General features: G+C 36.5%; 4 protein-coding genes across 5 annotated transcripts in view; 1 reads left to right on the top strand and 3 right to left on the bottom strand.

Annotated features, from left to right (window-relative positions):
- Nucleotides 1–5259, bottom strand: part of LOC114141231 (matrix metalloproteinase-19-like) — a 10680-nt gene extending 5421 nt beyond the window's left edge. Inside the window, exons 1-6 of the mRNA XM_028011718.1 lie at nt 4988–5259; nt 2801–2889; nt 2586–2716; nt 2295–2507; nt 1318–1563; nt 496–597 (exon numbers count right to left, since the gene is read on the bottom strand). Coding sequence (XP_027867519.1) covers nt 496–597; nt 1318–1563; nt 2295–2507; nt 2586–2716; nt 2801–2889; nt 4988–5104 — 898 coding nt within the window. The 5' untranslated portion in view covers nt 5105–5259. The remainder of the gene's footprint in view (nt 1–495; nt 598–1317; nt 1564–2294; nt 2508–2585; nt 2717–2800; nt 2890–4987) is intronic.
- A 5002-nt stretch (nt 5260–10261) lies between these two features.
- On the bottom strand, nt 10262–14605 carry pym1 (PYM homolog 1, exon junction complex associated factor). The gene is made up of 3 exons (XM_028011654.1): nt 14340–14605; nt 13090–13183; nt 10262–11858 (listed from the first exon to the last, which is right to left on the bottom strand). Exons 1-3 carry the CDS (start codon nt 14368–14370, stop codon nt 11342–11344), a joined length of 642 nt encoding a protein of 213 aa, XP_027867455.1. The 5' UTR covers nt 14371–14605; the 3' UTR covers nt 10262–11341.
- A 1385-nt stretch (nt 14606–15990) lies between these two features.
- spats2 (spermatogenesis associated serine rich 2) lies at nt 15991–38491 on the top strand. 2 transcript variants are annotated; one of them, XM_028010983.1, is made up of 13 exons: nt 15991–16133; nt 19213–19451; nt 20203–20282; nt 22004–22112; nt 22577–22626; nt 23186–23411; nt 24691–24873; nt 25843–25978; nt 30138–30196; nt 32187–32296; nt 32424–32526; nt 33244–33389; nt 35728–38491. In XM_028010983.1, the coding sequence occupies exons 2-13, from the start codon at nt 19418–19420 to the stop codon at nt 35977–35979; spliced, it is 1488 nt and encodes a 495-aa protein (XP_027866784.1). In that variant the 5' UTR covers nt 15991–16133; nt 19213–19417; the 3' UTR covers nt 35980–38491. The 2 variants fall into 2 exon arrangements, with proteins under 2 accessions (XP_027866784.1, XP_027866785.1); XM_028010984.1 differs by lacking the exon at nt 15991–16133 and adding an exon at nt 17901–18869.
- Nucleotides 38492–39755: 1264 nt separating this feature from the next.
- On the bottom strand, nt 39756–59585 carry pan2 (poly(A) specific ribonuclease subunit PAN2). The gene is made up of 26 exons (XM_028011313.1): nt 59436–59585; nt 58449–58754; nt 58200–58369; nt 56832–56952; nt 56667–56744; nt 55656–55926; nt 54261–54606; nt 52595–52691; nt 50886–51005; nt 50688–50807; nt 50475–50603; nt 49209–49408; nt 48976–49124; nt 47433–47539; nt 47251–47349; nt 47070–47158; nt 45660–45804; nt 45445–45582; nt 44760–44819; nt 44587–44677; nt 44352–44509; nt 43274–43417; nt 41297–41476; nt 41104–41197; nt 40075–40266; nt 39756–39995 (listed from the first exon to the last, which is right to left on the bottom strand). The coding sequence occupies exons 2-26, from the start codon at nt 58734–58736 to the stop codon at nt 39961–39963; spliced, it is 3621 nt and encodes a 1206-aa protein (XP_027867114.1). The 5' UTR covers nt 58737–58754; nt 59436–59585; the 3' UTR covers nt 39756–39960.
- Between the last annotated feature and the right edge of the window lie 11825 nt (nt 59586–71410).

Here is a 71410-nt window from a genome sequence, read left to right as displayed (position 1 = left end):
AATCCGGGAGATCTCCAAGTTTATTTTTCGCAAATTTTTTACTTTACAAACTCAGAAATTTTCTTCCAGAAAGTTACTGAGATTAATCTCAGAATTTCAGTTTTTTTCTTGCAAATTTCAGACTTTTCAAATTCAGAAAATTTCATGTTTCCCAAGAAAATTTCTGAGTTAATCTCGGAATTTCTAAGCTTTTTCTTGCAAACATCACGTTTTCCAAACTGATAAATGATAAATGTCCACGTTTTTTTGTAGAAAATTTCGGAGATTAACTCCAGAATTTCTGAGATTTTAAACTTTTCGAATTCAGAAATTTCCTTGGTTTTCTAGAAAATTTCTGTGATTAATTCCAGATTTATTTATTTTTTTTAGCTTTTTCTTGTAAATCTTCGGCTTTTCAAACTCTCAAAACTATAATTTTTGATGAAATGATAGCAAAGACAGTAATGTTTTACTTAAGCAAAATATAGAGCCAACTGAGCACCAGAGTCTCTGTACCTAACATAACTGCGTCCAGTTTGGCCTTGCACGGATCTGGGGCAGCGCCTCGTGGCACTGGCTGGTGAGGAATCACAGATGGAGGGCTGTTCTCTGGTTTTCCTGAAAAACAGAAACAACTGCATGTTATGTGAACTGCTGTTTAAAGAGGAAAGTCATATTTTAGAGGTAAATAAACTATAAATCTAAATATATTTTTATCACTTTTACTGTTGATGTTTTAAAGCTAAAAAATAATTTTAAAAACAATTATCTTAAAAACAAGAAGTGAGTATCATGTATGATGTCTATGAATTGAGCAGGTTTTAAGATCATACCAACACAAAGGGAACTATTAAAAAGAAAGTATAACTAATAGCGATGGCCTTTTGGGAAGCATTAACTGCAATTTCAGTAAAGAAGTCTATTTGGATATGTAGTCAGATATTTCCGAGTTTGAAAAGTTAAAAATTGGCTAGAACAAAAGTTTCCAAAAGTCTAAAATTTCCATGTTTTTTTAGGATATTTCTGAGATTAATCTCGAAATTTTGAAGTTTCGTGGCATAAACTTAGACTGTCGTGAAAACGTTGGATATAGGTCACATTTGGGCAAAAGAAAAGTGGATTTTGGCCACATTTGCTTGCTGTGTGAACCTGATCTCTGTCTGCATGGTCATATGGCAAATTGACTACTGTATTTAGGGGTACAGAGTGTTTTCTTTTTTTTCTGAGCAGGAGAGAAAAAGGATCACAAGCTAAAAGTCTGAACAGATCACATAAATTTGGTTTATGCGTTCTTTGATAAAGACAGTTAATTTCTCTTTCGTCAGATTCAAGCATTACCGTACAAAGCTTGGATCCCTTTTATATCATCCGGATGCAGCTTAAAGTCAGCGCAGTATCCGACATAAATGGGTCCCATTAGTGCGCTGTAGTACTGCGAGTGGCCCAGGCCGAGAGCGTGACCGATCTCATGAGCCGCCACAATCCTCAGGTTGGAGCCGGAGCTCTTCCCCTCTGTCCACAGTTCATCTTCGTCAAAGTGCACGATGCCTGACTCGGGAGCATCAGCGTGCGCTAAAACATGACCTGTGGACGAAGAAAGAATGTCATCTCACTCTTTTTCAAATGTCACCTTAAAGGGGACCTATTATGCAAAACATTTTGCAGATAATTGTACTTCCATTTGTGTCTCGACTGCCTCTAAAAAACACCCAGCTGTTTTTGGCAAAAAGTTAATGTCTTTTGGTGTCTGGAAAATTAGCCTTTTCAAAAACCTCCCAAATGTTAAGTCATATTTGATGGTTACTGCACTGTTACCTAGCAACCCCAGCAGAGCCCAGCTTGTTATCTAGCAACCCCAGTGGAGCTGAGTGTTTGGTCAACTGGTTTTACCACTGTATGCACACTACAATGGCTGCTGGAAAACACAAGTGTTTCGTTGTTGACTTACCATTTGCAGGAGGCTCTACTAATACTTTTCAAAGATGTACTGTTGTATAATTGCCCATTTGTTAGCAGCCATTTTCAAGTGCAGGCATGAATGTTGAGTTAGGGGGTGTGGCCAGCAGCAACTTATTTTGATTTAAAGTGACAAGACGCCCTAAAACAACTCATTCTGAAAGGAGCTCAAAAATAGACTGAACTGAGCAAAGTAAAACCTCATTATCTAAAAATGATTTTGTGCAAAAGAAAATATGTAAAGAACATGTTTTGTGTAGCCCATAGACCCATCCTAATCTGTCCAAGGAAGCGTAATAGGTCACCTTTAAAACAGCAGAAATCTACAAACTTGTGAGGTGATCTAATTTTTCTCCCACCTCGTCCATCAAAGGGTACGGGGCACGACTTGTCTTTTGTGTGAAAGGAGATTTTTATATCTGCCCTTCCTTGATGCAGCTCCCTGAACTTTAAAGACGAGACGTCGCTCCAGTACTTGAATGCGGTCTGGATGGCCTGCCGGGTCTTTGCTGCGCCGAGGTCAGGGGTGTAGTTGTAAATGCGGTACGTCAGCATCTTCTTCCGCCAGTAACCTGTTCAATAACAACTGTAGTTAATGCTTACGCACTTCACTGGTCTGTGAATGTGTTTCACAAAGGAAAGATACCCACCCATGATTCGATATTTGAGAGAATTGTTTGTGAAAGAGTCTTCCAGACCGCAGCGGGGTTGCCTCATCATTTCCAGTGTGGATGAATCCAGGTTTCCAGATTCTTGAAGGTTGGATACTTTCTGAAAGATTCTGACATGAACATTAAACTTAACTCTCATTGATTCAAATGAATAACTAATAATAAATGAGGATGTGAACCTCATTTAGCGTCACCTGAGGGCCTCCTCTATTTTTTCAGGTGGAGGGTTGAGATGTGTGTTGTCCAGTGGGATGTGCAGATAGCCATACTTCCTTAAATATGCCTAAAAGAAAAAGCAATCAGTTTAACAGCTGGACGCCAAATCAATTTATTGAACCCCCGAGGGAAAGGTTACTGCCACGTTACGATCACAATCTTCACTGTATTTGATTGTGTATGTGATTCCAGTGATGTAAATGATGTAAAGACTGTCAAGTAACAAAACTGAACCACGTTTTTTCTGAAATTACAGCCGTAAATCTGGAATGAGGAAATTCCTGCTTGTTTTTGTTTACAAAATCACAAAAAAGCTTAGTGAAATAGATAAGATTCATGAACAGCAACGTTCAATTTAACTATCATGACTAAACCGGTTTAAACTGGTCCTTTTTAGTGCAGTTTTATTGTTGCATTACTGCCCTCTTATGGCCAAGAGTAGTATCGGTGTGTTAATTCACTCAACTAAATTTGGTTCACACAAAACTAAATTATTTTGTATGTTATCTTTACTAGAATTAATTAATTTAACACAACAAGCACATTTTTATGTGTTAACTCGAACTTAAATACTTATATTTCATTTCAATATTCATTTAATATGAATATTAATTCCCTGCCTCACATCTTTGAGAGCAAATTTGCAATTGGATTTTAGTCCAATTAAACCCAATTGATGAAGTCATGCTAACACTGCGAAAGCACAAAACCCTGTCAAGTATTTTTGGTCTAGTTTCTAGTTCAAATATCTTAGTACACTTGAAACAAACAAAAATAATCCTAAATGTTATGAGCAACATAATCTGACAGTGGAACTAGTATTTTTAAATATTTAAAATAGTATCCTTAAAATCAATGTTAAAGAATTACTCATTTAAAACAAGTTTCTATGTTGCTGAAAAAATATTGTAAGTTAGTTTTGCCATATTTCAAATTGGTAAAATCATCAGAAAACATGGGACAAATGTTCACTGTAATGCTGACGATACTTAAGACATAAAAGTCAAAACAGAAACTGATTAGTCAAGCTCTTGATCTGGATAGTTTTGCATTGGCCAAGAATAAAGTAAAGAACCTCTGTGTTATTTTTGACCAGATTGTGTAATTGAAGTCCCATGTTAAACAAGTTTCCATCATTTCCTATTTTAATCTCTGGGATATTGCCTAAATTAGAAATATCTTGTCCAGGAGTGCCGCTGAAAAACTGGTTCATGCATTTGCTACTTCAAACCTGAAGTTTTCTTTACTATCAGAAAGTCCACAAAATGGAGTTAAAAGCTTCAGCTGACCCAAAATGCTGCAGCAGGAGTTCAAAAAGAGAGTTCTCCTATTTCAGCTTCCCTTCATTGGCTCCTTGTTAAATCCAGAATATAATTTAAGGTTCTCCTTCTCACCTATAAAGCTCTTAATAATCAAACTCCAGCGTACATCAAAGACATGATTGGTGAATACTTTCATAACAGAGAACTTCACTACTTCTAACTCTAGAAGTTGAATGTAAGGCAGATATTTTAGTTATCAATATGAAATTATCAAAATCAAATTACACAGTAGCAAACCTTGGGATATTGCTGAGATAATGACTCAATGGGATCTGCTGCGTTTCCTTAGAGGTTTTTTTAAATAATGAACTTATCTTATGATAGATGTATTGTTTGATAACTATCAATTGGAATGCATGTAAAGTAATTTTAGTTCAAATTGCCTTGAGATTTATTATGAACTGGTGCTATATAAATAAACTGAAGCGCATTGAATTTCCTTTGCCTGCCAGTGAATGGCAGATTGAAAAACCCTCTATGAGATGTTCAAAACTCAGTATATTACTATATAAACTTATTACATTTTAAACTTTTCACAACTTTATTTTTGATCTGTTTCCATTTGGAGCTAAAAACACAAGCATTATGGAAAAAAGTCCAATTCATGTTGAATTTCTGTCATTACAATGACAAAATGGTTACAACTTCAAGGGGTATGAATACTGTGTAATACACAGAATATACTCTACAAACTTTAAAAAAAACTTATTTATCCAATTAATGATGACAATAAAAATCTAATAAACATTTAAATAATTGAGCGTTAAGCTGAGTTTTCATTAATAGCTATTATATTCCCTCTATCTGCAGTAAAACTCCAGCAGCACCCCGTTTTGTTCTTACCACTGCTTCGGTGAGGTCCTTGCTGCTCAGAGCAATAGATGAAGCTGTTGTCAGCAAAACAAGAAGCACCATTAGCTCCAGTCTGCAGAACATTTTCCACTTTGGATCCTTTCCCATCACAGATGAAAAGAAAAACCAGCTAGAATAAAGTATGTTGATTTTTTTTTTTTTAAAAACTTAATGCATGTATTAATGCTCTATCTTCCGAGCTGTAGCCACAGTCATCCTCTGTAAATTAGCTCTTTTACATCTGTGCTGAGGCTGGTTAGTTTGGGCACTCGTTTTTATAGCGAGTATTTGCTCCAGACATGCCTCCTAACCACACAATAAAACCTTGACAAGGAATGTGAAGTGTAGAGTATAGAAAAAAAAGACATGCTAATTTCAGGCACAAACTGCATGATCAAGTCTTTGCACACCATCATTTTGAGCCCCTTGAAGTGTGCAAAAATAACTCAGGCATGTTGTTTGCTTCAAAAGAAGCAAATTTTGGGATTAGAGCTGTTGAGAAAAGGGGGCTAGCTTCCTGTCAGTAATGAAAGGTGCTGACTGTGTACAGATAAACATTTAAGTATAAAACAAGAAACATGTTAGCTTGAATCAATGTGAACGTGTGGGAACGAGGAATTGTTTCATATTTGCATGTCTTGCAGCTTCTCCAGCAGAATCTGAGTCTATTTTTTTGTTGCTTCATTGTTTCCAGTTTGTGAAAAAACAAGTGACCACATATTCCCCAGAGGGACAAAAGGAACCGCTTGTTATTTCGCTTCTTAATGTAGGATCACATTCAGGAGAAACCAGAGACGCCTCCAAGTAACCATTGCAACAAATCAGTGACAGAGAATGTCTCGTTTTCAGTCTCATTGAGAAACAATGGCTCATAAAAACTGAGTGGAGAGAAAAAGTCACATCTGTAATCTCCAACTATGTTTTTAAAAAAATGGCTAATATTAACGATAACGCATAATTTAGTCATTCTGAGAAAGGTAAAAGATTTTTTTCTATTCCCTTAAGCTTGTTTTTCTACTCCATTAGATTAAGCCAAGTTACAGATGACTAATGAAAGTGTTATTTGATGTACACCACAAAAACACAAAGTCTTACAAAGTAATTATGCTTTGTTTCTAGTGCAAATATCTTAGTACACTTGACATGAGACAAAACTAACTTAAACGTAACTTTTCAGTAAGATAAACAAGCTGGTTTTAAGGTAACAATTCTTGAATATAGATTAATAAAGTACTACTTTCACTTTTAGATTATTTCACTAAAAGTGTTATAAAATGTGTTATTATAAGTGACATAACCTGCAACAATATTAATTCATTATTAACTTAAAACAAGTTCCTATATCTTGCTGAAAAGTTACTTGTTAGTTAGTTTTGTAATATTACAGAGTAATATAATATGTGCACTAGAAACTGTTTAAAAAATACTTGGTAAGATTGTGTTTTTCAGTGTACTTAGAAAACTACGAAAACATGTTGTATGATTGATTACCAACAGCATATGTTAATATATTCTTTAATTTTACAAATCTATGAGGTTTAGTTTATGTCTTATTATCGGTTATTAATAATCACACTGTTTCAAATTGATTAAAGAGGTTTAATAAATACTCTTTAAAAGTACGACAGGTTTCGTAATCTGCGAACTTTTTTCTTTTTATCTGTTTATTTCAAGCACAACAGAAATATATCAATCAATCAATCAAATTTTATTTGTATAGCACATTTCAGCAGCAAGACATTTCAAAGTGCTTTACATCATTACAAACACAGAATCACAATGCAATATAGAATCAATCATTAAGTCAAGTTCCATCAATAAATTTGTAATTGATTACATTTCAAATACAATCCTAAACAGGTGGGTTTTCAGTTGAGATTTAAAGGAAGTCAGTGTTTCAGCTGTTTTACAGTTTTCTGGAAGTTTGTTCCAAATTTGTGGTGCATAGATGCTGAAAGCTGCTTCTCCTCGTTTGGTTCTGGTTCTGGGGATGCAGAGCAGAACCAGAACCAGAAGACCTGAGAGGTCTGGAAGGTTGATACAACAACAGCAGATCTTTAATGTATTGTGGTGCTAAGCCGTTCAGTGATTTGTAAACTAACAACAGTATTTTAAAGTCTATTCTTTGAGCTACAGGGAGCCAGTGGAGGGACTTTAAAACTGGTGTTATGTGCTCTATCTTCCTGGTTTTAGTGAGAACGCGAGCAGCAGCATTCTGGATCAGCTGCAGCTGTTTGATTGATTTGTTGGACAGACCTGTGAAGACGCTGTTGCAATAATCAATACGACTGAAGATGAACGCATGAATGAGTTTCTCTAGATTTTGCTGAGACATTAGTCCTTTATAGTCCATATAGTGTGGATCAAAATGAGCAATATGTAACACAGTTATGGAAAATATAACCGAAGCCTCATCTGTAACCAGAAACAAGCAGTTGTCCACTAAAAACGATCACCCTTTAGTTTCTCCTGATGTTCGATTGTCTGCAGCTTATATTCTGGTAATGAACTTAATTTTCAATGTATCAAAGTCAAGATGCTCAGAAGGTTATCTACTGCAGGTAAGATACTGACTGCTCTTATTGGAGCTGTCCCTTAAAGTTAACTACATTCATCAGAGAGAAAGAAATGGCTGCATTCATATGATGCCTTTCTATTCTTGTTGACCACTCGATGCTTTACAACACAAACCACAACAACCCAAATGGCACACATATGAATACATCGCTTTTTACTCAATGCACCGTGTACATTTCTGTTCCAACGCTCAGCGACCGCATAAGAAGCAATATCGTGAAGGATAAGATTGGGCCGTTATTTTAATTTTTAATTTCTAAATTGAATTATAACTGTATGCAATAGGATATAAAAACATTGAGTAACCTTTAGCGTCACAGGGATCTCCCTTTTTTTATCAGGATAAATAAAACATTGGAATAATTTACCAAATACTTCAGGAGGTATAAGCAGACTTTGCATCTGCTACTAGATCTCTCCTGCTGACCTGGAGGATATGAAACAATTTTCTTTTGTTTCACTTTTTTGAGTAAAGTGTTTTGAGTAACACTTTACTCAAAGTGGGCAGAAAGGAAACTAATTACACCATAAAAAATATGTTAAATTTTTTCACTACCAAAATTCTGACAATTTTCTTGGTTTTAATAAAATTATATGTGTTTAATTGTAATTGAGCAGATAAAAATGTTTAAAAAATACACAAGAAATTTTATTTAAATTTATTATTATTATTGTTGTTGGTTATTTTGCTGAGCTGACAGAAAAAAACTATTTGCATTCTCATTTTATATCTTTGCTGTTATTTGCACAATCATTTGCACATTCTTTTGTAAATAGGATTTTGTAAAATCAGGCATATTTTGTAAATTTTTTAAATGATCATGTCAAATAGAAAAAAATAGAAACATTATTCTACTCAGTTGCAAATTTATTTGAAACTTTTTTCAATAACTGCACAGAATTGTTCCTTATGTTGTAACTTTGACCTCACAATACAGTGATTGTTTTTCTTTCTTCATATTTTACCTTTGTGTGAATCAGCATGTGATTCCCCCACTGAAAGATAATAAAGGATATATCTACTCTGTTCTCAAATGTCAAAAGTTAAATTTGAAGAACTCTCCTCCCAGAGGTTTCCTTTGGAGTCTAAATGTAGACAAAGCAAGCTATTTAAGTTTAAGTTGATTAAAATAGACAATCAAAGGCTGAATTAGAATGTTTGTTTAGGTTAAATTTAATGGAGAATGTGAGCTAAAAAAAGTTGCGTTTTATTGAATCTTTTTGAGCAAAATGAGGGCAAGAACTGGCTGACCTGACAAGAGCAAAAAATAAAAAAAGTGTTTGGAGAGCAATTCAACAATGCAATGAAAAGCTCACAGCCTTCTGGGAATAACTTTTATTGTTTGGATAATGACATGTACATATCAAGGGTTAGTCTGAAAAATATGAAACCAAAGCAGAAATTTCATCTTTAGGAAGAAGCTTGTGCTGAAGGGAAATGCTACATTCTAGCATGAAACCCATTCAGTCTGGTGATGAAGAATTAACTGGTTCAACTTAGTTGTTGCAGCATCGGTGCCAGGAAAGAAACCCGGAACAATAATTTATGAAACATAACTGCATTTTATGACAACAAAAACAGAGCTGTGAGCTTAAATTGGTGCAAAAATCATTCAGAAAATCATGTTTTTTGCAATACTTTTCGTAAATGAACTGCAACAACAATATCTGAGAACATTAGGAGGCAAACAATTAATCGACTTAAAATTAATTCCAATCGATTAACTAACAACGTTAGCTCAGACCTTCATTTAGTATTTTAGTTTGGCCGCCATCCAGCAGGTGGCGCTGCTGGTCATCCGTAAACGGAGCCGTTGAAACAGAAACAAATATGGCGGCGGAGCCAAATCAGGACGGAGGAGGAAACGGTCCCAAAAGAGTCCGGCATGGGGCGCAAGATGCGTGCATACACTTCTGTTTTGAAATTTAAACACTCGACAAGCTCCCTAAGTTGTTTAAACAGCTGACTCAAGAAGCTGTTTAAATATTTTTGGCTTACTTATTTTGTTAAATTAGCATATTATGAAAAACCTAGTACTTTATCTTATGGAAAAACGGTCGACAGTCTTGAGAAAATTCGTTTTTTAAGAAAATTGCCCTCATAGATTAAACGTTAGACGATCGGTAAAATTAATCAACTTTAGATTAACTCATGAATTAATAACTTACCTCCCTAGATAATCTATAAAATTGAGATTCGTCAGGCAAGTTAGTTTTGTACTTGACTTGGAGCATTCACCCCTCCCGTACATGGTAGATAATAATTGTTTTATTGACTTCACAGTCAATTCACAAACTAAAATGAGCCATCTTTTAGTCCATATATTGTAATTTTGTGAATAAACGGAATTAGGGATTTAGTCTGTTAATTAAGTTGCTAATTAATTAGCTTTTATTGCAATTAAAGCTAATTAAAGTTAACAAAATTAAACACTTGAAAATATAAAAATTAGTGTCTCAGTTTTTGAACGGCTTCACTGAAATTAATTAAATCTTTGATAACAGAGTAAATGTTTCCAGGCTTTGGTGGTAAAGAATGTCATCTGAAAATATTTGTTTTGTAAAATAAAAAACATTACTTTTCTCATTTAAAAAAAATTATAATTTGCACAAAATATTTGGAGATTGCTTGTTGGTTCATTGATCTGCAGTGCCCATGTTAAGAAAGAAAAGAGAACCAAAACTTTATTCTGTTGAATGTTTTTAATAAGTTTTGACCAACAATTGAGCTCCAAGACAGAAAAATAAAATCTATAAGTCTTTAGCTACACGTGTAATACTCCTCAGTAGGATAGGTTCACTTTTATTCACTTAATTATGGGATTTATTAGCAAAAAGAAAAAGACAGCCACACCTTCTTCTCAACATATCCATACAGTTTACCAGGGTCTCTGTCCTGCTGGCCACAGTAACATCCAGGTTGCTTAGAGTCAAACTTACTGAAACAAGAAGACAAATACATAATTTATTTACTGTACTGGCTGTGGAGATGTGGCGTAAATGAGACAATGATAAATCATTTCAACATCAAACACTGCAAAAACAGAAACTCCTACCAAGTACTTTTGTCTAGTTTCTAATGCAAATATCTGAAATAAGAAAACTAACTTAGAAGTAACTTTTCAGCAAAATATAAGAGCTTGTTTTAAGTCAATATTTCATTAATATTGTTAAAAAGTACTATTTCCACCGGCAGACTATTTTACTTATTACATGGAAAGAATAAGTGAAATAATCTGTTAGTGGAACAAGTGCTTTTTGAAATCAATATTAAAGAATTATTGACCTAAAACAAACTCCTATAACTTGCTGAAAATTTACTTTCAAATTTGTTCTGTTTTATTTCAAGTGTTTTAAGAAACTAAACCAAAAAAATTCAGTAAGAGTTTTCATTTTTGCAGTGTGGCTATTGTTTAAAGCAGAAAGGGGGACGCAAACTAAACCCTCTTTCACAAAGTTTTGTGTTTTTATTTTCTGTGGTTCCAAATGGGATTAAAAATACAAAACTGGAAACAACATAGAAGCACAAAACAAGTCACAATGATCTGTTTAAAAGATAGTTAAAAAGTATATTTTCAGATGGGTCACAAACTAAAACTAAAGAAAACAGGTGTGATGTCTCCCACACAGAAATGCTGTCCTTAGAGCTGCGCTTCGTGCCATCATTTATGATGGATGTCAAATAGGGAAACTGTTTCTGGAAGTTGCAAAGGTCCTTCCCGGTTTGCGATTTGCATGATTAGTCTGACTCTCCCGTTTTTTTCCGGTTCAGGAGTCGCGTTCCAGCTGCTCCAGCTCTTCTCGTAAGGTCTCAGAGCGGCCCAGCTTTTCCAGCTGATCCTTCGTCAGCTGCTTTATTTCCCCCGAGTCCACCTTCTGCTGCAACTCCTCCACCTGCCGCAGCTTCTTTTTCAGGTTTTTGATCTTCTTGGCCTTTTCAGCTCCCGCTGCTGCAGCTGCTGAAGACTCATCTGGTGTTGAAACCGACGTGGTTCCCTGGGTCTTGGTGGCAGATTCGCCTCTCTCTGAGATGGACACGTTCTCCACGGCGCTGCTCACTGCATCCACCTCCGCCTCGCCGTCCTGATCCTGGAGCTGCTGCTGTTTTCGTTTTTCCTTGCGTTTCATGTTGCGTTTCGCCGACTTTGACAGACCGGCCGTCTCGCTGTCCGCACAGCCGGGTATCTTTTGCTGCTGCTGTTTTGGTGGAGCTGCTTCTGATGGGCTCATGCCAGGAGGCAGGTCGGGTTTGCTCTTGAAAAACTTGACGTATTTGTTTTCATACCTGAGAAAAAAAAACAAAAAACAATTTATGTAAAGACGGTTGTTTTGACCATCTCTCAGTATGAGCAACTAAGTTAATCCAAACTAGGGTTGACATGACTAATCGGACTGATTATAATGAATCGATTATAAGCCTGGCGGGCCACCAGGCTTTACTTACATCCCCACCAGGCTAAGTGTTGTTTGTTTATTTCTGATTTTTTTTAAATGTTTGTCTTTTTTAACTTCTTCCAATAACATTGGTGTTTTCAAATTTCTTGTTAAACATTTTTTAACTCAAAAACTATAGTGCACCTACCACAAGGCTTAGCAAGTTTTATGAGGGAAACTGTAATGTCAACTAATTTAGTCATCGATTAATTATTAACTTAAGTATACAGACTTAAACAAGGCCATTTTTTTTAAATAGCCAGCCAAAAAATACACACTTGGCATTTAAAATGAAAATAACCTGTCTGCAAATATGTTTTACCCAGAACTCCTCAAGTAGCATAGCTTTAGCCTCATGTGGTTCAAATGTTGTAAGCACCTTTTGCTGACCAATTGCTAATAGGTTAATCCAATAAATAATCACCAGATTAATCATATGTTATATTTATATCAAGTCAAGCAGAAAGGGCTGAGATTTTCACATGTTTATGTTAGCTTTAGCTGCAGATTCATCCTTTGCTACAAATGATCAAGAGTGCACTAACAGGAAGCTGTTATTGAATTTTAAGCAATAAAAATTTATTTTTCCTATTTAAAAGATGAATTGAATAAATGTTTATTTGCATCTTTTAATGCATTTCTAATATTGTACTTAAAAAAGGACAAAGTGGTTAAATGAAAAATCTGTAGAATGTGTCATTTTTTTGTCTTTTAGTTGCCGCCCTAATCCAAACTACTTTGAAAATCATAAACGAGAACAGATCAATCATCAGATTTGATGTCTAGTAACTCTGCAAAAAAAACATCTCCTCTAAAAGGTTGGATAAAAGAGGCACAGGGCTAAATGGCATTGTGAAAATATAAAACAGTCAATTCCTTTCATGAGGCCAAACTTACACAAAATTTCAAGGAAAAGCCTGTTGTTTATAGCAGGTCTCTGAGCCGCATCCTGCCTCATTCCTCATTCATAAACTGAGTAATTCTGGAGCTGAGACACTGTCTGGCATCGGCTCACGTGTAAGAAAACCAGCTTATAATTACTGTGTGCGTGTAAAGCAGAGAGAGGGAGGACTTCCACTTACACGGGGACCTCCTCCTGGGGGACATAACCATCCTTCACCCGTCTCGGCTTCCTCCATGTCCCATCGGGTCGCTGAGTTGCAGCTATGTATTTCCCTGAGGGAATAAAAGGATTTAAAGTAGGCTTTGGTTGGCCCTCTAGTGGTGCTGTAAAAATATTATCTCATTATTTTTATTGGTCTGTGAAAAAGTATTTGTTCAGATCAAACTCTACTTAATATCCCAAGTAAATGTAAAATATATACTTAGAACATTTTGTCTTGTTTGAAAGCTTTTGAACCTTTTCCATCATTTTATCCAAAATTTAAAAAAAACAAACTTTGATCTTTTATTAACTTACCCTATGAATTATTATTGTATTTATTAAGGGAAAAGCCTATCCAAACCACTTCTACTTATGAAATCATGTATTAAGTGAGTAAAGGCACTTTTTTGGAAAGACCTGTTCTGATTCCTTTCAGACTAGTGCTTAAACCGGATTAAGCGTGATAAATCAATTCTTGAAATAATCCTCTACTAATTTAAAAATCAAGTTATCGCTGAGTATACAGACTCATTTTCAACAACATTTTCAGAGCAGCGATTGCTTAATCGGTTTCCATGAACCACTTGTAGTTCACAGTCTGACCACCAGGCGGTACCAAAGTAATTCTAATAGTATCCTTAGAGCCACAATATTAACCAACAAGCTATTCATACACCCACTTGGCTGTATTCACAATGAAACAGGTATAAAGCTAACAAGCTTCATTAGTCTGTCGTGTTATTAAAAAGAATAAGGGGTTAATAGAATTGAACTTAAATAAAATCTAATAAAGTAAGAAAATATCGTTTCAATTGAAATATAATCCTTCGCGATAGCGGGGGGGGGGGTTTGTACACCGGATGCTAACTTAGGCTAGCAGGCTGCAAAATCGGCTTCCATGTACGTTATAAGCTCATCATTACATAAAGTTTCACTGTGAGTGGGTATATGTATTCCTGGTAAGAGGAGGTTTACTATTCACTGTAATGTTTACATGTGTAAATTACACAGAGCGATAGCAAAAAGCTAACTAGCTCTGCAGATAGCGTGTTAGCTAGCAGGCTAAGCTAACATTAAAACCCAATATGCGAGTTAAATGCATTGATTGAAATCGAAATCGAAAACTCTGAGCAGTGCAGATAGAAAACACATGTCCACGAGAGACTGTGGGTATGCTCAATGAAACTGATTTCAGTTGAACAAATGCCTACCACATGCCAGCCTTACCAGATTCATCTGTCACATAGGGGGTTGCCATTTTGATGTAATACGCTTCTCCGCTTTCCTCAGTCGGGCTTTCAGAACCTTTTATTTTATCCTCCAGAACTTCTCTTCACTCGGCTCGATCCCGTGCTGCAGCAGCTCGGCTACCGCTGTTTTAACATTTCCCTGAAAGTTGTTATTTCAGTCGATGTGAGAGCGGTCATGGCAACTGCAACAAACATGTACTAAAAGCTCAGGCGGGCGGTGCAAGGTCACGAACCAAGCGAACCCTATTCTTCGGCTTCGGAAATGACGACGTGGACGGTGTGGTTGCCAGATTTGGACTCTCAAACCCGTTGTTAAAGAAAAAACAACAACAGTGTTAAAACATATGACAACTTACAAGAGAACTTGCATTTATTAAAGTTAATTATTTACACATCAGTATAATTATTGGGCTTTTGTGTTGTTGCAAAATTTAGCAACCGAAAATGTTATCGATGAACGTTTTCATAGTAAGTAGCATTATTAAAATCATTCTTACTAGCTTTTGAATAATTTAGATTTTTTTTTTTTAGATTGCTGTCATGATGCGTAACCGTGGCAACAACATGTTGTTTTTACAGGCTGGGAGCAGCTAATTAGCATATTAAAAGCTCAAATAATACCTGAACGTCAACACCAAATTAGAGAGCAGTTGAAAAGGAAGCTCCATTGATGCAGAGCAGGACCAAAGAACAGAGGAAGAAGGAAATAAAAACAACTTATTCTTTACACAGAGATCCAGGACATGTTATTGTAAAATATCTCCACACCAGAATTTGAGCTGTTGGTTTGTAATGACTGTGATGAAACTGTCATACAACAGTCTTCAGTCAGAGGCCTCTTCATATTCATTGCAACTCTGACTGCTACCCACAGTATCACCATCAAAAAGTCTTTGAAGACATTTAGATGATTTGTTGTAATATTTAATTCCCCCGTTGGGATAATTTGGATTTTATATAATTGGATCAATTGTATTTTATATTTCCGTATATGAATTGGACCCGCTTGCTTTGTAAATTTGCAATTTTAAAATTACATTTTTTCTTTTTTTCTTTGAAAGGCTCATTATAGACAAACCTAATTACTTAGTAGAATTGACTTGTTACATTTGCTCAGTTCAAATACCTTAGTAATTTCATTATGAAGTATAGGTACTCTTACTTGAGTAAAATTTCCAGATTCTCTACCCACTGTGAATAACTTCACTGAATACAGAACAAACTTGTTTTAACCAAAAATTCACCAGAAACAGACACACCTGCAGTTTTTGTGAGTCTCACAAGCTTTATATTGAAAGAAATTGCTTGGGAATAACGTTTCTTTTATCTGATTTTGTTATTTATATTAACTCTTTTCATTCTGGTCTTTAAAATACCAAAATTTCCACATAGCTTGATATTTTTGGTCCAATATAATTTTTAAATATTCAATTATTGATGTTTTGACCATTTACTCAGTACTTTTACCAAATACTTTTTTTTACTCTTAGTCCAGTCATTTCTTGTACGGCTACTTTTTTTTTTTTAAACTTTTACTTGAGTAAAAATATGTTCAGGTAGTGCTACTTTTACTTAGTACAATGCATACCTCCGCCACTCCTCAGAGTATTAAAAGGGGCTTGTCCGCCTCCAACCTGGCAACCGCGAAGCTTCGCTGAAGGAAAATATTGGCCACAGCAGCAGACTGCTTGGCTTTACAGACGGCTGACTGCTGTGGGAACTGCAGTAAGTTCTTTCCAGAAGGTACCGTCCACTTCGCTGCCAACACCAGGTACGTGTTTAGTATCTTTGAGGACTTAACATAGTTTGCTTTTTTATTTAACTAAAGCAGACAAATACTTAGCTTAGCAGCTGCGGCTCTCTCTCTGTCTCCTTTTTTTTTTTTTTGTAACGGCAGAATTGATTATCTCACTGGTCGTTAGCCTTTCAGCACAGACTGCTAGCTGCGAGCTAATATTAGCTAATGCTCTGTGGAAAGGTGAAATAAATCATTTCTATCGAGTGCTGCGAGTTGCAGTCAGTGGTTGTTTGTCCTGGAAAGCTAACAGTGGGATAAATTACCAGTCGATGATATTGAGTTTCACCGAGCTAGTCATAAAACGTTAGGTAATATTAGCAGGCTAACGGTAACCTACGGACTTTAGTGATGAGGGGGCGCTGGGATAAAGGCACCCTGTAGTTGTCCAAGTTAAATCCGTCAAATTCAGGTAAAAATCAAACAAAAACTTCAGTGTTGGGGGGGGGAAATTATAGAGGCTGCGGGGCGCATAGTTGGTGAAAACTGGGTGATTTCACACCTCCCAGCAGACGGGCTGTGTGGTTGGGAGATAGTCCGTCTTTGTCGCGAAGCTGCTTCCACAAAAGATGATTTCTGTTAGAAAAGCGACGCCGTCTGGATACGTTTCACGGCAGATAGGCTAGAAAAACATATGGACGTTTGAATACGGAGGAAGAGTTTTAATAAAAACATTGCTTTGAATGTTTGGAGCTACAGAATAAGATGAATTGTTCTTTACAAGCTTTACAATTCCTATTTTTTTATCGACTTGATTGATAACCTACCTGGACTGGACCCATCAGATAAATTAATTTGAATAGTTAATAACTCTCTGCAATGTAGAGTAGTTCTGGTTTATGTTGTGTAATCTCTCAGACTTGACTGAAGAAGTGATTTCCTTTTATTTTCAGATGCACTGATCAGGCGTTACAACCTCTTTTTGATTTTTCTAAGATCTGAACAGCTGATTCTAATATTAACCAGATTTTTCTTTCTAAAAACTGTAACAAATTAGAAGGAAAACGTGCAGTAGTTCTGAATACTATAGAAAATGTAGGAAATTTAAATAACTACCCCCATTTATGCACAAAAATGCAAACCCTTAACAGTTATCTGGTCATTAATTAAAATGTACATTTTGGGTTTTTTGTTTAGGCGTTTATAGATTTAATGCAACTGATAAATTAGGAAAAAACAATCTGAATTTTTCCAAATCATATAAAGGGAAAATATTCCAGTTCTTATTTCCAGCTCAGTGTATTTCTTGCAGTTTTTGGTGTTGCTTGAGTTTATTCAATCAAAAATATTCATATTTTTTAAATGTATATTTTTAACCAATTTTGAAAGCTTATGAGTGTCCATTTAAATTGGATTTAAAAGATTTAAATATATAATTTTCTATTGCCAAAGTCCTAGAAAATTACCAATTGCAGTTGCCAATAAAGACAAAATTCCTCCTATCATAAAGGTGACAGGTGCTCGTTTAAAATGGGGGCGAAAACAGTCAGCCAATATAGGTTTATTTTATTTTTTTAAATAAAAATGGAAAAAAAATTTATAGCAAACAATATATGATTTTAAATGTCAATTTTTCTTTTTGAGAATTTCATCTAAATTCGCAATGTTGATATATATATATATATATATATATATATATATATATATATATATATATGAAAATTAATAGCATCAGGAATGTAAGGATTTATGCATCATTGGGTTGGTTCAAACTCGCATTATCATAATTTATAGATTTGTTGGTGGAGAAATGTAATTGTTATTTTATTGTCGAATAAATCAGCCAACAAACTCTGAAGTCTGATTTATGTGAGGGTGTAGTTAAGTTTCATTTATATAGTTTTACAGTTTCCTCCATGCAGACGATACCTGCCAGTTACTCATAAAAAACATATAAAAAAATGTCAACATTATATCCAGAACTGGCTCAAACTGCAACAGATTGCTTTGTGTTGCTGCAACATATAAACAACGTTTTCATGCAAATGATCTCATTGGTTTTTAAACAGTTTTTATTTCCTCAAATCTGCATATCACTCACTCTTAAAGCCTTTTGTTTAATTTGTTTTTGTTTAATTTGAATGCTTCCTTTTTTCTTTTTTTTAAACACACGAGTGAACCCGGTTTGCTTGAATATTCGAACACCATCCCTCTTGATAAACAGGATGCATCCTAGTGCTGGCATGAGCGGCGGCTGCTGCGTCGTTTGTTGTTTGTGCTTACGTGGGTCTGACGTCTGAAGGTGTGGTGGAACTGGGGCCGTGACATGCCAGGTCCTCGTGAAGAAGGTGTTGGTTTGTTCCGACCAGTTTCCCTTTCAAGAGAAAAAGAAACCTAAAGAGGGGAAACGGCTGGCCTGCAAACTGGTTCCAGATTTCCAGATGTCTGGTGAGAGCGTCGGAAAGGCCAGGATGGACATTAAGTTAAAAAGTGGAAAATAATCTACTTCCTTTTCTGTCTTTTTATCCCATCAAAATTAAATAACACTTTATGAGTTTCTGGTCTCTCCTAATCTAACCAGCTGTTTCACTTATTGTGAAACAGAGTTGTAAAAAGGTCCAAAGGTCAAAAAGCATTTTTCTTTTTTTTCGTTTAGGTAGCAGTCCTGTTGATTAGACATTTCTGAACTCCTGGAGCTGGTTTATTACATTTTTTGATAATCTGTTAATTTCTCAGATGCGTTAAACGGATCAAACATCTGGGACTTTAAGGGTGAGGGTTCTGACCTGATGGGTCGTCTTTGTTATCATGAATCCTGCAGTGAACAAGGGGGGGAAAAATCCTTCAAGGATTTGATTCTACTGACTCTTCTCTTGAAATGAAATGCAGCGGTTCTGCCAAGGACGTTATTAAGGACAGACTTTCTCAAGACAGACAATAATTCATTGAAATCTGGTTTTCATTTATGCAGCATTGCCAGAGGAAAGGGATTTCTATTTATTTTTTTAAGTCGCATTTAGTTTGCAGATCCTACAGAAGTGGTTATTTCTGCTGCATTTATATTTATGTGTTTATCAGATAACCTTCTTTTCTTGAATCTTTTTCTTTCCAACAGGTCGGATCAAGTCGACTGCTGGAAGGGAAAATCTGTCTTTGCCCAAGTGGAGACGGTCTGGATGTGAACCTTGTTCTTCCACTTCACCTGCCAGTTAGAAACCTTATTTGGGATCTCCTTTTATCAAGAGCTGCCCTCAGTCTGAACACTAGGATAAATATTATACTGAAAGGATAAAATTTCGGTTTTACTCTGATTCTTCTGCATGACGACGATGGCGAAGAAAAACAGTCTGAAGGGTACGTACCGGCGTTTGTCTTGTAAATGTCTTTCTGGTGAAACTTTAACTTTCGAGCTCAGCAGTTCGGTTGTGTTTGTGAATTTCCTTGGAGTCAAATGATGCCGCCGCGCTCCTTTCGGAGAATCTCAGCTTTGAGTGTTTACACCGACATCAACGTGTTTTCATCGCATGAGAAAGACGGCTTGACTGCGACTCAGCAGTTTCCATCTTTTAATGGTCGTAGATTAACTTTGGACTTTGCTTGTCAGTCTTAATTCTCTGCTCGCATCTTCATAGGATTTCTTTTCTTCCACTAACCGTTTTGTGGGTTTTTTAAACTGATACTGCAGACCTTGAAGTTGGTCTTCTCTAGCTCCATTTATGTATTTCTTTGAGTAATTTGAATCAGACTCTGATTCCAAACCAATCATGCACAAAAGCGCTGAAGTGTTTGCTGCTTGTGCTGCTAGCTCAAGTGTTTGTGCTTAAATGCCTCAACAAAAAGTTCTTCAACCTCCGCAGTTCAAAGAGGTTTGCATCCTTATTTTACGGAAAATGTATGCACATATTGAGCACATAAAAACAAGCAGATTTTCCAAATAATCTGCAGCTGTGATGTGATTAGGATTCATGTGTAATATATTTTTTTCAGGATATCTCTGCAAAGATAGCTGGGGCTTCTTTTGTTTTGCAAATGATGTTCTTCTGTGGTTTGCAAATGTGGGTCAAGGCCTGGACTGACTGCGTTGTTTTTCTTTTCTTCTTTATAGATACATCTGGTGTGGTGTTTGATACTCGCTCAAAAATGGTCATGTCCCAGGGAGGAATGACGGAGAAGATGAAGGACAAGGTAAGAAGCAAATCTCAATAAGTTAATTTAGTAAATCTATTCAATATGTGAAACCTTAAGTGTTCATAAAACTAGGGCTTACGGATGATTTATGAGACAATTTAAATTATAATCATTTTATTTATTTATGTCTGCACACTCAGACACTCTACAGGAATCAAGAAAATTACAAACAGAACACCAAGTACATCAAGAAAATATGTCAACCCAAAGCACATTTAACAAAAAACAAAGTAAAACAGTATTGCATAAGTTTGACCAAAAGGGTTTTTAAATACACAAATTATGTTCTCCACAATTATAGAAGTCTGTGTACTAGGAGAGTAAACCATAAAAGAATTATGGTGCATCGTAGTATATGAATAGAAAGTTGAGTGGAAGGAAAACGTATGGTCGCCTCATGCTGCCTTGAGAGTTAGGATTGTGAAGCGAAGTCTGTCCCACCATCATTTTCTGGTAAATAAACCAACAAAACTGACTAAATCAGTCAGAATACACATAGAAACTAAAGCGTTGTACTCTATAAAAAATATTAGTAACTTATTTATAAATGTTCTTAACTGATCAGCAAACTTGTCTGACCTCAACATTTTAGTGAATCTGTAAAGTTTTGTCTAAGGCTGCATGACATTTTATCAAAATCTGTCATTGCATTTGTGTAATTGGACTGATTTGGTGAACTATTTAGCAGGATGTTATGTTTTAGTCATCATGCAACTTGACATGAATTCTGCATGTCAAGTTTTATTTTTTCAGATATGTAAACCTTTTTATCAACTACTTTAAATCCTTGAAGATAATTACACCAGAATAAATATAAGAGTAATGTGTGTGTGTGGTTTTTTTTATGTTTTAATTACTTGTGATATTTTTGTTTGGAATAGGGATTTCTTGAATTGGGCTATTTTTTTAATACCACTTGTATCTGAGCCTGTGTCAAAATTTATAGATATAAAAAAAGATGAATCAATTAAGTATTGACTTTTTTAACTTCTATTTTTTATTTGGGGTTTATATACGATTCATATTTGAAGGAACTGGATTTTTGTTTTTCAGCTGTTGCTCATAATAATTAAACTTGGAAGCTTTCTCTTTAAAATATCTCTGAGCGAAACGAGTCTTTTTAAATAAGTTTCTCTTCTTAAATTAAGTTACTCATATAAATTGACTTCTAATGTGTCGAGATGCACCTGTATTTGTGGTTAAATACACTTGAAAGTTCTCAGACCTGCACATGCCGAGTCATGTTTGCATTTAGTTTCGCTCTGTACTTTTTTCCTGCTACAGTTGGCTATAAATGTTGCAAAAAAAAAGCAACATGATCTTTTTTTAAATAAGAGCTGCCGCACCCGTCATCTGGGAATATTTTTGAGTTATTCAACATCCAGATATTCAGCTTGAGATATAAAGGTTTGCCGGTTGGAGCTACAGCTAATGGATTCAGTGATGTTGGGCTTCTTTTATGGACAGGAAGAAAACTTTTAGTTTGCTCTGCTAGTAAGTGTTTTTATTTCCTCAATGTGTAGCGTTTCAGGAAGTTGGACAAATATAGTTGATGCAAATGACGTACACAAATACGTCCAGTATTTTAAATTTGCCCTTCGCTGTAAACATGTAGTGCAAGTTGATAAACGGGTGAACTGTGAGGGAAGGAAATATTTATTCATTTTGCTGTAAAACCTGAGCAGCGGGACTCAAGGTGTGTTTTTCTTTCATCACAGATCAGTGCTGTGAGGGCAGTTGTCCCCAACAAAAGCAACAATGAGATCGTGCTGGTGCTGCAGCACTTTGAGAACTGCGTCGACAAGGCTGTGCAGGCGTTCCTGGAAGGTATGAGGATGTTGCTGCTGATCTCAGAGTTCACATTACTAAAGGATCGTCACATAAGTGGCTTTACTTTGTTTTCAAACATCAAGCAAACCTGCCTGCATGTTTTCTCCTCCTTTTTTTCCCCCCTCTCTCTTACGAACAGACTTCTATTGCCAGCTTGTGCTGACACGTTGCCCTAATGCCTGTGAGCTGAAGCAGCCCATTTCTCTGCTTTCATCAGGCGTACCATGCTTTGAATTCAGCTGTTGAACGTCATTTGCATGCCTTCAGTTTCACAGGGTTAAATTTAGAAACAGGGTTGTCCTGAACGTCACGCTGCTTTGTTCCTCCCTGGCATCCATTAAAATTCTCAGGGCGTTTGTATTTTAAGGCGGTATTACAAGACTTTGAAGCTCTGATGTGCAACTGAATCAACTAGTTGTGACCTTGGTGTTCTGCTTTTTTTTTTTTTTTTTTCTCCGTAGGGAGTGCAGCCGAAATCCTGAAAGAGTGGAATGTGACCAGCAAAAAGAAGGTGAGATTAATAAAGCATGCAATTAAAATTCCTCTGAGTCAGCATGTTCATCTATCTCACAGATGCTAGTTTACATTTCTAAAGTTACATTTCAACTTACTTGTAAAATGCACTTGATTACAGATTTATTTTTATTTTTAAATTGTGTTTCTTATTTAATAATTGTGAAATAGTTTTTACGACATTAGAAGAATATTGACAAAGTTTTGCGCACATTTGTAATGGAAACACAGCTGACGTCTGAAGTTAAAACAGACTAAACGTCTCTTGGTCTGGATGAGTTGGAATTACCAAACATATATTATGTGAGAGATAAAACTTTGTTGAATTTGTTTTATCCCTGCTGTAGAATACTATCACAATATTAACATGTATCGTATAATGGTGAATCAAAACTGTTTTCTTGAGCTCATTTGTATTGTTTTTATCTCCAATGAAGTGCTGGAAAAGTTTGAAAATTTACCTTGAAAGTGCTTGAATGTTACTGTGGGGAAAAGTGCACAAACCCAACATTTAGAGTTGGATTAAAGGTGTGTGACGTGACTATTTTCATTTCCAGCCCAAGAAGAAAAAGAAGCCCAAGCCTCAGCCTGAGGTTTCCTCAGAGGCGCCTCAGCCGGAGGCGGCGTCGCCCGACGAGAGCAAGGATGATGAGATGAACGGCTTCCACGCCAACGGGTCGGTAATGGACGCAGAGTCTCTAGATTCGCTGAGCGAGCAGCTGGACTCTGCCTCCCTGGATGCAGCTGAGCTGGACTCTGAACCCGCTACACCTGAAACGCCGGGTAAGAACGGCTTGTTGTTTTCCTCTAAGATCTGATGGGGGGGGAATAAAAAATCAAAGAATTGGTTGATATAAAGGGAAAATTTTAACTTTATCGAACGAAAACCACTTGATGTAAAGGTTGAGGCTGCTGATCTTTGAGCTAAAAACCATGACTAAAGCTAAGTGATGCGATTTGTTTATATATTTATTACATTTTCTGTTTTTGAAGATTTAATATTTGGAAAATGTGGGATTTTATTTCCCCTCAGTAATCCACTCCTTGGGTTTCCATAGCTCAGAGAATCACTATGTCTTTTTGTTTTACAGCTTCTATTTATTTCAACTGACAGAAGGAATGACTGTAATAAAACCTTTTTTTTTTTTTTTTTTTTTTTTTTTTTTTACATATTTTCTGTCATTTGTATATTTTTTGTATTAAGGAAAAAAGTAAGAGTGGAAAAATCAATAAAAATTTGAATTTTGGATAAATTCACAGATTTTATTTTTAAACTATATTGCCCAGTCCTAACAATGAACCGAAACTTATTTCTCAATAATAAAACAAAAACCTTTAATTGAATTAACCTATCATGTTGTAGTTGAAAATGTGTTTTTATTATATTTAGGAAAACTTTTTCTAGCTGCATTTTTTTCTTTTTTATTTTGAGTGTTTATTTTCTTAAATTAAAAATGTACAATAATTAAAGTTACCACACAGTATTTTTCTTTTACCAGCCATTTTTTAAATTCAAAAACACCCAGTAATTAAACTGGACTAAAAACAGAAGTTGTTTTAAATTCTCAGTTTTTTGCTTCATTCAAATATTGCATGTTTCTATTTAATTCTGAGCAGGTAAAAAGATAGTAACTGACAATAAAATGTAGCATTTTATATTGCAACATTATGGCTCCCAAGTACTTTCTACGTACTGTACTTGAAACAAATGGTTTATATGTGTTAATTTTGACAATTGGGTTGTTTTTTTTAAGCATACTTAGCATTAAGATTTTGTTTTAAGGATTCCTAAATTGTGCTTAAATCACAATTTATAATACACTTGCTGTGTGTTAAAAAAAATTTTTATCTGTTAACTAAAAGCTTAGTTTGTATCACGGCATGATTTTCTCACTCTAAAGACATGTTGAACTTCTGTATCTGAAGCTGGCCACTCACCCACACAACGCAGTAACAGACTTCACCCACATTTCAGCAGAAAACTGTTTTGGAAAGACATAAAGCGCAACAGAAACTACAACGAACATCTAAAGGATTTAACGATCAGTGTGTCTTCTCACAGGTGTCGAGGCAGAAAGTAACGTTAGCGCTCCAAGTCCTGCTCCCCAGCAGGGAAGAAGGAATCACCACCAGCTTTCCAGAGGCAACAAGCCTCGGCACAGGACGGGCTCAAACCTTCATCCCTCCTCATCCTCGTTAGCAGCCACCTTTGATGAGCAGGGATCATCAGGAGGGAAAAAGATGGGTAAGTAACTTAAAATAGAGACGCACCGATCCGATATTAATATCGGTCTCAGTATTGAAAAAAATTCTAGATTGGGTATCATGACGATGTGCCCCATCCATAAGGGCAGATCTATTCAGTCTAGCTCTATCAGGGATTCCCCCAGTGCTCATGGCGCTACAGCAGTCATCCAACCACACGCCGTATTTTTGATTTAAAAATATGTTTAAAGTTGACAAGAAATTTTAAAATATCATTTGATAGTTATGCATTTTTGGAAGACTGGAAGATTAACACCTAAACATGAACTATAAAGTCTTAAAACAGGCAATTATTAAAACAGCCTAATAAATTAACACGGCTAAGTCTGGTGGGGGCACAAGTAAAGCCTGGTGGCCCGCCAGGCTTACTGTACCCAGAGGGAAACCCTGGCTGGGCTTTGTGCTCTGAGCTACGTCATGCTTTGAGTTCATAATTGCACTTTCTGAACCATTTCAAAGGTTTCTTGCAGTTTATGTTTACTTTTAACTAAGATAGTCAACTTGTTGTTTTAGTCAGGTTGAATTATTTTATTTTTTATTCAATATTGGCCATATCCTAATTACACTGACTGAACAGATTAAAGCTGTGCTGGTTTGACCAAACTTGTGAATCTATTGGTGTATTTAAGGTGCTGTACAGGTGCCGAGTTATCAAATAAATGTATATTTCCCTTTTGAAGGAAAATAAAGGCTGTTTTTATTCTATTCTAATTCAGTACATTTGTGTCTGCTTACTTAAAAAAGACTTTTTAAGTCAGTTCAGCGTTGTTTTTCTGCATTGGATCGGTTTCAGCCGATACTAAACCTCAGATATCCGTAACAAAAGTGAAAAACATGAATCCGTGCATGCTTAACTTAAATTAATCTACCCTCTAGTTAAAGTTATCTTAAGTCAGAGAACATCAGCGGTTCCTCAGATGTTTAAAAATAATCTGTTTCTCCGCCTCAGCTCCCAACATCGACCGCTCGGTGAAAGACCTGCAGAGATGCACCGTCTCCCTGACGCGCTACAGGATGGTGGTGAAGGAGGAGATGGACTCCTCCATCAAGAGGATGAAACTGACGTTTGCTGAACTCCAGAGCTGGTACGTGGGCTTCCTGTGAAACCTTCACATCTGCTTTCTGATCCCGCTGAAAAAGAAATTCCTCTTACTGAGATGGAAGTGATTCAGAAGAGAGCCCAGCTGGCTCTGAATTACACCCATCTGAAAAATACATCAAGATAGATAGATAGATAGATAGATAGATAGCATTTATTGTCATTGAACAGAATTCAACGAAATTTCCATTGCAGCTCCCGTGCAAAAGGTCAAATATATACAGTATAAATAAGCAAACACACAATAATAATAATAATAACAATATATACAACTAAATTAACTAAAGGAACTAAAGGCACTCAACCACACCAAAGAAGTAGCAGCAGGTCCAATTATGGCAAAGTACAGATAATGTGACAGTGCAAAGTGCAGAACAATATGGCTGTGTGGGGGATATGTATGTGTGACTGCGAGGTTATGATATGTGTGGGAGGGGGGGGCGGCAGGGAGTAATGGCTCTGACGGCTGTGGGGAAGAAACTGTTTCTCAGTCTATTTGTTGTAGTCCGTATATTCCTGAACCGCTTGCCTGATGGCAGCGGCACAAACAGTCTGTGGCCCGGGTGGCTGGAATCCATCGCTATGGATCCAGCTCTCTTCTTGACCCGGTCTGTGTAAATGGAGTCCAGGTCTGGGAGGGGGCATCCCACAATGCCTTGTGCTGTTCTCACCACCCGTGTCAGTTGTTTCCTCTCCAATGCTGTGCAGCTACCATACCACACAGTCATGTTGAGGCAGAGGATGCTCTCGATCATCGCCCTGTAAAAGTTCACGAGCAGCCGTGAGGAAAGTCCAGCCCGTCTCAGTTTCCTGAGGAAGAAGAGCCTTTGTTGTGCTTTCTTCACCAGGTGGGAGGTGTTTGTGTTCCAGGAGAGGTCAGACGTGATGTGGAGGCCCAGGAACTTGATGTTGTCCACACGTTCCACCACTTCTCCATCTATGAGAAGGGGAGTGTGAGCCGACCTCCTGGACCTTCTGTAATCCACAATGACCTCCTTGGTCTTCCCTGTGTTCAGCACCAAGTTGTTGGCTGAACACCACTGAGTGAGCTGCAGAATCTCCTCTCTGTAGTGGGTCTCGTTGTTGTCTGAAATGAGACCCACTACTGTTGTGTCGTCCGCGTACTTCACGACTGTGTTGGTGGGGTGGATGGCCACGCAGTCGTGTGTAAACAGGGTGAAGAGAGCTGGGCTGAGCACACAGCCCTGCGGCATGCCTGTGTTGAGGACCAGTGGGGACGATGTTGAGCCACTTATTCTCACCACCTGAGGCCTGTTGGTGAGGAAGTCTCTGATCCAGTGGCACAGTGAAGCGGGCAGCCCCACCTCGAGTAGCTTCAGCACCAGCTTGTCTGGGATGACGGTATTAAATGCTGAGCTGAAGTCTACAAATAGCATCCTGACGTAGGTGTTGGGATGCTGCAGATGGGTCAGGGCTGTGTGCAGAGTGATGGAGACAGCATCCTCTGTTGACCGGTTCGCTCTGTAGGCGAACTGAAGGCTGTCCAGGTTTGTGGGGATGAAGTCTCTGATGTACCTCAGAAGAATCCTCTCAAAGCACTTCATGATCACCGGGGTCAGAGCGACGGGCCGGTAATCGTTCAGGCTGGTGATGGACCTCTTCTTCGGTACAGGGATGATGGTGGAAGACTTGAGGCACTCAGGAACCATGGCGAGCTGCAGGGACAGATTGAAAATGTCCAGAAACACTCCTGCCAGCTGGTCGGCGCAGGTTTTCAGCGTCTGGCCTGACACCTTGTCCGGTCCTGGAGCTTTGTGGGTGTTGATCCTCCTCAGGGTGGACGTCACCTGATGCTTCTGTAAGACGAGGGGCTGGTGCTGCTCTTCCAGTTGGGGTAGATGTACAGCTTCTCTGCTGCCCGCCGTGTCAAAGCGGGCAAAGAAACTGTTTAAGGTGTCAGGCAAGGTGGGGTCGCGGCTGGTCAGCTGAGTGCTGTGTTTGTAGTCCGTCATGGTTCTAATGCCTCTCCACATGCTTCGGGGGTTGTTGTTGATGAAATGTTCCTCAATCTGCTGTTTGTACTGGAGCTTGGCCTGCTTAATACCTTTTTTCAGTTCCGACCGAATGAGCTCCTGCAAAGTTTAATCATTTGGATTTATTCTGCTGGTGCTCAATGACTGAGTATGTAAAAACAATTTTAGCTGAAAACAAGTTTATTTCCTCAGATCATAGGAGGGTGGATTGATTTGGGATAGTTAAGAGGAGTACAATAAATTTCAGTCTGACTTTGTTTAAAGAGCAATTTTGTTTACAGCGACTTCATAATTTATTTTTATGGTTTTGGTTGTAAGTAGGGCTGCAACTAACGATTATTAATTGATTATTGTATCAATCATTCTGTCACAAAAGGTCACATTCTGTGGATTTTTTTATTTAACCAATTAAGCCTTTTTGTACAATATAAAAACTATTCTTTTTTAAAATAAGTAAATAATGTACATATTTTAGTATAGTTTTGACTTAATTACTGTTATGTTTCTGCAATGGCCTTTTTTGAGTCTGTATAATGCAGTTAATGATTAATTACTAAGTTAGATGACTTATTTCTACAATCGATTAATCTGATTAATCGTTTCAAACCTATTGGTTGCAAGTGGTTTTTACTTCCTTTTACGTTTTTCTGTGGCCTTTTATTTTTGGATATTTAAAATATCTTTCAGTTCCAGTGTTAAGTCTTTACAAAAAATTAAAGTTCATTTGTATTTGAGAGGGTAAATTTGTATCATTATGCCATTATCAATAGATTACTTAAAAATGATCTCAAAACAACAATATTATCGTTTATCGTAATAATTACTGGTGCAATTTATCATCCAACAAAATGTATCTTAATTATAGTTTGTAGTAAATTTGAGTACAGCTTTTTTTTTTTTCATGTTGTTACACCAAGTTTCACTTTTATTACATTAAGTCAACAAAACATCTTCTGTTAAGTAGTTCTGGATAATTGTGACATCTGAGACAGGAAGGTGGCAAAAACACTTGGTTCACAAAAACAATGTCTCCTTTTTGTTTTTTTGTTTGTTCCTGTCTGAGTTGGTACCTGTGATGTCAGCAAACTGATTAGAACAACAAACAGCAGGATGGTCAGATAAAGAGTAAACTGATCACAGATTCCAGACTGAAAAACAATCCTATGAGAGTCTAAACATGACTTCTACCTATTGCTGTGACGCGTCGCCCTTCAGCGTTTTCCAATGTTTCCAATGCAGTAAAATACTTTTAAAATATTCTTTGTTTTCCCACTTTGGTGATTTCTATGACTAGTTTAGACCTTTTTATACAGCGAAAAAAAAGGGATATTGTTGAAAAGTGAATTTATTTCACTTGTTCAGTTAAAAAAATATAAATGAATAATTGTAGATCAGGACTGCAACAAACAATTTTAGCAATCGATTATTCTATCGATTTAATCTAAAGTTAAATCAGGCCAAACTTCTCGTTTTAGGTCAGTTAGAATTATCAAAATAATTTTTATTTGCAACAATAGTGAGATTAATTCATTAATAATTAATAATTCCTAGTGTCACAATAAATCAGTTAATTACATAAATTAAAACTATTTCAATCATTTCAATTTCCATTTCTTGTTTCTCTCTTTCTCCCAAAGACGAGATGAGAAAATTATTCTCTGCATTAATCTCAACTGGCTCCTTTTTTGAAGGAGAGTTTAGTTTAGAGACTTCAGTTTCACTTTTATTTGTAGTTTTGTGTATTTTGTTTTATTTATTTTGGGTATTTAGAATGTCTTCCAGTTAAAGTGCTAAATATTCATTAGAAATAAAAGTTTAGAAATCTTTGCGTTATTATGCCATTACTGCTATATTACTTGAAACTGCTCTCAAAACATTATAATTTATTGCAGTAACTTCTGGGACAATTTATCATCCAGAAAAATATTATTGTGACAGGCCCAGCCTTAATGGATGCATAAATGTTTTCTAAAACAAACCTAAATGATCTAAAATTTTAAAGGTGCAATGATTTATTTCCTCCCTTAATTAGATTTAGACAGTTTTTGAAATAGTGGCAGCATTCCTGCTCCAAACTGTTTTGCTATTATAATTGAGAAAAGTTGTGTGTTTTCCAGTGAGTTACTCGTTGTCGTCTTGTTTTCTTTCCAGCTTAATGGACAGAGAAGTGACTCTTTTGGGAGAGATGGACAAAGTGAAAGCTGAGGCCAGTAAGTGCTGCGTTTTTAAGTGTTTTTACGCTGCGCTCGGCTCGTCACTGATGACTAGAGCTGCTGGTATTCTTCCATCATATGATCACCTGACTGAAAGCCCTGAAGAATCTGACCCAAATCATTCCCAGAAGGAGTAACGGAGATTGTTGTGGAACAGCAAGTCCCAGTTTCCTGAAAAGTGCAGCGGCGCCCTGAGGGTGCTGATCTACCTGCAGCGTCCTCCTGTGTGTTTGTGTGTGTGTGTGTAACATGACAGAGCAGGACTTCATATTTGTATAAGTAGGCCATTCTCTCTTCCGCTGTCCTCTCAGTGTGGAGTTTTGTCTGTTTGAGGCCTGGAAACGCTGAATAGTGTCAGGTGTCGAGGGAGACTCAATGCTGCCTTTGTGCAAGGTGTGCAGTGAATTGAGTGGAAACTTGAGTTCCTCCTCAACAGAGCCAAAGTGGTTTCTTGAAAATTTACCCCTTAATGTTGCGCTGTGTTTGTGTTATATAAATGTTTATTCTGATGGGAAATTATTACTTTTTTTTTTTTTTTAATCAATGCCTCACTACCTGGTTACAGACAGCAGCAGAAAAATGAAGTTCATTCTTTGAAATCATCTATAATCTGTATTTTGCTAAAATGAATAATATCCTACAAGCTCTCTGGAAAAACAAATATTTTTCCCAAATCAGGACAAAATAAATGCTTTATTCCATTTATGCTGCTGCCTTTTTATGCACATATTTATTCCTGCATACATCTTTCTGTTCAGTCATTCCTCTGTCTTTTTCTCTCCTGGCCCTACATTCAGCTTGCATGTAATAAGCTATGGCTATCTGCTGTCTGTTTTAATATATAAACCCTTCTGTCAAGAGTGATTAAAACATGTCCTGTTTCTTCACTAACACCAAATGGTGGCTGTAACATTAAAATACAAGAGGAAATGTGTTTTAAGTTAAGATTTAAGCAACTTTTAACCAATCGCGATCCATAACTGCTGCTGCTTTTGTAGGTTGTTGCTGTTCTGCAGCAGTCAGAACCTGCCACTAGGGGGCCACAGAGGGAAAACCGGTGAATGCCAGCCAGGGTTAATTTAATTCACATGGGTGTGAAGACTGTAGAAAACCTTCTGCAGCTCCCATTTCTGAGAAAATTCCTGCAGGATCTGAAAATGCATCAGTTTGAAGTGCAGAGCTGAAGACCGGTCGGGTCGCTGGCTGCCCTTTGTCCATTTACAAGACGGGGATGTAAGCAGCAGGATAAGGCACCAGAGTTAATAAAATATTTTTTTATATGGATACCTGGCTCCTTCTCTCACCAAGAGAAGAAATCACTGCAAAAACACAAAATCTTACCAAGTATTTCTGTCTAGTTTTAATGCAAATATCTTAGTCCACGTGGAATAAGACAAAACTATTTTACAAGCAACTCTCCAGCAAAATATAAGAGCTTGAAATAAGTTAATAATTCCTTTATATTAATAAAAGAAGGTACTAGTTCCACTGGAAGATTATTCCACCTTTAACAAGACATGTTTCCCATGTTAAGTGAAAGAATTTTCCAGTGAAGCTATTTATCAAAATGAAGGTATTATTGACTTAAAACAAGCTTGTATTTTCTGCTGAAAAGTTACTTGTAATTTAGTAGCTTTAAGACAAAAACTAAGATACTTCTAGTAGAAACGGGACCAAAAATACTTGGTAAGGTTTTGTGTTTTTGCAGTGAAGGGAGCATTTCTTCCTTATTGCTTTGTGTTAGAAACCTCACAGGACTCACAGGTTCATTTGAATTTATACTTTGATATTTTTTTGTTTTCTGCAGGAAAGAGACCTTACTCCAACATTTTTAATACTGGGCACCTCTTTGAAATTTGCTATGATGCAAATATTTGCAGCCTGTAGTTGTTTCTGTAAGACAAGTTGCCGGTGTAATCTGTGAAACCATTTGCCTGATATCTAAACTGATCCAATCCTATAATTAAACCTGTTTTTTGTGTTGCAGTGATGATTCTGGACACTCGGCAGAAGAGAGCGGAGGAGCTGAGGCGGCTGACGGACCGGTCCGGTTCCATGTCTGAGGAGCAGCTGACTGAGCTACGCGCTGACATCAAGGTGCTGCTAGACTTTCACTCTGCTTTATTTAAATTAACTTTTGTTTTATGGGATAACGCAAGATAAACAAAAGTCTTTAACATTCTGGCTTGAAATAAGCAGAGAATTTTATTTTATTTTTTTTCAGCATTTTGTGAGTGAACGTAAATACGACGAGGACCTTGGGAAAGCTTTAAGATTTACATTTGACCTTGAGCCACTGAAGACGAGCATCTCTAGTTTTGGATCAGGTACAGCACTTTAGTTCCTTTATTATTCTCTTTATTCATATTAAAATATGGACGAAAGTCCAGTTTTATCTTTCTTATCCACATGTAGACAGTTTTAACTTTGCTCTGCTTAATAGTTGACACAGCAGGCGTTTTGGAAACGATCAGATATTTATCGGAATTAGAACGACATATGGACGGGGCATAAATCGGATTTATTTTATTTATTTGTTTTTGGGTGAAAACATTGTAATCACGCCATTCTCTACATGTTTTCCCCTCTTTCTTCACCCAGTTTCCTGTCTGTTTACTGTTCAGTTAAGGCAACTAATGCCAAAATCAGTCGCAGTAGACGCTCACACCTGTCTGATCATGATGCTAAACTTCAATGAGTTGGACTTATTGACAGAGAGCGACAGAGAAAATGTGTTTATAGCAACTGATGATGAGGAAATTTTAAAGTACAATCTTAAAAATCAAATGATTTCTTATCGTCTTGCTGCTTCTTCACACATACGCCGGATAAAATCCTCTGAGATTTGGTCGGCTGACGAACACTCAGCTTTATCTTGAGCAAAACGTTCATTTATTTTTAACCTACAAAGACTTTGCTGGTTCTTGAAACCCTTAATTCTCAAAGAATAACTATTTGTGGTTAAATTAAGCTTTTTAAATCTCCAAAAGTCAGTTTTGTTAATGAGGCAGGAATCTGTTTCTGACTCGATGTGTTTCTTCTAGTGTACCATCCACGTACGGGCTACTCGGACCGGTCCCGCTGCAGCTCCACATCCTCCTCTGTCGCCAGCCCAGTCCAAACGGAGACCCCTCCTCCCACCCAGACCCAAACCGCCCCTGCTGAAAACCGCCCGCCTCCAGTCAAACAGGTGAGAAAGAAATAAACTCATTTATCATCTTTACCACATTTGTACTTCTAAAACGGCTCATTTCCAGAGCAAAAAAGTGGTATATAATTATTAAATGGACAGAAAGTACTTCTTAAACCTGTGTCCTAGTCAAAGTCCAGATCTAAATGAAAAAAATCTAATTTTTTTGTATAGCACCTTTCAGCAACAAGGCATTTCAAAGTGCTTTACATCATAAAAACACTAAATTACAAAGTCATAGAAGACAGTCAACAACATTTTGCACATCAGTTTATTGATTCATAATTAGGTTTCAAAATCAACTCTAAACAGGTGGGTTTTTAGTCGAGATTTAAAGGAAGTCAGTGTTTCAGCTGTTTTACAGTTTTCTGGAAGTTTGTTCCAAATTTGTGGTGCATAGATGCTGAAAGCTGCTTCTCCTCGTTTCGTTCTGGTTCTGGGGATGCAGAGCAGACCAGAACCAGAAGACCTGAGAGGTTCTGGAAGGTTGATACAACAACAGCAGATCTTTAATGTATTGTGGTGCTAAGCCGTTCAGTGATCTATAAACTAACATCAGTATTTTAAAGTCTATTCTTTGAGCTACAGGGAGCCAGTGGAGGGACTTTAAAACTGGTGTTATGTGCTCTACCTTCCTGGTTTTAGTGAGAACGCGAGCAGCAGCATTCTGGATCAGCTGCAGCTGTTTGATTGATTTGTTGGACAGACTTGTGAAGACGCTGTTGCAATAATCAATACGACTGAAGATGAACGCATGGATGAGTTTCTCTAGATCTGGCTGAGACATTAGTCCTTTAATCCTGGAAATGTTCTTCAGGTGATAGAAGGCCGACTTTGTAACTGTCGGCCTTCTATCCAATTAGAAAAGTGTAAAGATTTGAAAATTTGACTGTAGCTGCAGCGAAAGAGTCAGTTAATTTGAGTGTTGAATGCAAATAAATGCAACAATTTTCAGATGTTTATTTGTAACAATTAAATAGTGCAGTCAATCGACTAAAATGTAATCAGATTATTCACTCTCTGGCGTTGGGGTTATTCACTCTACTTTTGTAAATTTGAAATGTAAATATGCACATTTTCAAAATGTTTTAAATATTTTATTGTCTTAAACCAAACATCTCAGTTTTCATATTCAGGATATATTTAAAAGTTATTTTGTTTAATGTTAATTATAAACACGTTGTGCCTCAGGAGAAGGATAAGTTATCATTGCAATATCTCCTGCCTTGATTTAGTGAAAACTTTTGTTTTGGTAAAACTAAACTTTTATCCAAACTCAGGTTGTCTTGTATAGTGAAATTTGCTGCTTGGCACACCACTTCGACTCTCCTCGCTCATCTTTTCACTCACATTTGTGACTCTGCATTGTTGACCACAGTACAAGACTGTGTATCGCGCTGCTCTGAACCAAGTAACCCTCTTCGTGCGAAAGGATTTTTCTTTCCTTTTCTTTTTTTTCGTGTGAAAGGATTAATTGCACTAGGTAATGCAATTAATCTGTTATGTAATATTATCGCATTAAACAATTTAGATTAATTGGTTGTGTCAATGTTGAGAGCCCTACAAATAAATGAAATGATTAATTTATGTCTATTTTTAGTGAATTCCCACTTTGTTATTCCATCACAAAAATTCCCCCCAAAAAAACAGTAAACATTTTGGATGTTTTTTAATGCTTGGGTCTCAACTGCTACTAAAAACAACTTAAGCACTTGAGATAGAAAAACAAAACAAACACTCAGCTGTTTTTTAACAATCGCTTCATGTTTTTTGGTGTCTGGAAAACTAGTTGCTTTACAAACATCCTGGTTAGTCACATTCAATGGCCACTGTGTTACTTAGCAAACCAAACAGAGCTCCAGCATGTTTGGTCAGCTGGTTTTACCACTGTATGTGCTGTACAATGGCTGCTGAAAAAGAAAAGTGTTTTGTTGTTGACTTAACATTCAGAAACCACTTGCTGCATTCTGGTTGGTTGTGCAGGAGCCTCTACTAATGCTTTTCAGAGATGTATGGTTGTATAATTGCGCATCTGTTTGCAGCCATTTTTTTCCATGTGAGTGTAAACGTTGAGTAGGGGGCGTGACCACCAGCAGCGAATTTAAAGTGACAGGAGGCCCTAAAAACAACTCAAAAAATGATTCTGTTTAAAAAAAAAAAAAAAAAAAAGAGAAAAGTAATTAAATTGCTTTTTATTGACTACAAGACCGATCCTAACCTGTTCAAGGAAGCATAATAGTTCACCTTTAACTTTCACATCTTGTCATGTTACAGGCACAAACTTTAAGAGTTTTAAAAACTCAATTTATTCACTTTTCTGTGTTAATTTTGTCCTCAGATTTTCCAGGGAAACAGGCGAACCTTCCAGGGACCCGGCTACCACTCGGACGGCCAGCGGTACAACGGCAGCTCCCACCACGACAGGAACGCCGGGCGTGGGAGCCACCGTTACCAGGGCGACGCCGGGTCCTCCGGCCCGTCCTCGCAGCAGCCCCACAGCTCCAGGGGCCCCTCCCATCCCCCCCACAACCCGGACCGGCCCGCCCACAACGGGCTGCCCCAGCGGCTCCCTCGAACGCACTGCCCTTGACACAGGAAACCGTCTCACTCAATCAGACCCATCCACTACCGCCCTTCCACCCCCAAAGCGCCCCATTACCCCTCCACCCCGATGCCCTTCAATGAAGAATAGTATACAAGTTTACATATTTCAGTCAGTTGAGCTGTAGTGCCGCCGCTCTGCAACACTCTGTTCATTCTTTGAACTTGAAAAGCTCTGACTGTCTCCTTTCTCGTTTCTTTTCTCTCGGTTTCCGTGACACTTTCTATCTTTAGCCTCTGCTGCTGTGGCTCTCCGTCGTTTGTCATTACCGAGACTCTCGCGATTTACCTGCAACAATCCGTGCACTATTGAAGTTGAACTCTTAGTACTTTCCTTTTTTTTTTTTTTGCGCCGTCAGCTCTCTGATTTGAATTTTTTTTGGTTTTGTTTTTTCGTCTCCAAGAACCATTTCAATGCCTTCGCTTTTTGGGGGGGTAAAAAAAGTGTGGAAGTGAAAAAGTAGTTGCAGCTTCGACGAGGCTTTCCGACATGCAATCAACACTACAGACGTCTGTCGTCTGTCTTCGCTAGGTGGAAACAAGACATATCAAACTGTAAATCAGAGCTTAATGTTCGGACACAAAAGGAGTAGTTTAACTTTTATAAGACAAAATAATGATGATAAAAAAGAGGCTCTCGCTCCGTTTCTCTCTGCTGGATCGCTTTGTTTGCTCTCCATGTCTGTAGGGAGTCGAGACTATTCCTGTTAATTTCGCCTGAAGCGGGATCCATTATTTTCTGACTGAGAGCTCATTAACTTTCTTTTTTCTTTCTTTTTGTAAACTATTAATGAAGGAGGCTTTAGTGTACACATGCTGTTTCATAATCCAGAGCATTTATTCAGCTGGATGTTCTCCTGCATGCCCAGTTCCTTGCTTTATTCAGTTTTTCTTTTTATCCACATGAGTGGCATAATAATGTCCTGCTTGCCTTTAGTCGCAGACTTCACATTTGCCTTTCTGCAAACACAGATGTCTCTGTCCGAACCTGGGTTTCAGGATTTGTATTTTTGTTTTTTATTTTCTTATTGTCCGGCTGCAGAAGTAAAGTTCTCATAGGATGATCGAACGCTTCGGGCGGGTGTTGATTTCATCTTTCCGCGGCTGCTAAGGAGTTGCTTCAAGCAGCTTTTTGGGGTTAAATTTTCGTCTTTGTGTCCAGTTTGAGAACAAAACACTGGTGAATACCTCATAGCCGATCCTCTGTCGCGACCTGTTTTCTCAAGAGACAGCCGACTCCCTGGTGATTCCTCACCACTTACGTTGATGTAGTTATGTACATAGAGCGAGCTGCAGAGCCGTAGTGGGAAACCAGTGGTGTTACTTTATTGCTTCATCTCGTTATCATGTCGTCTTCCTTCAAGCGGGACAGGAAAAATTCATCTTTAAGCTCCTTTTCTTTCCTAATTTTTCTTTTTACTTTTTAGTTTTTTTGGAGTTTAAGGTAAAAACAAGATTTACTTCACGAGTTAAATTAGTGATTATTGTGGAGAAAATAGTGATGGGGATGAATAAATGGTGATTAGGCTTGACTGAAAGTAGTTTTTTGTTTTTTTGTTGTTTTTTGGGAGAATGATTGTTGGCTTTCTCATGAGATTTTAGAGCATATATGATGGTATTGTGAGCAGCCAGCTAGTTTATGATAATGTAGCCAACTATAGGCTTCTGGATGTGATCCACAGATGCTCAGACGTTGCCGTTTGTGCTGAAATTGTTTCGATTTAGAACTTAAAACTCGCCGTATTTATCCGTCAGAGCGGATGCAGCTTTAATAGTAACTCTGAACAGACTTAAAAATCATGAAAATTACCGCAAAAGTAGGGAGATACTTTTGTTTTGTTTTTGCATGGAGTAAAAAAAACTCATCCAGGTTTCTTTTTTTTTTTAAATCACAAAAGATGCATATTTACTGAAGTTGTATCAAGTGCTACAACCTTCCTCACCCGCTCCTCATCAGCTCTTTGCCTGAGAACGGGCCGCACTGTGTACTGAATCAAACTGCAGGACACATCGAACACAAATCCTCTGATAACCTGTGAGAAACGCTGGATTCTCTCTCTCATCCACATGTTGCGTTTTACATTCCAGGCTCCAGAAACGTTTGGGGCTTTTGCTACAAATATGACAAAAAATAAAAAATCTAAAGCAGATAAATTTAACTCATTTTATTTTTTTTACTTCTTCCTCCTACCCTGCTTTAGTTCTGACTCTTTCCTGTACATACATGTATGTAGCTATATGATTATCTGCTCACACCTGGGCATTTTGTATGTGATATTCATACTAGGCATATTTGAAGTCAAAAACATCAGTTTTGTTCATTCTTTCAACTGTAAACTCAAGTGCCTTTTCTTGTCCCTTCCTCTCCCTCCGACATTTTGTCCTTCACCACAGTACGGACCAAAGACATCGACCGTCCCCGACAGTCCAGCCCCGTCTCTCTCCCTCTCACTGAATGGCACACTTCATTTACTACAAATAAAACTGTTTGCAATACCAAATGTGTATCCTGGAGTTTTGTATTCGACAAAATGGCAAAACAAAACAAGCAAAGGTGACCTTTGTAAGTATAAAAAAAACCCCTCAAATGAGTATTTAATTTATTAAGAGGTAAAAACGTTAGTTGTTTTCTTGGACACATTGAATCAGATATAAAGGGAGAAGGGGAAATAGTACTTTATGTATATATTTTTTTACCATGTGAATAAAGATGCAGAATAAATTCAAAGTTTAAATCAGTCAGTTCTTGTTTTTAAAGGTCATTTTTTGTAACCTTACAATTTGTTTTTTTATTAGATTACGTCAAAAATTCACTATTAGTAAATTTAAATCTCACTAGAGCGATGCTAAAAAAAATGCAAATAAAGTCAAAGTATTATGAGAATATTTATATTACCGGAGGTCGAAATAATACGAAAATAAAGTCATTACATTACCAGAGGAATCATTATTTCAACTTCATTTATTCTCCACTCATTATTAGGCCCGAGCAGCGGCAGCCTATTGTTTTCATACTGTTTATTTCGAGTTTATTCTCGTAATATTACATCTCGTAATTTTCATTTTCTTAGCGTAGCTTAATACTCCGTCGTAAAACTGGGCCATCAGAATATAAAATTTGCTTTTTTTCATTTTGAATACCTAAAAATGTAAATGTTTCCGTCCGAAATAAGTTTGTTTGCGCTAAAGTGGAGAAGCTCAAGTTATGAAAGATGAGCAATACCACACCCAGCCAGCAGATGGCGGTATTATACAGAAGAACTAGATGTGAAGCTGGAGCAGCAAGTCCGCCAACTTCCTGCAAAATCAAGATTTCCCAACCAAAATGTCAGGCGTCTCCACTGAGTAATTGAAGTTTGTTGGGAAAAAATACTTTTTAATTATAGTAACGCCTGAAATCACCTTTATAGGCTTAAACAGATCTTTGTTCAGAGTTTATTTTGACTCTTTTTCTTTGACAATTTTGGCTTTAAAGTTGGAGTATATACATTTTTTTTTTTTACATATTTGTTAAAACTGTAAATGTCATGAAATTATAGTTTTAGAAAATGTTTTTAAAAAATTGAGTTCATGGGAAGTACGTTCACCTTGCTATAGGTGAAATAATCTAGTGCTTTTTAAAATCAATATTAAGGGATTATTGACTTAAGCGCCTATATCTCGCTGAAAAGTTATATAAGTAAGTTTTGTCTTATTTCTAGTGATATTTGCACTAAAATCTAGACAAAAAAAAACATGGTAAAAAATACTACTAGGAATAAAACATTTTTTAACTTAACACTTTTATTTTGAAATAGAAAACATAAAACGAGTGAAACTGTTTGGTCACTGATTCAATAATGAAGCTTCTCCAGTTGAAATGAACTGTACAAACATTCAATACTGCTCAACATAATGCAAAAAGAAATAAGTATAAAACGAGTGGATTGGTGACAGCGGATCCAGTGTGGCTGTAAGGTCAGAGGTCAGATCACAACCCCATCACTGAGGGAAACACAGCAGCGCCTGTTGAAGGTAGCAGACACTCAGTTCAGAGAATTTTCTTTTAAACTGCTCATCTCTCTCTGGTGCCGTTTTGTTCTACCTTGACCGTCTCCAGTATCCGAATCTGGGACTTTCCAGTCCAGCTGGCGGCCTTTTTCGTAGAGTCCCTTCAGGACCTTCCTTATTTCGTCGCTCCCACCTCCGCGGCTGAGCTCCAGGTACTTCCTGTAGAGCTGCAGGGCGGTGCGTGCGTCCTCTATGCTGTCGTGGGTTTCCCCCTGGATGTTGAGATCTAGCGGCACAACAAAGACAACAATCTGGAATGAGCGGTTCTCACAATTCCCACTTCAGCATTCCAGATTTTTCCCATTATTCATTTCCAGTTTGGATATTCCAGAAGTGCAGGAGCGTGAGATAAGACAGTGGCTGAGATGAAGGCGCCGGTGCAATTCACTGGAAAAAATAAAATCTTTTTTTGGTCTATTATATAGTGCACTTATCTACAGAAGAGGATAAAGCCCACTGAAGAAAATAATTCAGTTTTTCTTCTCAGAATTCTGACTTTTTAATCTCGGAATTTTGACTTAATCTCAGTTTCCTTTTTAATCTCACAATTTTGACTTTTTAATCAGAATTTTGACTTTTTAATTCAAAAATTTTGACTTTAATCTTATAATTTTTACTTTAGTCTCAGTTTCCTCTTTTCAGATTTTGACTTTTTAATCTAAGAATTTTGAATTTAATTTGACGTTTCTGATTTTAATCTCAGAATTCAGATTTTTCCTCAGAATTTCCACTTCTTTCTCAGGGTTCCGACTTTAATCTCAGAATTCTGACTTTTTTTTCTCTCAGATTTTGACTTTAAGCTGAATTTTAATTCTGTGTCAACCTATGTGTAAATCGAAATAAATATCCAAACATTTAATAATGTTGTTAGTATATGAAAATAATCACAGCATTAAATATAAAACCATGCAGATATTTATGTTTTCCTCCCACATAAAACCATTTTCTTCAGGCAGTTTTCAACATGGAAGTCGGATAATTTAGTATCAGATTATATATGGATGTTAAGATTTATGTCTGTCACTTCGGCTCTGTGGCGTTTATAAATGCTGGATCATCTCACCTAAATAATACCAAGCGAGGAATCTTAAAGAAATCATTCTCTTCCGGGGCAAATGGAAAAGGTAGACCGTGTCGATGACTTGATCCTTGGGGACCTTAAAGACACCAAATATTCAGAGTTTACATAATAAAAGGTTTTAACATTACATTACTGAATCTGACTCAGGTGGAAGTAACTAAATTCCTCAACCTACCAGGAGATTAATGACCCGAAAGTCTTTCTGCAAACCATGGCCGACGAAGCGAACGCCGGTGTCGATGAGGAAGCGAAGCTTTAGGTATGTGGACTTCAGTGTGGTCAAATGTTTGGAGGAAATTTTAGCATCCAGATCTCCTGGTTTGATGCCGGAGTACTGCGTCAAATAGTCGACCACCTAAAAAACACAACAACTACACCTTAAAACTAGCTTCTCTATGTTTTCTGTTCAACGATTGAAAGTAATAAGCATAGAAAAAACCCCAAAATCTGCTGCAGTTTACTTAATGCAGGAAGTAGTTTTGAACTCAGCAGCTTAATGCAGTTAGTTGATGCATTTACAGACCAAATGATATGGGAATTTTCAGTTTTGATGCATGTGATTGACAAGAAATATTAATATTTTATTTCAGTGATGGACCGGACCAAAGCAACATAGTGCAGCGCATTACTGGAAAAATATTTAAAGTGCAGACATAAGCATAAAAATAAAAATGTTCACTCCTCAGGCCATAAATTTATGATTTTCATATTTCCCATTAGCCACTTGAATTTCAGGATGAAGGTCATTTTTCAAGATGGCCGCCAAAACTGAGGACATTGCTGATAGCAAGTTTTACACCAGTCACCAACTGGAAGTAGATTAAGATGTGTGAGACAGTTGTCTTAATGGTTAGCTTTAGCTTCTGCTAATTTTTTACGTGTTTAGCAGTGTGGCATTAGCTTTTGCTAATATTATGTGTTCAGTGGATTAGCATTAGCTTCTGCTAAGACTTTTGTGTTTAGCTGTTTGGCTTTAGGTTTCACTAATGTTTTTGTGTTTATCAGTTTAGCATTAGTAAAGCTAAGATTCATGATTAGCTGATTAGTGGTTGGTGAACCTAATTCTTTTGGTTAGCTGTGCCCAAAATAGCTGCCGTCGATTTTAGTGCTAACACATATTCTCCATTTTCTCCATTTTGAAAAATGTCCACCAGAAAAAGGAAGCACGAGATAAAGAAAATATATACGATTTCTATGTTTTGAAGTATGCAGGCTATTATTTAACACCAAACACAATCATCTAACAAGGTGTTTTCCATGACAACTGTGGTGGCCATCTTGAAAAATAAAAAGTAGATATAATTTCTATGGGGTCAGTTCTGTATGTTTTGACAACACAGTGATAAATATTGGCACATTTAGAAAATTTTTTTTATTGAAGACAATGGCGGCCATCTTGAATTTGTCATAGGCTAATACTTTCTTTTTCCCCACATAGCAAGGAACTGGGAACATCTGTACCAAGTTAGGTTCTTGTAAAATATTTTGCTGAAATATTCAGTTGTCTGCCGCACTAATAGGAAACATATAAATAAGTAAGTAAGTAAGTAAACTTTATTTCTATAGCGCTTTTCACAGACCAGGGTCACAAAGTGCTGCACAAAGTGTAAAAAATAAAATAAATTAAAAGCAACATACAAAACAATAAAACACAGTATTAAGCTAAAAAGCAAGTTTAAAAAAGTGGGTCTTAAGTTGTTTCCTAAAAGTGTCTATACAATCCAAGGATCGAATGGTACAAGGTAGCTCATTCCAGAGGCGAGGCGCCACAGCTTTAAAAGATCTGTCTCCTTGAGTCTTAAAATGGGTCCGAGGAACCATCAGCAAGTTCAGATTGGATGACCTGAGGCTCCTAGTCGAAACATAAGGCTGGATGAGGTTCTTAATATAGTCTGGCGCCTGTCCATGAAGAGCTCTAAAAGTCAGTACCAGGATTTTGTAGTGCATCCTGTAAGATACAGGCAGCCAGTGCAAGCTTTTGAGGATGGGTGTAATATGTTCCCTCCTGTGAGTGCGAGTGAACAGGCGTGCAGCAGAGTTTTGTACAACCTGCAGACGCGCAAACTCCCTCTTGTTAAGACATGTGAACAGACTGTTACAATAATCCAATCTCGATGAGACAAAAGCATGAGGGAATCAGGGTGTTGTTCACCTGCTCCTGAGTGGAGATGTAATCGTCGATGAAGGGGACCCCCTCATTGGGCCCCTGGCCCCTCACACAGGTGATCCTGGCTACGGACATCTGACTGGGTTTGATGGTGGACTTGGTGCCGTCACTCCGCAGCTCTGCCTCTTCCTGCAGACAAAGTCAGATCATTCAGTTCATTTTATGATGGTATATTCTAGTATTTTTCTCTAAAGAAGAAAATATTAGAGGATAATGTTTACTGTTATGATAAGGATTAGAAAATGCAAAGTTACTGTTGGACAGAATCAGACACGTAACAGTCGCAGGCATTTGAACAGAAAACGTCATGTTTTGTCTTGTTTGTGTAAATATCTATAAATTCCCTGGTCTGTGGCAACTGTTTAAATAAAAAGTTAAACTTGAAGGAAAAGTTGTGTTTTATTAAATAACTAAGGATTTAATCTCTAATATAATTTACAACCACAAAACGCCAGGTTAGAATTAAGGTTTTCTTTCCAAAACTTCCCAGAGTAAAAAAATTAAAATCTGTTTACGGAGGTCCGATTGTGGTAAAAATGATCATAATCATTATGATGTTGTTTAATATAATATGAATAGTGATCAGAATAAAGTGTTTAGCTACTTAATTATTATTAGTGAATAGTAATAATATAAAATACAAACTAAGCCCCGTAAACATACGAATACAATATAATACTTAATATAAGACTACCAGGAAATCCATCTGTCCAACAGTTTGTCCATCCATCCATCCATCCATCCATCCATCCATCCATCCATCCATCCATCCATCCAGCCGTCCGGTTATTTGACCATCCATTCATCCGTTCATCCATCCATCCGTCCGTTTAGTTGACCATTTGTTCATCCATCCATCCATCCATACATCCATCCGTTTATTTGACTATCCATCCATCCATCCATCCATCCATCCATCCGTTTAGTTGACCATTTGTTCATCCATCCATCCATCCATACATCCATCCGTTTATTTGACCATCCATTCATCAATTCATCTCTCCATCCATCCATCCATCCATCCGTTTATTTGACCATCCATCCATCCATCCATCCCTCCCACCTGGTTGAGCGTAACGAACTCGGCGTCCAGCCCCACCAGGTCGCCCGCCTGCGGCATCTCGCTGACCATGAGGGGGATGAAGGTGGCGTGACTCTTCCTCTGTTTCCGAGCCAGCGACGCCTCCGTCAGCAGAACGCTGGCATCGATGGGATTTTTGACTGAAAACCAAACGGTGATCGGATCTGAACCACTTTAAAGTCAAACATAAATCCTCCAGATCAAAGGGTAAACTTACTGCGGAGGTCGTATCTGGAGTGGTAGTTCCTCTTGACGTAGTAGAGGATGGCAGGAACTTTCCAGCTGACGTCAAACTGAGCAGCTTCAGTCTTTAGTCGACAGCAGAGCAGAACATTTATTCTGACAGCAAACAAGATGCATAACAAACTAAACAAGTGGTAAAGATCCTACCTTATCAATGGGTTCGATTAGAAAATCATTAAAGAGGTACCACTGCTGGTGTGTGACTCCCTGAAATACAAACATAATTTAAAACCAAGAAGTTTTCTTTTTTTAGTATTTTTTCTTTTTCTTATTTTCTTTCTTTTTGTTCTTTGGTCTCCATCATTCTGTTTGTTATCTAACATTTTATTTTAGGCAATAAAATTTGCAATATTTAAAAAAGAAATTTAAACATCCTTACAAAGTCTTAAATTTATATATCTAAAATTAAGACCTTAAAATGTCTTAAATTAATTAGAAAATATGTAAGTTGACCTTAAAATGTCTTACATTTTGTTTTGTCGTGTCTAATCTTGTATGTACTTTTTCCCCCTGTGATGCAGGTCTTAAATGTCATTCATAATGGTCTTAAAAAGTCTTAAATTCTTGATTTAATTGTTTATTTGTATATTTAAGTGCATTTCTAATATTGTATAAAATAAGCATACGTGGTTTAATGAAGAATCAGCACACTATGCTAATTTTCTTATTTGATTAATTATCAGTATAACTGGTTACTAAAATAATTGTTAGTTATTACATAACAATCAAATAAAACTCCATATATGTTTTTGGTTATATTCTGATAAAATATGCATGCTTACCTTTGAAAGACACTGTGTAACTTTTTTTTGTTGTTGATGTTTCAGCTTACCTCTTTTCTTTGATGGTACGTCTCGCCCACTTTGATGTGGGCGACCAGGTTTCCGCCGGTGCGAGCGTCCTGGATGTGCGGCACGGTGACCACAAGGTCGTACAGGGAAACCCCGTCCGCCTCATCAGCAGCGCTGATCTACACACAGACATCATAAAGAGTTTGAGCCGCCACAGAAATCTGAACGCCATGATAATAATAGTTTCTACCCTCACTTCGTCGCTTTCGGACCAGCTGACAATCTCCAGCCCTTGGCTTTTGCTGATGGACATCTTAAGGGTGGCGGGGATCCAGACGTGACGCAGATCCTCGGCCCGGGTGTCAAAGGTGAAACCCTCCGTGTTGCATATCTCCTCCCCGCTGTGCAAACACGGGAATCCAGAATGAGTTAAATCACACTCACTGATCCAAACAGAGTCGAGTCTGCCGGCTAGCAGCCAGGCAGTAACTACAGTTTATAAATTACAATCATAAATATGTAAAATTCGTCCAATCTCTTCATCTTTATGATGTAAAATTGCTGAAAATGACCCTTAACCTTTAACGAAAATATGAAATGATCACCCTGGGAGGGTGTTCAGTCAGCTGTTTTACAATTTTGATAAAAATATAAACCGTAATGTTTTAAATAACTTTATAACAAACGCTGGTTTAAGCAGTTTTATTTTTATGTAATGAATGAATTTTTTACGACAAATGGCAATAAAAATAAAGAGATATTGTTGTAAATCTATTTTTTGTTGGAATTACGTTATTTATTCCTTTGAACGGGTAAATATACTTTACAACTGCTCTTCTTTTGCTTGCTTTTCTTTTAAATTTATTTTGTTTGTATGTATCTATGTTTATTTATTTTTTTATTACACTATGTTTAATAAAGTCAAACTAACAAAATTTTCATTTTCCATAAATTTCAGCATCCCACATCCCATCTTCTTTTCTGCAAAAGTTTTATGTTTACCTGTATTTTAAAACCTAAAGGTAAAATAAATTGGGGTTCTGTAAAAATGACAACAAATTTCTAGAAGTAGATATTTATCAAAAATTTAACGTTTTTTAAAGTTAATCTAACATTCCCGGCTCTAAGCAATCTTATTTAGTTGGACTAACGGTAAATTTGCATTACAAACCTCTGGTTTTGGTGTTAATGGTGGTTCTAGTTCTAGTATTTTTGATCTGAATTGCATTTGATTTCTTGCAGTTTGGCTACAAATATCGACTTCTGTTTCAGAATATTTCTTTTGTTCTGTTTCTTAGACTTTTAAAACCAAACTGATAAGGGTTTCCAATCCTGATATGTTTTCATTTTAAACTTTTTTTTCCAACACACTTCATGTACCATTATTTTAACTTACCTTGTTTCAGCTAACAGCTCTCTTATTGAAATTTGATTCAAATTCAAAAATATTTCATTGATCCCAAAGGGAAATTTAATTAAATTGGCATCTTGTTTCCAGGTGCAACAGCTCAACTAGGTTTACAATTAGACTTGCTAAAGAATGACTTCATTTATTTTTTTGTTTTGTTTTTGCTGTTATAAAGTCAAAGAGCTGAACGTTCCCTCCAGTAAGTTATTGCATACTTTTGTAAAAGAAAAACAAAATGAGCAATCAAAGGTGTCATACTCCAAGCACCACTCTGTAGGTATGGGTGGCGGCTCAGTACGCTTTGCAGGCTCCATGGCCTCTTTCTGCATGGCCTTATTGTAAGCACACTGTAAAGATAAACAAAAAAAATCCCCATTATCTAAGTGCAAATAAAACTCCCTGATGAATCACAAAGGAAAACAAACTAAGATTTGTTCACCTCTGCCTGAACTTTCCAGAACTCGGCCTCTTTAGCGCTGTTTACTTCGCAGTTTATGACCAGGACATCCGGCAGACACCTTATGTTGCGTGTTTGAACCTGCAACGGAGAACAAAAACATCGTAACGCCACAGAGTCGACTTTAGGTCTAAGTTCATTTAATGTACTGAGATTTAACTCACTGTGGGCTGGTACTTCTCACAGTTTTCACACCATGCTTGAGTGTTTTGCTCCAAACAGATGCTTCTCTTCAGAATCTCAGCAAAGTCATACTCCTTTATTGTTTTATCTACAAAATCACAATGAAATTAATAGTCTGTGCCCGCTCTTGCTACATAAGAAAAAATGTTGACACTAGGGATGCAAAAAATGTATCAACTTAAGTTTAATTGTCGATCAATAGTTGATTAAATAATTATATCACAAAATTAATAGATTAGTTCCAATATATTAACTAATAACTTCCGCTGCCTTAGACCTTCTTTAAGTGTTGTAGTTCCGCCGCCATCCACCAGAGGGCGCCGCGGGTCATTTTAAGCGGAGGCAGGAACAAAGATGGCGCTATCAGCAGTTAAATAAAACTGTCCAAACGGAGTTTGTTGCGCAAAATGCACTTTATGTTATTCTGTTTTGAAATATAAACACACAAGCTCCTTAAATTATCAACTTCATAGCGCCTATTCAACCGAACTGCATGACGGAGTCATCTCAAACAAAAATGATTGATGTGCTAGGGCTACAAAGGCGAGATAAAAATATAAACGGATGATGCAACGCAGAAAAATTATTACTAGTTTTATAATTTACTTATTGTTGATTTTGAGTGCTTCCCTAAACAGAGGTGGGTAGAGTGGTCAAAAATAGTCAAGTGAGAATAGCCGTCCAAGAAATCACTCAAGTACGAGTAAACAAGTACTAAGTGATCAAAACAGTCATTTAATAATTAAAAATGACATCATCAGAAGGACTAAAATATAAATTTATTTGAGAATTTTGGTATTTTAAAAATCTAAATTAAAAGAATTTATATAACAATTGGAAAATAACACAATCAGGTTAAAAAAAAAAAATCCAAATTAATTTCTTTCAATATAATAAAGCTTCAACAAAAACTGCAGGTGCGTGTCTCGTGAATTGTTGGTTAGAACAAAGTAAAGTTACTCTGTGTAGAGAATCCAGAAATTTTACTCAAGTATTAATAGTGATACTTCATAATGAAAGTAAAAAGTACAATGTTGTAATAGTGATCCTAAACATTGATAAATGTAAATAGTTACCACCCAACTTTAGTCATGAGTAAATGCGCTTCTTGGAGTTATAACATTCCTTAAAGAGCCACAGACTCTGTATTTCTTTATGAATATCTCTCTGTTCATGGGGAATTAAGTGTTTCACATGTTTTGTTCTTTTCATCTTTTATTTTTCTATCCAGCAACTTTAGAGGTTGATGTTTTGTTATGTTTTATAAAAATGTCTAAATTTAATAATGTAAGAAAAACTGAATTTTCTGTTTATTCAGCCCGTATTTAATAGAGCGGACACAAATTAATGCTAAAATTTAATTGTATTTTTGTCTAATTCAGTGTATTATGAGAAATTTAGCCCTTTTCATACAAGAGAAAATGGCCGCTCATCAATTAATCGTTAGATGACCGTTACGGTCAATGAACTCGTTAATCAATAACTTGCATCCCTAGCTGATATTGATGGATGTGGGAAACTCACCCTGGGAGTTCTGCTCTGGGTAATGCATGGTGAAGAGCAAGGTGAGCGAGGATCGCACCGTTTCCTTCCCACAGCGGCACAGGCTGCTGTTCTCCACCTCACAGCCAAACAGCTTCCCGATGGCCGACTCAGCAGAGGAGCCCAGAGAGCTGACACCAGTTAAAAAAAACATTTATTTTTTTCCTGTTTGGACCAGAGCAGAACCACCGTTGAGGTAGAAGTTGACCTCTGACCTGCTGCTGACCCCCCTGTAGGCCTGCGGGCCTTCCTGCTCCTGAGTCTCCTGGTGAAGCTGGGTGAGGATGAAGCGATTCCAGCTCTGGATCAGGCGTCCCAGTTTGGCTTTCCCAGTTTGCTCATCAGAGTCGGCGAGGATGAGACCGAGAGCCGAGGCTTCGGGGATGGTACGAAACGCTCGGAGGAAGTTACTGGCCTAGAAATGAGGAGCTGGACGGTTAGGAAACTTACGGCTGCAGGGTGAGATTATTTTTTAGTAAATGTTGGAAAGATTGACGAGTTTCAACACATTTTACAAGTTTTCCAGACTGAAGTTAAACTTTTTAGTCAATTTAATGTAAAATAGAACAATGAATTTAGAGCAGATGCTCCCACAGTGGTCAAAGATTAAATACTGAACCTTCAGCAAAAACTAGAGGAAAGATCATAAGGAAACAAAAAAGGAATGTAACAAAGGAAGGATGGATGGAAGGGTAAAGGACGAGAGGAAGGAAGTATAATAAGAAAACAAAAAAGGAAGAAGGATGATAAAGAAACAGAGGAAGGAAAGATTAATAAATGGATGATAAGGAAAAGGTAAGATGAAGAGGAAACAAAAAATGTAGGAAACAAAGGAGGGAGGGATTGATGGCAGTGGAAAGAAAGTGAAGAAGGAAGCATGATAAGGAAACAAAAAAGGAATTAAGGATGGATGGATGGAAGGGGAAAGGAAGTTGACAAGGAAACAAAACAAGGAAGGAAACAAAAGAGGATGGAAACAAAACAGGGAAGGATGGATGCATGGGAGGGGAAAGAAAATGAGGGAGGAAGGATAATAAGGAACCAAAAATAAAAGGAAGGAAGAATGAATTGGTGGATGGACGGAGGGGAAATAAGTAATGAAGGATGATGAGGAAGCAAAAAAAGCAATCGAAGGAAAAAAAGATGGATGGACTGGCAATAAGGAAACAAAAAAGGAAGGAAGGGTAGACAGATAGAATGAAAGAAGGATGAGAAGGAAACAAAAAGGAAGGGAAGAAGGAAGGATAATAAGAAGGAATGAAAGAAGGAGAGAAGCAAAACAAGCTGAGCAGATAAAGAAAAAGACAGAAGTGAGAGAAGAAAACAAGGAAGAAAAAGAAAAGAACGATGATGGAAGGAGGAATAAACTGAAGTTTAAACTATAAACAAAAACTAATTTTCTTTTTTCTCACTCATTCAGAACTGTAAATACTTTTCCTGCCTGACATTTCCTAAATGTTGGGTCCTGAATAAAAGCGAACCTGACACGGATCTCCTCGTGACAAATCCAGCATGTGGAAGAGGAAACCCAGCTCACAGGCCAAACAGAACTCCTTCTGACACAAATGGTTCTGCACCAGACATCTGATCGGCTCCAGGAAATACAACACCTGAAACACCAAAACGAACAGCAGCAGCAGCGTTAAAAACACGACTCTACACAAAACCTGGACCGGAACGCTCGCGTCCTTTACCTGGATCATACAGTTACAGTAGGCGTTGGGGATGTGAGGCTCGAGACCCGCAAACAAAGTTCTGTTGTAATGTTTGAAGTCAAAGTCCTCCAGTCCAAGTTTGGAGTATTTAATGGTGACCTGGAACAGAACAAACACGTTTAGAAGAAGTTTTCTCCAAACAAACAGAATAAAAGCTGTTTTATTAGCTTCTCCCACCTTCCTGTACTTCTTGGGCACCATGCAGAGGTGCGGCTCTTCGTCACGTCCGATGGGCGACTCTGGAACCTGGTTGTAATTATCGTAATCGAGCTCCACGTCTTTAATCTTATAAGGAACCTGAAATCAACATGTTACATTACAAAAAAAATTAAACAACAGCCAAATGTTTATGTATAATCTTCAATTATTGAAGTAACTGTCAACTAATTTAGAAATAGATTTTTAACTGGAGCATACAGACAAAAAAAAAGGGCAATTTAATAAAAGAACCACAGTCAGAGTGGTAATTAAATCAAAACTGCTGCATTTAAGATAAAAAACTTTCTCTGTCTATAAATTCATTTGACTCAAATCTCCTCTAGTTGCATTTTAAAAGAAAAATCTCTGTTCAGACCATTTTGCATCCAATTATCAATTTGTTAATCCAAAAATAATCAACAGATGAACCCTACACTGTATTGATTTCAAGTCAAGCAGGAAGAACTGAGCTTTTCACATGTTGATGTTAAATGTATTTTTTAGCTGCAGGTTCATCTTTTGCTACAAATTATCAAGTGTTCACTAAAGGAATTATATTTTATTGCATTTTAGGCAATAAAATTTTAATTTTTTCTTTTAAAAGTAAATTAATTTTGTTCGTTTGTATCTTTTAATGTATTTCTAATATGGTACTAAACAGGATTTAAGGGGTTAAATGTAAAATCTGCAAAATGTGCCAAATTTTTGTTCGATTAGTCAAGTCAAAGTTTATTTATGTAGCACATTAATTTTTAAAAGTGCTATGTAAAAATACCATATAAATATTGATTAATGTTACATAAATGCAACAGCCTCAGCTGACCAATGTACTTCACAATAAATGCAACTTTATAGATAGATAAATAATAAAATAAGAAATAAAATTAAGTTTTATTTTAAAAAACAATACGATAATAAAACTGGCACTAAAACATCATGTGACTATAAATACAGAAACTAATAATACAAACAAAAACCAAAACATACTTAATTTCAGTTGCAGCAATTTCCCCCAAATTAAAATCAATTAAGTACTATTTTTTCTTTATTTTAAATGGTGGTGAAGGGAAAAGAAATACGTTTTCAGTCTGGACTTATCAACTAATTAATTAATTAATAGAATAACCGATTGTTAAAATAATCGTTACCTGATAAGATAAGATAAGATAAATCTTTATTGTCATTGTCACAAGGACAACGAAATTCCTAACTTCTTAACTGCAGTCCTAACTTATTTATTTACACTTGTTGGCATGCTTAATAATCTTTAATCCTGGTAAACAAATTAAAATTCCTTTAAATAAATGATATTGTTTTATGCACTAGCATAGAAAGCCTTGATAAACACTGATGTGTCTCTTACTACTTTAATGATTTAATCAATATCTTCAGGTGGAAAAGATCAATATAGGCTACAGTGCCAAAAAATAGATTGTGCTTTTAGAAAGCATAAATATTTTCATATTTGTTTTTATACTAAATTTAAGTTGTGGATTACTAATTAGAAGTTTCTAAATGCACCGATTAATTTTAAAAAGTACAGAACACATTTTATTATTTAACTTATTTAATAGGGATTTCTTAGAGTTGTTAATATTTGTGGCACTGCTGATTCCATCAAATAAAAACCTAATAAAACAGGGATTATTTTGAACTCAGGAGGAGAATTTAAAGTAGTTTTTTCCTGCCTGGTTTCGAGGGCGTGTTCGAGGATTTGGTGCATAACCGATGAAACCGACGGTTTTCATGGTGCGCAGGATTTCTGGGTCGACCGGAGGAGCTCGCCTGTGGAGATAAACGTGTTTTCAGATGTTTTATCACGCAACACCATGACTAAAACCACCACTCTGACGTCTGCTTTATGCACACTGTTGCTAAATCTCAGCCATTTCTTCCCCATATCTGTGTTGTTTCTCCTTTTTGTTGAGTATGTAAAATAGAAACTGTAAATAATGTCACTTGCAATAGAACAATAAAACACAAGCATCAGTTCCACATTTACATAATATTATGAAGCCAAAATCCAGTTACAGTTTTCGTTTTGGTTCCTTTGTATGACTTCACAAACATGTAAAAATGAGACTGATTATGTTACATTCTCCTTAATAGTCAGCTGACCAATAAACAATAAAAAAGCACAATCTACTTGTGATTTCTGCTAGTTCTTTCCCACTTCCCTTTGGTTTCTGTGGCACAATGCCCCAAGTTCACTGCTTCCTGTTGTACATCTTGAGAAAGAAGTCGAGAATGTTGAGTTTCATTCATACCAAAGTCTGAACTCCTTCCTAAAACATGATGGGAAACGTTACATTTAGCCACACCATATTTATCAGGAAGCATCTTCTGCCTTTGAGCATCATTTTTAACCTTTTAACTGTGTTTTTCCAGGAACCAGGGTCTTTTTTAGGTGCCCTCCTCCATGCCCTTGTTTGCCCAACAAAAGGAATCAGGTAGACAGTTATTTTAATATGAATATCTACCTGAGAAAAAATGTTTTGCAAAGAAGAATGGGTAAAAATGCCAGTCTCCAGCTGTTAAGAGATGTACTGCAAAAAATCTGCAGCTGAGAAATGACTCAGAGGAGATGAATACTATGGAGTGATTTTATTATTTGTAAAAAAAAAAGTTGAAAACTATGTATCATTTTCCACAGTTAGATAATATTTTGTGTTTACACATAAAACCCAAAGTACAATGACTCAGAATATTTCCAACACTATTATGATCAACAGCTGAGAAATGATGCCACAAAATTTATTGGACAATTTAAAAAAGTATGTTGCCACAGCTGTTACAGGCCATGTATGCTGTGCATCTGCAACCATAAACGCTATTCAATAACAGCAGCAATGCCACCAATGCAACGTTATGCAAAAGCTCTGAAGATCCACTCACATCGGGATGATAAATGCTTGAAACTGAAACTAAAACGGGAAGCTTGAAGTAATTTGGTTATTGCTAATCAATTTAATATTTCATTCCAGTAGGGTGAGTTGAATCTTAAATAAATATAAATAAAATGGTGATATCTCAGTCTGATGCAGCAGAATGTTGTGATCCCAATACACATGTACTATTCATACTGGTAAAGACAAGATGACACGTTTCCCATCTCATAGATGAAATAATCTGCCACTGGAATTAGTACCTTTTATCAATATGGCTGAAAAGTTACTTTTAAGTTTTATTTCAAGCGTGCCAAGATATTTGCGGTAGAAACTAGAACAAACATACTTGGTAAGATTTTATATTTTTGAAGTGAGACACACATTTCAGTGGATTTCATCTGCAAACCTTAAATCTCAGATCTTAGCAGAAATGCGACAGCAGCTGTTGCCTGTAATCAGATCTTACCTGGGACTTGGTGTAGACAGAGGAGTGGGCCAGTCTGACAGCAGCGGTTCGGTGCTGGTTAGCGGCATAGGAATTAGAGAAAGGGGCAGGAGGTCGTGATTCCAGTCCAGCTGAGGCAACGTGTCCACCAGACAGGGCAGAGGAAAGTCTGTTTCCCGAGAGTAGTCATTGAAGGAGACCTCTGGGACGTCAGACCACAGGTGCACACACCCACTCGAGTCCCCAAAGGCCAAGGCTTGTTTGCTCGACGAAACGTCGAAGCTCATGAGCAGCTGACCGACAGTGTTGACGTGGAAAATGTCCGCCACGTTGGCAAGACCAGTGGGCTCACAGAACTGGCACTGACCTGGAGAAAGAATCAGGAAGTGGACAGCTTGAACACTCAAAAAGATGACTGAATGTTTAAAAAGAAACTTGCCATTCGTACACTTTTGCCGCAGTAAAATTTTTAAGGTGAGTTTCAAACTTTTCCAGCACCAGACTTTGGAGATTAAAACTATTCAAATGAATGAAAAATCAGAGTTTCAATTCAATATTATATAACATTTAAATTATGTTTTATGGGAATATTTTACATTCTACAAGAGGTGCAAGGTAAACAAAAAAATAACAAAATGTTGTTTTGAAATGTCTCTCACACTCATCCTGAACACCTGACTGCTCCTAGAAAAAATAACTAATTTTACAAATAAAATCAAGCCATTTCAATAATGTATAATATAAGCGAACCTTTATTTAAATTACACACATCATTAAGTCGTTAAGAAATTAGGAATATTGGTAACATTGAAACAATCCAAACAAATTAAATGCATAAAGAAAATCACAAAAGATTTTCTAAAAAATGTCCTTACTGTGTTTTGAAGCATTTAGCAATTTCTATTTAATTGTTATAATTTCTAAATAATATTTAAATTGTAAATCATTTCTATTTAATTATTATACTACTACTACTAATCATCACAATAATAACAAATTATAATTGTATATATTATTATATTAATTATAATTAATAATTATTATGATTCATTCTAATTATAATAATAATAATTATTATTTAATAGAAATAATTTTGGTCATTCTAACTGAATTGAAACAAGAAAACTTTGCTTTAATTTAAATTCAAATATGAAGATAAAAATGTGTCTTTTTATTCTATGTATGAAAATAAATTACATTTTCTAATTTTATTCTTTTAATCAAGCCTAAAATTATAAAACTGTGTAGTTTGAATATCAAGCACTTTTAAGGACTTTCTGCAGAAATCAAGCACATTCCAAACATTGAAAACACCTAATTGGAATTCAACCATTTTCAAGGATTTCAAGGACCTGTACAAACCCTGGAGGGAGGACGACGGAGTTCAACAACAGCTTCAGTTTGTGGGTGAAATACCTGTCTGTGAGATGATGACCAGGCGGGACGTGTAGGTGGGGATGAAGCGCAGGAAGAGGGGATCCACGTGGACCTGAAGCGGAGTAACAGCTCGCATCATGCGGAGGTCGTAGACCATCAAGAAACGGTCGCAGGCCAACCCGTTCAGGCCTCGACTGGAGAAACCGCACGCAGCCAGGAGGTTTCCGTGAACGTCAAAGTCCGACAGGCTGCCGGAAAACGCGTCAAACTCATTCTCCGTCTTAAAGGTGCGAAGATCGCAAAGGGTGACCTGTTGCAAGAGGTTTGCAAATGTGAGAAACAAAAATGGACCAAAGCATCTTTTTTAGGGCTGAAACGATTAATCAAATTATTTTAATAATAGTCAACTAATTCAGTAATCAATTAATCGTTATCTGGCATGTACAGAACAACACACTTGGAACATATATTTAGCCAAAATGTAAAAAAAAAATTTATATACATATATTTTACATTCAAGATAAAAAACTAACTTTTGTTTGTGAATATTTTTTACCCATAATTCCTCAAGTGGCACCATTTTAGTTTCACCTGGTTCAAATTCTGCAAAAAAATCTCCAATTAAGCACCTTTTGATATCTAATTATTTATCAGTTAGTCCAAAGATTAATCAACAGATCAGCCATGCACTGTATTGCTGTTAAGTCAAATACAACACTTGTCCCTTGTTAATGTTGGAAGTGTATTTTCAATTTTGTTGCATTTGATCAAGCGTTGTTCCCAACAGTAATGCTGCTATTGCATTTTAGGTACTGAAATGTTTATTTTCTTACTTAAAAATTTATTGAATTTTTTGTTTATTTGCATATTTTAATGTATTTCTAATATTGAATAAAAAGGTTTAAATGAAAAATTGTCAGAATGTGTCAATTTACTTATCAGATTAATCGTTTAATCATCAGAATAGTCAATAAAATAGTCATTTACTAAAATAAATGTTAGTTGCAGCTCTAATGTTTTTTAAAACCGGCATCCTGGAGGACTCCTCACCTTGCCGGATGTGTGGCCACAGAAGAAGAAACGACTCGTTTGACGCATTATTGCGACTCCAGGTATCTCAACTGTAAACTAATAAACACACAAACAGTAAAAAGACAATGAAATGAGTTCAAACTTCTCTCGTAGTTAATTATGAGTCCCATAAAATGCTTCAACCTTTTGAGTTTCTTGAACTGTGTTCAGATCAACTTCTACAACGTAGTTCTGTAATCCCCCCATGAGCAGAGTGTTGTTATCCGTCATCAGGAGACTATGCATATCAGCTCCTTCCTCCATCCTGAAAAACATGTCAGCTCATTTTAAAACCTTCACTGCAACATGTTGTGTTCAATCACCAAATGGTGGCAAATTCAGCTGCAATCCTAATAACTTGGATGCAATATTTGAATTGAATTTCATACTTTTACTTTGCATCACGTTGTTCAGCTGTTTGGTCTAGAGCAGTTTCTGGTCCTGCATGTTTTTGTTCTCTCTCTGGTTTAATGATGCCTCATTAGAAGGCCTAAGAAGAACATTGACATGCTGAAAAGGTTGTTACTACCAGCAGGGAGAGAACTAGAACATGCAGGATGCCGGCCCTCGAGGACTGACTTTGGACACCACAGGTCTAAAAAACATCTGGATAAACTGCAAAAAAACTTCAAAAAACATCTGGATAAATGGCAGGTAGTTCAAAATAAAGCTGCAATGCTAGAACTGGGATGTCATTTTATAACGAATGTTAATTTCATTCATCAATGCTGATTGTGGATGAAAATCTGTGACAGGCCAGCTTGCAGCTTTTTTCTCTTTTTGCACAAAATCTGGACTTCACATAAACTGCTTTTAAAACTAGACGAGCCTCTACTGCTTTGTAACTATTTAGAGCTGTTGCTTACTACAACATGTTGCCTTCTGTAACTACATTAATTGCTAATTCTGTACATTTTAAAAAGAACCTTAAAAAATCTATAACACATAATGAAATAATATTGAATTGCTGGAATGGATGAATTTTATACTCAAAGTAAATTATTTTTTAACTATCTTAGAAATGTTTTGTTTTAATTTTGTTTGTGTGTTTTAAAGTATTTCATGATCTCCTTTTACACTGGTTGTAAAATGTTAAGGTTATTGAGGCGGTTGATTGATTTGATTTACTTCATTCAACAGACTCATGGTCCACAAAGATGATACACAGACAACACAACATATAAAGAATAAAAGACAAAATAAAATAAAAAAATTTGAATTTTGTGGTTTATTTTGTTTGTGTTTTTAGGCATTTCTTTTTTGTGATGTTTGTAAAAATGTGACTTTATTGTAATGTTTGTGGTATGGACTGCAGGAAGGATAGTCTCTACTTTAATAGAGACTGATGAGTATCCTTAAATAAAGAAATAAACAATAATAAAAAACAATCTATCAAATAAAATCCCAATAAAAAACATTGAAGTGTGTGGTTGGTGCATGGAAAAAACAGGAAAAGCTGTTTGTAGTAAATCTATTACTGTCAGTATAATAAACATTTATTGCATCACTTACGGGTAATCAAACATAACAAGGCCTCCTCTAGTGTAGCATTTGAGGTTGTTCTTAGAGAGGAACAACACCCCCGTCTCCAAGCTCTGAATGTGTCGGATGTCATCTGTGGCGTGGACTTGGAAAGAAGAATGGCGGCCCATTGTCGGCCCAAAATACGACGTGACATGACCCTATGGAGAGGAAATTATGAAAGACGATTAAACATAATAAATGTAATAAAATTAAGCAGTAGGTCCTTCAGGATCTCACTCTGTGGTTTCCCATCCACAGCATCTCCTCTTGGAGATCAAAATGGGTTGCGGTGACCGGGATGCCAACTTCTGAGACCACGCTGTGGAGCTCAGAGAACACGCCCTCCATCAGGTGCACCGGCTCAGGGACCGTCACAGCCAGCCCCTCCGGGTCCAGCTCCACGCCCTGCAGCAAGCTCGGGTTGAGGTGCGGGTCCAGGGCGGGCTCCAGCCGGGCCTCCAGAGTCCCATGAAGACCGGCTGGGTACTCACCCATCCCAGGGTCCAAACCCTCAAAGTTCATCATGGGGGGAGCTACGGCAGCCTGTAAGGAGAATCAAAGCTTGATTTAAACACATAGCACATTTGTCAATATGTACTCACAAATCAATCAACTAGCAATTACTTTAGTCATCGATTAAATTATTATTCTTACGGTTAATTGATTAATCGGATACAAACATTGGCACATTCCGTAGATTTCTTTTCTTCAATATTAAAAGTACACTATCGCAGTGGTTGGTAACTGTTATACAAGTATTTTATTGTTATATTAAGATTTTAGAAGGTTCAAAAAGACAACAGTGCTACCATGTGTCACTGTGCAGCACCACAAACAACAGTTTAACTCACTAAAAGCTGAGATTTAAGGAATTTGTACGTAGTTTTGCACCATCAAGTTAGAGTTTAACTAGTATATACGCCAGTACCTGGAAAAGAAATGATCAGAATCCCCCTAGTTTGAGAAGATTGTGTTTTCAAAGACGGGATTCGACTTCGGCTTTAACCGCCCACAGCAAATAGACATTATGTATCAATCTAAAAGTCGCGTAATTAATAAAACTGCAAAATTAGCGGATGGCTAGTTGGACTAAAATTAGCATCGGTTTGCACTCAGTTGCACATAATGAGATTATTTACACCAAAAACAACTTTACTGATAATATGCTTAGGACGAATCTTTCAAATAAAATCCATAAAATGCAAATACAAATCCTTTACGAACCTTTTATTGAAACTTTTTGACATGTAGCTGCCCATGCTAACTGCTCACAACAACAATAACACGGAAACGTTTCCGGAGCAAACCGCGGTGCGTTCAAGAGCAGCAGAACGTCCAGGTGCATCCTGTTCCAGAACGCCAAGGAGATGTTAACGGGATTACCGCCACCTACTGGACTGGAAGAAGAGACGTTAGGGAGGAAAGGAGGAAATACTACTGTACATTACATGTACTACTACAAATAATAATAATAATAATAATAATAATAATAATAATAATAATAATAATAATAATAATAAAGAAAGAAAGGAAAAAATAAAGAAAAATAGGAAAGGAAAACAAAAGAAACAAACACATTTTAAAATAAATAAATATATTAATACATTTGTTACTATTAAATGAACAAATCAATGTTTTTAACAAAACAATTACTCATTACTCAATCCTATAACATTTCCTTGCAATATAATTGAAAAGAATGTAAAGAAAAATACACCAATCAATAAAATGATAAAAACTAATTCCAGAAAACTGACTAAAATTTCCCCAAAACAAGTAGAAATTACAACATAAATGACTTCAAACTCTGATTAACATTGAGTTAAAATCTATTGTATAAAAACTCCCCTTTTAGTTTGGTTTTAAAGCATTTAATAGAGTTTGAAGAGTGAAGAGTGGTGACAGATTAATCTCTTCTATACTTTTAACACATCGCAGTGCTCATTAAAAGTTACTTTTTTAATTTAACTTTTTTCCCCTTCACAATTGTAGCTCTGAGTAGGCTGTGTGTAAGAGCTAAAATTATCACTGCCACAAAAGAAAACACACATCTGTGTATTTTATTTTATTTTTTTACAAGACGTACACAGGTCATTTCTGAGCAATCGTTATAGCCGTATCAGAAGGGTTTGTTTACTTAGGTCGAATAAAAAACCCAGGTGCCAGGCAGGTGTTGGTAACACAGTGACCTTAAAGCATCTTTGTGGAAAAGTAATATGATGAGGAAATTTAATCTCACACAGTCGGTGACGGTTTATGACGTAATTTATGGTTCTATGTCAGAACAATGTCGTCACAAAGCCGAAAATGTTTTGTCTTAAAGATTCAAACAGCAACTTGTTGGAAATTATGAATTGATGTTCTACTAATTTACAGCTATTTATATTTCTTCTCCATGCGCTATGTTATTCAATTCTGAAATATTAGTCAGATGAATTATGTGAGTTTTTATTATTAGATTTATTTTTATTATTATTGTCCCAGACTTCCATCTCCATGGCAACGCTAAGGCGCAGCGGCTCTACTTTTAACCCTTTGTGGATGTCAGGACTATTATTAATCAAACAGTGCTCCGCTGATTGCTACACATGTTATCTATAGCTAATTTGAGACACCGGAGATCCTTGTTTATTTGCTCATTGGTTTAGTTTTATTACACAAGCAAATAAAAAGAACAAGAGCAAATATTGTGTTAAAAATAATTCAATCTAAAATGAGGCAAAACCTCTGCAGGAAGTAGTACATGAGAGCAGTTAGTTTTTATTAGTAATACTATATTTGATATGCAAAAAAATGTATCAGATCATTTTGATGTATAAATATTTTGTTATTGAACACATTTTTGTTACTTGTGGTTTAAATACAGACTGCAGAATGAATTAAAGGTCTAGATTTTTGTCCCTTTACAAAATGGACAAGAATTTTAAAAATTTTCCCAGGAAAACAGTATATTCCACCTGCTGTAATTTTCTTTTAACTTCATTCAATAATTCTTTGGTAATTGAAATAAATTAGAAGCCACGGAAACCTCTTCATCTGTTACAGGATTTCAAACAAACAAACAGGTGACATACGAGGTCTTCCCCCATTTTAGTCATCGCCAATTGCAACTTGTCCACTTAGTCAGATCAGATCATCACCAGTCATTATCATCACACACACATGGGAAAAATAAAGGAAGTCTTCTGATTCCTTCCCTCATCACCCACTTTCTCAGCAGAAACAATGTGTTTTCTCTGGTAGAGAAGAGGGCAGAGCTGGAAAGTTTCTCATTATGATCTGAAAAGGTAACTAACGGTTATTCTCACTTCCTCTGTACTGCGCATGATGAGATAATTACTTTTATTAATGAAGTTCATTAGTGATACATAGATAGATAGTTACATTTACTTCAGTTTATTTCAGTTTTACTTGAGTAATTTTATTTTGAAGCATCGCTTCTTTGACTTGAGTAAAATTTCTGGATAATCGACCCTCTGAGTAACTTCAGCGTCTTTTAGCCATAAATTCAGCAAACACAGACTTTATGAGTTCATGTTAAAGTTTCATTAATTCTTTTGTCTGATCGTGTTACTTTGTAGTTATTTTATTTACATGAATTATTTTCATTTTGATCTTTAAAATACTGAAATTCCTTACATTTTGGCTCGTCTAATGATAAATTGATGTTTTTATCAGTTACTCAGAACTTGAGGAGCGTTTTTACCAAATACTTTCAGTTACTTTTTACTTTTATTTGAGTAAAAATAGGTTGAAGTAGCATTACTCATAGATAGATATATATATATATAGATAGATAGATAGATAGATAGATAGATAGATAGATAGATAGATAGATAGATAGATAGATAGATAGATAGATAGATAGATAGATAGATAGATAGATAGATAGATAGATAGATAGATAGATAGATAGATAGATAATGCAAGGTAAGTTTGAGGTTTTTGTTTCATGTATTTTAATTTTAATAACATTGATATTCGCTGCTTGTATTTGAAATTGTTAAAAGGTAATCTTCTTCTTCTTTTATTTTAATTCAGGTGAAGGTGAATAGTTTTATTGATTCTGACACATCTTCAGTTTTAAAACGTCGGGGGATTTTTTTTTTTTACCTTTATTTGTAAATGACTCGGTTTTTATTACTAACAGAGCCGCTCAGTGTCCTTGTTTAAATTACGCAGTAGGTATGAAGGTTATGAAGGTATGAGGGTTTGACGAAAATCCAGCTGTGGCCACACCTCCAGAGGTGGTGGCCACAGCCGTCCCATATAAGACGTCCAACTTAAACCTAAAATTCAAACACATTCAGCAGACACCAAAACAAACAATTCACCTGCTACAAGGGGAAAAACTATAACGTCAGCATGTCTTCCTGCCTCGCCTCGCTCGCTGGTTGTTTCCTGTTTCTCATCGCAGCATCAGCAGCTCCTGCTGGGCATCACGACGCCTGCGCTGAGGCCAGGAGAAGCTCCCAGGATCTTAACCAGTATGCCAGAATCGCTTCAGTCAAGGTCAGTACTACTTTAAATAACTGTTATTTAACTTTAAGTTAAGAAAATCAATAATTAACGAATTAAAACGGATTTATTTTTTAACGTTTTTGAACTTTTTCCCTTTGATTTTTGCACTTATTCCTTCTAATTGCACTATTTATTTATTGCGTGTCTCTTCTGCAGGCACGAAACGGCTCAACTGATATTGCACGTTACTCCAACTCCATCGCCTGGCTTGAGTCGAATGACATGTGCGACCCTGCGAGCCTCAAGCAAAAGTCTACGGTAAATTAAATATTAATAATTAAGTATTAAAAAAAACAAACAAAAAAAAACAACCCAGCAGTGATGGGAACTGTTAGAGTATAATAATAGGATGCATTTTTGCGCTGTTCCTCTTCAGGCATGCGTTGAGAAGATCTTCGGAGTCCTGACCAGCTACGCCTCTGCAGTGGAGAGGATTTCTGCATTTGAAAGCTGCTCTGAGTTCACCAGCACCGTGAATCCAGCGCTGAAGAAGCTGCACAGAGACATGGGGAAATGCGTGAGGTCGCTGGGAGGGAAGCATGAGAAGGTAAGTTTCCTCTACAACCTGTGCGGCTCTGAGTGGTGGCGGGGACGCAATACGTATTTATATATTTCTGATTGCTTTGTGTTCCCAAAAGGAGCACCATGGGAGGAAAGCCGAGCATCAGCCTGTTGAGCACTGGAAAGAGGCGTATGTGTGCCAATACACCTTGGAGAGGCTGTTCTCCTTCTCCATCCTGACCGCCCGGGTGTTTGCTGCAGGTGATCCGGCTCAGCACTCAGAGGGATCCGCTCACAGATGCTCCTGAGCTCCAGCATGTCAGTGTTTGCAGCTGCTGATTGTATGATCATACTGATCAGTGCGGGTTTCTGTCCCTGATAATCAGACTAGAACAGTGTTTTCACTTCTGTTCCTGCATAACTGCATGGAAGATTGTATTTCCTATGGAATCTGATGTATTTATTAACATTATATTTATTTTATTTATTTGTTATCTATGAAATCCAATTTGGCTTGTTTTGTTTATTTGATGCGTTTTTATGACTAATAAAAATTTTTATAATGAAAAAAAATCTCTGTGCTTTTTTAGATGATGTGTCCTTTCTGAGGAAAAACATTCACTGACAAAGGAAATGTTTGAATATACCTGGACTGTGGAACTCCCTTTTTTTTTAAAAAAAAACATAAAATAAAAATATTTAATGAATGAGTCTTAACAACATGCCAGAACAAGAAGGAAGCTGTGCTTTCCTAAAACATTCCTCCTACTCTTTGAAGAGCCACAACTTCCTGCATACTTCCTCTGATTCAGGCAGACATGCTCATGTTGGGACTTTATGCAATATTAAAACATTTGTAACTCAAAGCCAGAAAAAGGAAGGTGTCACGTTCAAAGGGGAAGAGGAAGCGTGAGCTCATACTAAACGCTTCAACAAGGAAGTATCTTCCCTGGGAGACTCGTTAATTCATGCCACCCCTCATGTTCCACCCACAGAAATTTAGGATGTTGAGAAAAAAAAAAAATATTCCTACGTTTGCTTCTTCAGACAACAAGCTCGTATTTTCTCCTCTGACTCACTGGAAGAAAATGATTTGATCGAGCCAGAATAACAAGACGAAGGGAGAAATTTCACAACTCCTCAGCTCCTATTTGTGCTATATTCTGTTTTTTTAATTGACTTTCGCTTCAATGATAATGAAAAACAAGATGTTATGGCACAAGGTTGAATTTAATCTGGATTTGTTTTCACATACGCTGCCATTAAATGCTTCTTAACACAGTTTTCTGGTACAGAATCAACGTTTGAGCGTAGTCCACTCATTTTTTATATGATTCAGATCTAACCCAGAGGTCTTCAACATGGGGGGCACGATCCATAAGAGGGCCAAGGAGGTACTGCAGAAGGGTCCTCAGATTTCTGATCATACATTTAATTCAGAATAATCTCTTTAAATGCACACGACAGCAAGATAAAACAATCTAAATGTCTTTCTTCATTTAAAAGAAATGTGAAAAAGTTGAAACAATATAGCATTGTTGTTTATTTTATGTCTGCAATAGTCTTCTGAGCTAAACAGCTACATTTTTATATATAGGTTTATATTTCTCTCTGCTCCTTATTCATGATTTCTTTTCGTTGTTACATAAACTATTCATATTTATCGTAGAGTGAATGAAATAAAAACAAAATGAAGAACAAATTGATAGAAACAGAGGAATAAAATAATGTATTTAAGTCATAAATTCACACATTCAGTGAGCAGAAATCTGTTCATTTTGTTGAAATGAGTTATGATGCATAACAGAGTTAGTAGTGATGTTACATATAAAATAAAGATATAAATAATGAATAAAGAAATAAGTGTATTATTTGTTTATCTATACAGCTCTGGAAAAAAATTAAGAGACAATTTAAAATGATCAGTTTCTCTGATTTGACATTTTACAGGTTTATATTTGAGTAAAATGAACATTGTTCTTTTCTTATATGAACTACTGACAACTTGTTTCCAAAGTTACAAGCAAAACTTTAGTATGAGAAATGGACAAAATAACAAAAAAGATTCAGTGCTTTCAGACCTCAAATAATGCAAAGAAAACAAGTTGATATTCATTTAGAAACAACAAAACTAATGTTTTAACTCGGGAAAAGTTCAGGAATCAATATTTGGTGGAAAAAACAGGAGGTTTTCAATGGGGTTCAGAGCTGTGTGCTTTTAGTTTTTACCAAAGCTGAATATATATTAAATATTGCTAAAATGCATATTTCCTTTAGTAGTGTCTTTTTAATTTATTTCCTGAAAGTTGCATAGTTACATTACACTGTTAGGATTGTCTTAATTTTGTTATTTTCTTATTAATTGTAGTTTATTGTCATCTTGAATGTTTGTGTTTCTAACATGGAGCCCTGTTGACCTTTTTATAATCTTTGGGACAGATTATAAAGTTCATATGTTAAACTTCAGTGGTGTTTCAGTATTTTCCAGGGACTTGAGGCTTTGCAGCTCTGAGGTTTTTCTTCATCATCCTCCAATTTCCTGTTATTTGAAGACGACGGTTTGGGTTTCACTCTGTCAAACACACATAAACACACATCCTGCTTTTTTGGAAAAGTTAAAGGAGGTTAAAATTAGGCTTCTGGAATGGATCAACCTCAACCAGGCCAAAAAAAAACAAAACAAATTTTATTGAATTTCACCAGTTTAGTCAATTAGAGTGGTCAAAGTATCAAACTGAAGTAAACCTCGTGGATGGTGGTAAAAACAGCATGTGGTGTAGTTTGCTTGGGGACATTTATGCAAATGCAGAACTGTAAAAAAGTATTGCTCCACTGTTTCAGATCATCAGACACATTTTAATATCAGGTAGACGTAACCTCAGTAAATACAAAGGCTTGTTTTTGAACAATGATTTATTTAATTTAATGGAAAATAGTTGCACAAATCAACATGGCCCAACATGTGTGGAAATGACATTACTACCAAAACCTAACTGGTTTTATCACTTTTGGCAGAAACAAGCAGCCTTCTTCCAAACAAAGTGGGAAATTTTAAACCGATTATCTTTGAATCAGAAATTATAAATCTAAAATTTTCCGTTTTAGTTCTCATCTGAGTTCTTTGGACATTATTTTGTGTGTCAGCCAGTCTAATCTGGGCAGTAAAACAAATCCTTTTTTACGACGTCACAGAGAAACGCCGACAGCCATCGTCACTAACAAGAAAAAGGCCAATGTACTGGAAGCAACAACGTTTTATTTCAGTATTTAATTCCTGCACTGACTGAGCAAACATTAGTGCAGTGTCACAAAAGCTTATTTAACAGGCATAAAGGTGCAGGTGTCTGTAATAAACTAATTTTATATGCATCTTGTGGACGGGCAATATAATTAAATTAGAGAGTCAGAGGTTATAATGTAATTTATGATATGTCTATGCCAATTTAAACAGTGACAAATTGGAAATTTGAATATGATGTTACCAAATTAAGGTTATATTTTCACCCACGCTGCCTTCAAAAATAAATGTTTTCTTTTTAATAACAATAAAATCAGTGCCATAAAATACACTTTGCTTATAAACAGTACAAGTTAAACCAACTGCAATGCAGGTTTTGCAAATTGATGAAGATTTAAACACAGTTCTGTCAAGAGTTTTGGACCAAAAGTGCAATAAACTGTTGCGAGAAGCTTGTGGAGAAATTAGATCTGATTTAAAGGGGACATATGGTGCAAAATTCACATTGTGCACATTTCTGTGCTTCCATTTGGGTTTCTAGTGTTCCTAAAAAAGCATAAAAAAACACATCCAGATGTTTTTTGACAAAAAGAAAAAAAAAATCAATGCTTTTTGGTGTCTTGAAACTGAGCCGTTTCAAAAACCATCTCATTGTTAAGTCACAACAAACACTGTGTGGTTACCTAGCAACCTGAGTGAAGCCCGTCCCTGTTACCTAGCAACCCAAAGATCTGCAGCACATTTGGTCAGCTGATTTTACCGCTTTATGCGCCTTATAATGGCCCAAGTGCTTAAAAAAACACCCACCCTGACGGTTTTTGGCAACAAGTTAATGTTTTTTTGTGTCGTAAAAATGAGCCTTATCAAAAGCCTGCAACGTGTAATGTAACGTCACCAATCAGCAGGCGATGCCTGTTACCTAGCAACCCAAGCAGTGCTCCGCAAGAAACCCATGTGGAGCTTCAGCACATTTGGTCAGCTGGTTTTATCGCTGTATGTGTTGTACAATGGCTGCTGGAAAAGCATTTTGTTGTTGACTTACCATCCAGAGCCCACTGGCTGCATTCTTGTTGGTTGTGCAGGAGGCTCCACTTCTGCTTTTCAAAGATGTACGGCTGTATAGTTGCGCATCTGTTTGCAGCCATTTTCAGCTAGTGTTAGGGGTGTGTGGCCAGCACACTTTGGATTTAAAGTGACAAGACGCCCGAAAACAGCTGATTCTGAAAGGAGCTCACAATAGGCAGAACTCAACATATAAAAATGATTTAGCACAAAATGTGATGAATATGTTTTGTAAACCTGTTCAGAGAAGCATAATAAGTCACTGACATGGAAAGACAGTAAAGAAAAAAGGTTAACATTTATGAATGTGGAAGTGATCAACCTGAGGCGTTAACGAAGCCAAATTGCTTTAATAGCAGAGTTTTTCTCATCTGCCTCTCCTCTTCCTCTTGACCACACTCCAGTGTTTCTATTGGGTTGACATCAGCACGTTCAAGCACTGATATAATGCAGGTATTTACACCTTTGGTGGAGTGGGCAGGTGCCAAGTCCTGCTGATAAATGAAGTCAGGGTCTCCATAAAGCTTGTCAGCAGAACGAAGCATGAACTTCCTGGTCGGTTTCACTGTGGAAACTTCAATCTTGACCTCAAGCAACATGGACGCCATGTTTCTCGACTCTTCCTCCAGAGTCTGGGACCTTAATGTTCAAACAAGATGCAAACTTTTCTTTCATCTGAAAAGAAGATTTTGGAACACTGAGCAACAGTCCAGATATTTAAATTTAATTTATCTGATTAGGACAGTTCACTTTACTCAATATTACCACAACTCCTGGCAGTGTAAATATGCACACATTAGCACAATAGCTAAATGTCATCCTTTGTTCTAAGACACATCAGCACAATAAACAAAACACCTCACTATAAAATTCACAGGAGAGAATCTTTTATTAGAATAGTTATAATAAAAGAAGAAAAAACATCAACAAAAGAACATTTACACAAGAAAGAACTAATTAACAGACAGAAATAAGCATTGGAAGACATTATAAATGGATATATAACTGCTTCTCTTTCAACCAATACTTGAGGTTTTTTAAAAAAAATAAATTGTAACTGGTAGTGTTTTCTTAATATCTTTGATTTGTATTTCAATTGCGCAAACTAAGTTAGCCAGGGTTTGCATATTAGCAGCTAGCGACTCGAGTTGAAGATGTCTGGGTGCAACTCAGACATTTTGCTGACAGAAAAGTCAAGTGAGACAAAAAAACTACATAAAATATATGATATCAATAAAATTTAAGACTTAAGTTTAACTTACATTTTTAAATATAAATTTAAGACATTTTAAGGATGTGTTGACACCCTTTTGTGTATATTTATCTTTTACAACATTTGTTCCTTCCACTCAACTTTTTATTAATATGCGACCAGCCAGGTTCTTTTACTGCTTCCCATCCTTGAGGAGGATGGCAACGACTATGTATATTTCTGAATAATATTTCTGAATTAACTTAGTTTTTTTATTGGGTTTTCAGGTTTGCATCAATTGTCCAGTCCAGGAATTCAAAAAAAGTTGCAGTAAAACAGCTTTGGAGGGCTAACGACCTCGAAATAAACAGAAACACGTGCTTGAAATATATTTCTCTATGCATATGTGACATACGTTTCCCTTTCTGAATGTATTTACTGAAATAGGTTAACTTTTTAAGATTTTCCTGTCTGGAAGAACGCAAAGTATCTCGTTTTAATGCAGAAAAAAAGCCACTGACAAATCTTTTATTACCAAATTAGGACAATTTTATTTGTGCTGAGAGAAAAGAAGGAAGTCGGGTTCTGTCAAAAGATTAAATACGGTCATCAAGGCGGTTATTATCAAAAGGTGCAACAGAGGTTATGTTAGTACTCATCCTGCAAACTGCTGATTATGCTTGAATAAAAAAAAGAATGAAAGGATGAATATTTGAAATGTGAAGACAAGAACTGAAATGGATAAAACCAGAGCTTATCTTGCACAGTAAAGAGCATCCTGAGTGTCTTTTATAAAAAAATAAAAAATGTGTTCAATACATTAAAGTGCATAAAGTGAATTTGAAAAGGAAAAGAAAATGCATCAGTTTATTCAATAAAATCCCAGATGGCAGCTCACACAAAGTTAGAGGTTATATTAAAAACAGCTTTTGTGAAATTGCATAAATATAAAAATGCAAGAGTCAGCAAGCCTGTGTCTCTCGAGTTCCTGCAAATGTAAACAACAGATCACTACAATTAGTTCCTACATTACATCATTTGATGGCTCATGACACTTCCTAATTACTTTATTAGTTTTATTGTTATGCGCTACTGGGAAACAATTTCATTACTGCTCATAAATATCTGTATTTTTTCTTTTTTTTAAGAAACATTCATTCCTCTCCACAATCCCCACATGCTTGCTGCAGGAGGAATAGCTGCAAAATGAATGACTGCGGATAGAGACTACATTTATATTTAGGATTACGTAGAACTGTATGTCAATAAATTATACGGTTGGAGTGGATTTGTGTGAGTTTCATTTGTTTTGCATATAATTGGAAATGAACTATTGAGTTTTTCTTTTAAATCGCATTGAGGCAATGGTTGCTGTATTAATAAGCTGCATCAAATTAAATAATTGTAAAAATGCAGGACTCAGCAGACTAACTATTAACACCATAGCTAAACTTTGAACCGTTGTGACATAAACAGAGACGTTTCTCATACCTCAGAAGTGATCATTGCAGTTAGTTCCTACATTACATCATTTGTTTTACATGTTACGAGAAATAATTTCCTCATAGTGTCGGAAATTGTATGTTTTCTTCTTTGTTTCAAGTAGATTCTTCCTTCGCCGAGAATGAGATGCTGTTGCTTTACTATTGAATTAAACTTCTTTGTTGTCTTTGTTTTATTTTGCATTGTTGTTTTCTATGTTATTGTATTTCTGCTTTTCATAGAATCGATGGGGAAATCAGCTGTTGTATGAGATCACCTGGTGAAATAGTCTTCTCAGCATTATTCTGGCATTACATGAAACGTTATTGTTTACTGTAGACTGAGCTCATGCTTTATTGTGTTCCTGTTAGTGTGAAAACAGCTTTACAGTTTTCAGGATGCAGAAACACAGCCAATATAGTCTTCACAATTTCATTTCTTTCTGATTATTTGTCGAAAGTTTTATATTACGGAGCATTGCTGCAGTTAGTGGTAGGACTGCTGGTTAAATTCTGACTGAAAAAGGTTTTTGTTTTATTTTCACATCTGCACTTTCTTTGGGAACTGCATTACAAAAAAATTATTTTTTTTCACGTCTGCTAACTCTTGCAACCGTCCTTCGATTACTCAACTCAACAAGTGTTTACCTCCTGCTGATATTTGTACAATTTTTCTGATTTCAAATAATCATCCTTGCTGTTTGTAGAGCTTTTTCCGCTTCTTGTAAGTAGTATGTGCATGTATATTTATGCACAAATATACATGCACATGTTGCGCGTCATTTTAAATGATCATAGTTGCACATTTCTTTGAATTGTAGTGTGTTATTTTTAATACCTGCACACTTTTTTCTTTAAATTACTGTGCAGTAAGATATTATTACTTCTATTTAGGCCTGATAACAAAATTTGTTATCAGAAGTTATTGCAATAAACAATAATAATGTTGTTTTAAGAGTATTGGCAAAATAATGCAAGTACACCGTCTCAAAGATCTATAAACTTTAATTTCTCACAAACATCTAATATTGGAACTGGAAGACCATCCATCCATCCATCCATTTCCTGTTCTCCCTTTGTCCCTAATGGGGTCGGGAGGGTTGCTGGTGCCCATCTCCAGCTACGTTGCAGGCGAGAGGCGGGGTACACCCTGGACACGCCGCCAGTCTGTCGCAGGGCAGGAACTGGAAGACATTTTAAATAT

This window comes from Xiphophorus couchianus, chromosome 24 (assembly GCF_001444195.1).
Source record: "Xiphophorus couchianus chromosome 24, X_couchianus-1.0, whole genome shotgun sequence".
NCBI classification, from domain to species: Eukaryota; Metazoa; Chordata; class Actinopteri; order Cyprinodontiformes; family Poeciliidae; genus Xiphophorus; species Xiphophorus couchianus.
The sequence above is the reverse complement of the archived record's forward strand: the minus strand, read 5'-3'. Positions and strand labels throughout refer to the sequence as shown.

Bases quoted from the DNA above. Each gene is read 5' to 3' on its own strand.
- pym1 (XM_028011654.1), bottom strand. From the start codon at position 14,370: ATGGCAACCCCCTATGTGACAGATGAATCTG. The intron at 13,184-14,339 runs GTAAGGCTGGCA...TTATTCCCTCAG, and splicing joins CTATGTGACAGATGAATCTG to GGAAATACATAGCTGCAACT. The intron at 11,859-13,089 runs GTAAGTGGAAGT...TTTTTTTCTCAG, and splicing joins CCCCAGGAGGAGGTCCCCGT to GTATGAAAACAAATACGTCA.
- spats2 (XM_028010983.1), top strand. From the start codon at position 19,418: ATGACGACGATGGCGAAGAAAAACAGTCTGAAGG. The intron at 22,627-23,185 runs GTGAGATTAATA...TTTCATTTCCAG, and splicing joins ATGTGACCAGCAAAAAGAAG to CCCAAGAAGAAAAAGAAGCC. The intron at 24,874-25,842 runs GTAAGTAACTTA...TCTCCGCCTCAG, and splicing joins ATCAGGAGGGAAAAAGATGG to CTCCCAACATCGACCGCTCG.
- pan2 (XM_028011313.1), bottom strand. From the start codon at position 58,736: ATGATGAACTTTGAGGGTTTGGACCCTGGGATGGGTGAGTACCCAGCC. The intron at 44,510-44,586 runs GTAAGTTTACCC...TTTGGTTTTCAG, and splicing joins CTCCAGATACGACCTCCGCA to TCAAAAATCCCATCGATGCC. The intron at 41,477-43,273 runs GTGAACAACACC...TGTGTTTTTTAG, and splicing joins ACATCTCCACTCAGGAGCAG to GTGGTCGACTATTTGACGCA.